The 70927-nt window shown below is 45.3% G+C and overlaps 2 protein-coding genes across 3 annotated transcripts; both read right to left on the bottom strand.

Moving 5' to 3' along the window:
• Positions 1-6056: 6056 nt before the first annotated feature.
• Positions 6057-13802, bottom strand: Klhl38 (kelch like family member 38). Of its 2 annotated transcripts, none has more exons than XM_048359119.1 (4): positions 13605-13802; positions 11473-12823; positions 7523-7628; positions 6057-6730 (listed from the first exon to the last, which is right to left on the bottom strand). In XM_048359119.1, the coding sequence occupies exons 1-4, from the start codon at positions 13688-13690 to the stop codon at positions 6441-6443; spliced, it is 1833 nt and encodes a 610-aa protein (XP_048215076.1). In that variant the 5' UTR covers positions 13691-13802; the 3' UTR covers positions 6057-6440. The 2 variants fall into 2 exon arrangements, with proteins under 2 accessions (XP_048215076.1, XP_048215075.1); XM_048359118.1 differs by having other exon boundaries at positions 11473-12944; positions 13605-13666.
• A 17615-nt stretch (positions 13803-31417) lies between these two features.
• Positions 31418-60875, bottom strand: Anxa13 (annexin A13). Its single transcript, XM_048358638.1, has 11 exons — positions 60750-60875; positions 60367-60442; positions 52648-52742; positions 48056-48226; positions 45244-45277; positions 45061-45140; positions 43390-43458; positions 42839-42940; positions 37593-37668; positions 34297-34409; positions 31418-31537 (listed from the first exon to the last, which is right to left on the bottom strand). Exons 1-11 carry the CDS (start codon positions 60873-60875, stop codon positions 31418-31420), a joined length of 1062 nt encoding a protein of 353 aa, XP_048214595.1.
• Positions 60876-70927: the final 10052 nt, after the last annotated feature.

The following is a 70927-nucleotide window of genomic DNA, read 5'->3' as shown; positions in this document are numbered from 1 at the left end:
TTTCCCAGGGACCATCGTCCCCTCCCAGCTTTCTTCCCTCCAATGGCCTGTCCTGCTGCCTCCCCCTCTCCCTTATGCCCACTGTCTCTTGCTGGGTAGGGGCCTTGAAAACCTTTGCTGGTGTTTCCTAAATGCTCCATTTCCCCCCAATCCACCTATTGCTTGCTTTCATGATTCGACAGGCTGTTTGACTATTTTCTTTGAACTTGAAATGTTTCAGTTTAACTGCTGCTGGCTAATATATTTTGACCTCCGTTATGGACTATGACTTGGTACCTAGCCAGCGGGGCCAAGGCTGGCTCGTGCCAAAAACCGCCTCTCTTTCACTTTGGATGCAGATTATTCTGCCTCAATTGGAAAGGATCTCTTACAGGCTGAAGCTTGTTTTTACCACGCGCTTGGAGTTGGGGTTTAGCCCCTGGGTGTTTAGGCTGTGTGGATCTACCCTACCACACCGGCAGGGCGTTGCACACACAGAGCTGCCTTGTGACATTTTTCTTTTGGATTCTCAGACGGCAATGCACATGGGCTTTCTGTCCCACAGGGACATGTGGAGAGCTCTGAGCAGCCACAAATGCTAACATTTTATTAACTATTAGGCTGGGAGGAAACGAGAGGCGCTAGGCACTCTTCCATAGAAGTGTTGGAGGCCACAGAGGGAGTTTATAGAGCATATAAGGCCCTTTGGTAAAGGCCTTCAGCCTCCATGCGTGACCTGGACAGCCAAGACATCTTCTACCCCACCCAGACAAACCCAGGCATGGGGCTGACAGGGATGGAATGGTTCTTACAGTGGATGCAAGATACTTAACTGGGTGCTTTGATAGACTTCCTTTCATAGAGTTTGAGATGAAAATCCCAGAGACAAGATGGATATGGCCCCTTTGTTCATTTAGCTATCTTTTTTGTTTGTTTGAGACAGGTCCTGGTAGTTAGCCCAAGCTGGCCTCACACTTGGGATCTTCCTGCCTCTGCCTCCAAAGTACTGTGATTATAGACATTTGAAACCATGCTCAGCCTCTTAGTAATTCTTTGATTCCTTCATTGCCTGGTTGTTGAGGATCCACAATATATGTGGAACCAGAGCTGGCAAGGCAGAGAACAAGGCAGAGAGAAGCAGTCAGAAGGGAAGACAGGGGTCAAATCACTATAAAATGGAGGAGGACAGCAGTGGTATCTTAAAAGGTGAGCTGACCCAAGTCAGGGTGGTGCAGGGGGCGTGCACAGAAGGCATTTATCTATTTATTTATTTTTGGACCGAAGGCTTCAATTTAGGGCCTGGGTGCTGTCTTTGAGTGGTTGCTTCTGATTGCTCTTCTTGTTCCTCCTCCTCCTCCTCCTCCTCCTCCTCCTCCTCCTCCTCCTCCTCCTCCTCCTCCTCCTCCTCCTCCTCTTCCTCCTTTTGTTCAGCCTGGCGTTCCACCATTTGAGCCACAGTTCTACTTCTGGCTTAACTGAAGGTAAGAGTCTTGTGAACTTTCATGCCTGGACTGGCTTTGAACCAAGAGCCTCAGATCTCAATCTCCTAAGTAGCTAGGATTACAGATAGTAGTCACTGGAGCCTAGAGGAATGTCTCTTCAATACAGTGACTTTTATTTTAGATATAAGGTGGAGGCTGAATGTCAGGAGAGGGGGTTCTAGCAGGTGGTAATGATTTCACATGCAAGTGTAGGGTGCAAATGAGAGGAGGGAATAGGGTAGCAACAGCTGAGAGGTGGGTGCTGGATGGTTGAAGGCCTTAGACACCAAAGTTATTAGCTAAAGGCCTGAGGGCTTTATGCAAGGGTCTCCCGAGAACTGCAAAGTTTGTGAAGTACAAGAGTAAGGTGGTCAGACCTCTATTCTAAAAAAAGATACCCATAAAGAAGAATGAAATTATATTATATTATATTGCTGAAAAATGGCTGGCATTAGAGATCATGATGTTGAGCAAAATAAGCCAAGATCGAGAAAGACATATGTGGAATCTTGTCCTTAAAATGTAAAATACAAGCTGGGTGTTGGTGGCTCATACATGTATTCCTAGCTGAAATTTGAGGATCATGGTTCAAAGCCACCCTGGGCAGGAAAGTCTGTGAACTCTGATCACCAATTAACCAGCAAAAAGCTAAAAGTGAAGCTGTGGCTCAAGTGGTAAAGCATTAGCCTTGAGCAAAAAGCTTCCGCAGGGACAATGCCCTGGCCCTGAGTTCAAGCCCCAGAACTGGCACTAACAAAACCAACCAACCAACAAAAAAACAGGTTTTTCTGGGTGGCGGGGGGGGGGGGGGGGGGGGGGGGGGGGGGGGGGGAGGGGTAGGGAATGTTTACTTTGGGAGGAGTTGGGCCAGGGAGAATGCATGAGGAGGGTGAATATAGTGGAAGTACTTTATATATGTGTACAGAAATAAAACGATAAAACCTGTTGATTAAAAAAATTTTTTTTTGCTCTTCCTTGGGTTTGAATTCAGGGCCTTGTGATCTTGGCTAGAATTCTACTTGAGCCATGCCTCGACTTCCAGCTTTTGCTGGATAATTGGAGATAATAGTCTTATGGATCTGTCTGCCCAGGCTAGCTTTGAACTGAGATCCTCATAGGAGCCACCTACAGCCAGTCTTATTAAAACGTTTGAAGAGGGGGAAGACAGGATTAGGGTGACCGATAGAGGAGATGAATTTGCTCAGAATACAGTATATGCTGATATGAAAATACCACGATAAAACCACTTTGGGTGCCATTCACAATAAACATATACTAGTAACTATGAAAAAAGAGATTAGATTAAAATTGAAGTTAAGAGAGAAAAAGAGATCACCATGACTACTGTTCAAGGAAGGATAGGACGGACAGTAAGAAAGGCCCAGGCTCTTTAGGAGGCTGGAGGGAGGCAGGTGGCTTGCCCTAGGAGTGGCAGCAGTGAAGGCAGGGGCGGAGGTATTTGTGATCTATTTCAGGGGTGTCACTGACAGGACTTGCTGATAGATGTGATGAAGCGAGCTGGGGAGGGGAGTGCACCCTGTGGGAGTGATAGCTGAAGCAAGTGTTTTTAGGTGGGAGAGTGCAGCAAGTGTGAATGAAGGAAGTGAGGACTTGTTTGGGGTATGTGAGCCTAAAGGACAGGGTGGCAATGGTAAAAGATGAGATTCCAAGATGAGGGCAGAGAGCCCAGAGGAAGGTGGAGGAATCTCACTGGTCTCTGGGGAAGGGCATAAGAGGATTTAAAACACAATAGCCTGTTTGATTAACGTGTGTGTGTGTGTGTGTGTGTGTGTGTGTGTGTGTGTGTGTGTGTGTTGGCCTTGGAGCTTGTTCTGGGTACTATTCCTGAGCATTTTTTTTCCTCAAGGTTAGCACTCTACCAATTGAGCCACAGCTCCAATTCCAGCCTTTTTTTTTTTTTGTGTGTGTGTGTGTGTGTGTGTGTGTGTGTGTGTGTGTGCGCGCGCGCTGGTCCTGGGGCTTGAACTCAGGGTCTCGGTGCTGTCCCTGAACTTTCTTTGTGCAAGGCTAGTGCTCTACCACATGAGCCACAACCCCACTTTCTCCAATTCCAGATTTTTGGGAGTGATTATTTGGAGATATGAGTTTTCCTGCCTAGTCTGGCTTTGAACCACGATCCTCAGATTTCAGCCTCCCAAGTAGTGAAGATTAATTTCTCCAGTGGCATGAGCCACCAGTGCCCAGCTATATTCATGTTTTGTTTGTGCTGGTCCTGTAGCTTGAACTCAGGGTCTGGGCACGGTCTCTGAGCTTCTTTTGCTCAAGGCTAGCACTCTACCAATTGAGTCACACCACCAAGTCTAGCTTATTTTTTTTTTTTTAATTTTGTGGTTTAGTGGAGATAAGAGTATTACACACAGTCCTGCCTGGGGTGGCTTTGAACCTCGATCCTCAGATCTTAGCCTCCCGAGTAGCAAGGATTATATAGGTGTAAACCACTGTGCCCAGCTGTATTTATTTTCTAAAAGATTCCATAGGCTGCTCTATAGAAGAGTGATCTAGAGGTCCAGGTAGAAGTTGGGAGACCCTGTGTGAATCTACTGCAAGAGCAGAAATGAGAAAAGATGGCGGCTCAGGCTGAAGTTGATGCTGTGGGTATATTTGGAACCAACAAGAGTCATGTGTGAAATACTTTCAGAAGCAAGTGGAGTCCAAGCCCTGGGGCCTGAGAAACAGAAGGAGAGATGTTGTCCTGTCCTGTGCGAGGGCAGGGAGGCCTGTGGGAAGAGGAAGTTTGGTGAGGGAGGAGCAGTGTTGTGGAAGTTAGGTTCAAGAAATGGATGTAAGCTCAATATGGAGATGGAGAGCAAGTGACTGGTAGAGAAAACGTCAGCAGCGCTTGGGTCCTGTGCAAATCTGTGGGCTTTCCGGGTCCACCCATCTAGGGAGAGAGGGGGAGAGACACAAAGGGTTTAAGGACTGAGCTCTGGTCTTGCTTTTTGTGGTCAGGAAAATGAGAGGGGAGCATGAACCCTAGGGAGGAGGAGATGGAGTGAGCAGGAGGTGGAGAAACCAATGTGACAGGTGTCCCAGGGCGGGGAGAGGAAGGGAGCGCCCCGTGCGGGAGGGCAGCGGTGTCGGTGCTGCTGGCTGCTCAAGATGGCCAGGGCAGGAACATGGACTGCCCATTTTGGCATCATTGGGGTTATCAGGTGGCTTTGGAAGTACAGATTCAAGAAGAGGGGGTGTTGAGAGTCTGGAGAGAGAAGGTTCCAAGAGGATCAGTGGGACAAAGAAGCCAGGGACTGCGGGGCTCCTCTGATGGGTCTGGTTAGGCAGGCAAAGTTTTGGGGACCCAGCCAGTGGCTTGGGGAGCAGGGTGGAATTTTAGCCCAGCAAGAAAAACCATGGTACAGACAACAAGCTAGGGAGACAGGAGAAGAGCGGAGAGTGGACCCAGATGGGGAAGAAGACCCCCCAAAGTGCAGTTCTCTGATGTGAGCAAGACTCGTCCCAAATGCTCCCACTGGTGAAGAGAGAAAGGACTTGGCTTCCAAGGCTGAATTGGGGGTGGGGGTGGGGATGGCCAGGCTAGGCTGGAAGTGGAAGCAGCCATGCACATCACAGCTGAGCAGGTTTGTGCTTCTCCATCCACCCTGATTGCACAATGGAATCATCTAGAAAGTCTAAAAAAAAAAAAAAAGTAGAACTCCAGGCCCCCACCGTGGAGAATCCCAGTCTGCTGGTCCCCAAAGAGGCCCAGCCCTCTTTCCAAACTTCCTCCTAGGTGACTGTCAGGTGCAGGCAGCGTGGAGCTCTGCTGGTGTCTGCTTCAGCTCCTTCTCGTGTGGGAGGCACTGGAAGAGAAGGGGCCCCAGGGAGCCAGTGTGGGAGGCACCCCAGGGACAGGCAGCCCTGGCGTCCAGAGGACCATCAGTGTCACAATTTACAGGAGGAATTTGCTAGCTTTCCCCAGAAGAACAATTCTCATAAGACTTACTGGAATGAAAATCCAGATTAATTTTGCAGGTTTAAAAGCTCCCTGGAGACACGAGAGAGAGAGAGAGAGAGAGAGAGAGAGAGAGAGAGAGAGAGAGAGAGAGAGAGAGAGAGAGAGAGAGAGAGAGGCGCCAAACGTTATTTGGCACCAGAAACAAAACTTTATTCTCTTTTTTATATCTTTCAGCACAAGATAAATTTGAAACCTCTAGATATCAAATTGTACATACTTCTTTGGAATTTCAATGTACGATGCCCGTAGGACGCAGAGAAACGTCGTCAGTGCAGATTTCGCACACTGCCCTCCTGGGGTCTCTCAGCCCCTCTTCTGCATTTCAGAGGTGCTCTGGTTATGTCAGCCTCAAATTTCTTCCCTTGGGGAAACACCTCTGTCCTGTTACATGCAGTTCAGGAGGACTGTCAAAGTGGGTAACTACCTCTGTCTGGAGAGATGGCATCCAGAACTATCCAGTTTTGTAGCACAAACCCTGGCAATAGTGATGGCTCAAGAGGTAGGCATGGGATTTCAAAAGAACCCATTAGCATCTCCTTGCCTTGCCTTGCCTTGCCTTGCCTTGCCTTGTCTTTTCCTTCTCTTCCCTTCCCTTCCCTTTCCTTCTCCGTGTGTGTGTGTGTGTGTGTGTGTGTGTGTGTGTGTGTGTGTGTTACTGGGATTTGAACTCCCAGCCCCATGCTTGCTACCACGTGAGCTAGACCCCCAGACCTTTTTGCTTTCGTATATTTTTGAGATAGGGTCTCATGCTTTTACCTGAGGCCAGCCTAATACCTTGATCCTCCTATCTATGCCTCCCTCGTAGCCAGGATTACAGACGTGCGCTACCGTGCCTGCCCTCCACCTTGTTTTCGGCGAGTTCTGACAATCGTATGCCTAGTTTCAGGTCTCTAAGCTCTGGCATCTCTGAGCGCCCTCCCACATCCTTTAGGCTTAAGCTCTTTGGATCTGGGTCTCTGTGTGTCTCGTCAGAAGGCGTTTTGCCTGAGGCAGGCTGTGTGGAGGCCTCACGGGAGGGTGGCTGTGTGAGGTATGCACTGCAGAGTCAGGCAAGCATGGTCAAAGAGCTTGTACGGCAGCTGCCCCTGCGATGTCCACGTGTCTGTCTCAGGGTCGTAGCAGTCAAAAGAGGCCGAGTCCTCAATGCTGCAGTCGGTGGTCAGCCGCCGTCCGCCCGTCACATAGAGTTTGTTCCCCATCACCGTGGCCCCGTGGTGCATCCTCCGGTCCTTCATGTCTGCACATTTGACAAATTTGTTGGACTGAGGGTCGTAAGCAAGAATTCTCCTGGTGTAGCCTGAAAATCAAAGGACAGTGCTGTTTGTTGGGACTGTTGCTCATGCCATTTCTGGGGCTCTGATCTCAAGCATGAGATGCTGAGGTTCCCTGCCATGGCTGGGGTTGGCATCCAGATCTGTCTGATGCTACTCCCTACATCTTTACCCTCAAATCAAGGCAATACATGAGCCATCTGGGGGGTGGGGACTTAGTAGACGAACGCTTTCCTAGCCAGTGCTCTGAATTCTGCCCTCAGCACCAAGGCTTTCTCTGTCTTCTCCGCATTTTTGTCTCTCTCACAACCCAAGGAAGGAGCCTTTTGGGGGACATCAGAAATGGTCCTTTACAACAGCTCCATCTCCCGGCTCCCCATTTTACTGATGGGCAAAACCAAGGCACAGAATAATCTTCCAGTTAGCGATAGAGCCAGAATGAAAAGCCCCTCCCCCAAACCATCCCTCCTAACCATCCACATCATGCATCTATGGAAAAAGAATACATTAGTTGTCAATATTATTAACAATAGAAAATATCCCTTTCCGTGATCATAAGTCTGGGATAGTGCTAAGTGCTTTGGACATAATAGAACACTTTGTTATCACAACTAATTCGAAAAATTACATGGTGTTTTATCCCTTGGCTATAGACAAAGGCAGGGAGAAACTTTTGGATGAGGAAAGGGCCATCCCCAGTGTGAATGGAAATGGCATTCAAAAGGGCTGTCCCTACTGAGCAATGTCTACCAGTGGCCTTTTTCCCATGGGAGGTGCTGTGTGGGTACCCCACCCAGAACTGCTCTGTTCAGACTCACCTCCCACGATGACAATCCGCTGCCCCAATACTACCGCGGGAGCACACACGTTCTTGATCATCCTCGTCTCCATTTTGAACCATGTGTTTCTGGAAATGTGATAAACCTGAGGGAGAAATACAATCACCGTATGCTTCATTTTAAACTGAAAAAGTGGTAGTGGGAGGAAGCGGGGAGAGAGAGAGAGAGAGAGAGAGAGAGAGAGAGGGGGGGGGTGGCTCATTCCTGTAATTCTAGCGCATTGGGAGGCTGAAATCTGAGGATTGAGATTTGAAGCCAGCGTGGGCAGAAAAGTCCATGAGCTGAGTGAGACCTCATCTTCAACCAATCAGTGGAAAAGTTTGACTGAAAGCATGACTCAAGTGGTAGAATGTCGGCCATGGGCAAAAAAAAAAAAAAAAAAAAAAAGCTAAGCAAGAGCTCAAGGCCCAAGTTCAAGCCCTGGTACTGGCTTGCACACACATAAGAAGGGGGATAGAGGACAAACCCTTGAATTTGAGATGTTTTTCTTTCTGCCTCATTCCAGCTTTTAAATTGTACTTATATTACCATCAATAAATAATTTATTATTGAACAACAGAAAGAACATTGTTAGAAGTTGGTCCTCATGTGACCGCAGGAGACCTGTGGTTTTATTTGTACAGAATGGAACAAGCATTCTGTATTGTAGTGTGCATTTCCCTTTGTTTGGAACCAATTTTTCTTTTAATGAGAAATGGAGCAACTTGAATGTTTACAAAAATCAGTGATTTTTTTTCCAATCAGTGTTAAACAACGATTTAATTTCCTAAATGTTCTGGTGTATTCAGGAGGGTCGCAGGCGAACCTGGGCACCGGTGGCTCATACCTGTAATCCTAGCTACTCAGAAGTCTAGGGACCTAGGATTGAGGTTCAAAGCCAGCCCTGGCAGAAAAGTCCATGTGACTTTTATCTCCAATTAACCAGCAAAAAGCCAAAGGTAGAGCTGTGGTTCAAGTTGTAGAGTGCCAGGTTTGAGTGAAAAAGCTAACTAAGAGTGCAGAGCTCTGAGTTAAAGTTCCAATATTGGCACATACAAAAATGTCACCTTCACAGCCACCCTACAGAAACGATACTAGCGGTTCACCCATTATTCAACTCAGACCATTAAGGCTCAGGGAGATTAAGTGATCTGCCCAAGGTAATACAGCTAGAGAGAGTGGAAGAACTGGTCTGATAAGGCTCAGAGGCAAGACTCTTGACCATCATGTTCAGAGCTCTGCCTGGGGTCATAGAACTGTGGCCTTTCTTTTTTTTTCATTTAAAATTGTTACTGTAGAGGTGATGTGTAGAGGGGTTACAATTATGTAAGTCAGATAAAGAGTACATTTTTTTTTTTAGACAATGTCACCCCTTCCCTGGCCCTTTCCCAGTTTTTCCCTCCCATCCTCACCCACAAGTTACATAACTCATTTTCCACATGGTGTCAAATGAGTACTACTGATACATGTGTTGCCCTTTGTCCCTCTATTTCTGTGTCCCTCTTACCCTCCCAAAGACAGACAAATGAGATAATAAGACAAAAAGAAAAGAAAACAAAAACAAAGAGGAAAACCTCTTGTTTCCATTTCCTGGAGTTCATTTCAATAAATATTATTTTATATGATCAGAGGCAGAGAGGCATTATGCCTTTGTGTTTCTCCCCTAAGAGTATCTTCCTTTGGTCTCACTGTGTGTGAATGTCTAGAGTCTTGTATAATTTATCATTTATCTTGGTGTATTTTAGATCTAGCTTCCACATATGAGAGAAAACATGAGTCATTTGTCTCTCTGAGCTTGGCTTACCTCACTTAACATGATTAGTTCTAGATCCATCCATTTTCCCTGCAAATAACATAATCTTATTCTTTCTAATGGCTGTGTAAAATTCCATTGTGTATAGGTACCCCATTTTTTGGATCCACTTATCTAATGTAGGATGACTTTTCTGGATGGGGGTTTTTGAGAATGAGATGTCTATAATGCTGGGAAGAGGTAAGGGCTAGAGAAAGGGGCAATCACAATGACTGAAAGCTCACTCTTTTATCTGAGAACACATAGATGGCACATTTTTAGTGAAGTGAGATCCTTGAAAGAAAAACAAACATGGATTGCATTTTACTGGAGTGAGTAATTGCCTCCTGGCCTTCTGTTCTCTCAGCTTTGGGTCTGGTTTCTAAAATAGATTTAACATTTATTCACAATCCTCATAATATGCCAGAGAAAGTAAGGAAGGATGGTCATTGACCAGGAGAGAAATAGATATTTGGTCATGAGAAAGGAATTGTCAGATGCTCTCCAGAAACAGGTAAGAGGGGACATTTACGTCTGCCATGTGCACAGTGACCCCATTGCATTTAAAGAGTGAATGCTGCAAGTGAACCATTCTGCTTCAGCAAGTCACTCCAAAGCCCTATATCCAATAAGCAAAACTTCCATCTCCAAGCTAATAGATAAGAGAAGCATCTAGATGACTACTTCAGTCCACTTCCGGTTTCCTGTGGCTGTGCTTTAGTCATTTTTTGTTGTACAAAGGATCCTGTTTGATTGGATTATGCAATTTTTTTTTTTTTGCCAGTCCTGGGCCTTGGACTCAGGGCCGAGCACTGTCCCTGGCTTCTTTTTGCTCAAGGCTAGCACTCTGCCACCTGAGCCACAGCGCCACTTCTGGCCGTTTTCTATATATGTGGTGCTGGGGAATCCAACCCAGGGCTTCATGTATACACAGCAAGCACTCTTGCCACTAGGCCATATTCCCAGCCCCTGGATTATGCATTTCTTGATAGGCTAGCGGGAGGATTTTTTTGAGCATGGCATTTTAGTCTTAGGAACTCAGTGACAATTTTCCAATGTGAAATCATCACTATAGTTGTTGATTCTATTTTGAAAAAAAAAGAAAGGCAGCGAAGAGGGAAGGGTTCAGCTTTAGAAAGAAGCACGTTGGTGGTTCTGTTTTGTGGATCAGAGCTGTGTCACAGTTCAAATAAGTGAATGGGACGAGAAACAATAATTGTGGAATGACTAGGAACCCGCCCAGATTGTCTGAGAAAATAGGAGCTGGACAGTGAAGGCACTGATGAGGTTTAAGTCATCATTACCTGAACTTAAACATGCCTAGATTTCTCCAAGAATTTGCCAACTCTGTTGATCCCTTTTAACGTCTTGTCGGGGGCATCTGGAGGAAACTCCTAAAACCAAAATCCAGTGCCCTCACACCCCCTATGTGAAAAGCTTGAATGATGTTCTTGTCTTGTAATCTCAGATACTAGGGCTTATACTCTGGGCCTCATGCTTTTTGCTTGGCTTTTCCACTCAAATCTGGCCCTCTGCTACTCAAGCCACACCACCATGTCTGGCTTTTCACTAGTTCATTAGAGATAAAAGTATTAGATTTGTCTGCTCAGGCCGGTTTTGAACTATGATCCTCATATCTCAGCCTTTTGAGTAGCTAGGATTACAGTCATGAGCCACTGGCACCAGGCCTATAATCTCAGTGTCTTGACAAGACCTACAGAGCCCAGCCATACCATTCTTTTCTCCGTGACTATCTCTTAAGAATATTCTAGAATTTTGATACACTGGGGCTTAGAAGTAGTAGTTTGAGTAGAGGAGTTTGCTGGGGGCAGTTTAGGAAGGGATAGATAGAAATTATGTAAGTGAAAAAAATGATTGCTGCCAGTCCTTCTTCTTCTTCCCTCCCTCTCTTCTGACCCTGCAAGACAGAAATGTGCACACGTGCATATGCATGAAGTATGAATGCACGTACCTGTTTATGTGCATATACATATGCATGTATGCATTGCTTATACATGAGGGTTTAGTAGCATATGTGTGCATGCATGCACATGCACCTAAACACACGCCTGTGTGTGTATGCCATAGTATCCATGCATTTGCATACATGTGCATGCACACTCCTGCACCTACACACTGGGAAGGACCAGCTGGTTACCTGGATAAGGCGCACTGGGTTCTGCATGACATCCTCTCCCCCGAAAAGGTAGAGCCTTTGGTCCTTTACTGCCACCGCTGGGTGGAGAACTCCCACGGGCATGCTGGCCATGGTCTGCCAGGCGTCACAGATGCTGTCATACCTCTCCATGGAGGCCAGGACCTCCTGCCCTTCTCCAAGGCCCCCGATGGAGAAGATGAAGTTCTTGTGGGCGGTGCTTCTGTGGGAGTAGCGGGCCGCCAGCATGGGCTCCCCCAGCCTCCATTGGTTGAGTTTCAGGGAGAAGATGTAGACCTTGTGGCTAATAAGACTCTGCCCGGCACTGATCGCCATGCCTCCCAGCACATACACACTGCGATGCAAGGCGACAGCAGAGGCTTTGTACAGCCGGGTGGGGAGTTTGGCCAGGTTCCGCCACTGGCCGGTGAGTGCGCTGTACAGCAGGACCTCCCTGGTGGTCTGCTGATTGTCCTTGCGTCCACCCAAGAGGAGGAGGAAGTCTTGGTAGGAGTTCCTTGGCGGGATGTGCCCCAGGGGTGGGCTGTCTTGGGCACTGGTGCCATACAGTGAGAACACCTGCCTCCTGGCCAGCTCCAGGATGTCCTGGCAGGCGGGCGAGGACTGCAGGAGCGCGTCGTTGGCGATGAAGTGGTGGAAGAAGGCGGGATGGATATACTGAAGCCGGACCTGCTGCAATAGCTCCTGCAGGTACCGCCTGCGGGCCTGGACATCATGCTTCACCCAGGCCATGAGGGCTTCAAACACCTTTTCCTCCTCCCCACAGAGCCCATCGTCTCCTAGGTAGTCTTTCAATTCCAAGGCGCCCAGCTCCTTCAGGTCACTGGAAGCAGCCACCTCCGGGAAGCAGGTCAGGGCCACCTCCCTGGCTTTCTTCTTGAGGGTCTCACAGCTTAAGACTTCAGAAAGCCTCGCCATGCCCAGGCAGTTGCTGGGGGCCAGCTGGCTCTGCAGGAAGGAGGAGCAGGCCTCAAACAGCCGGGGGTACTGCAGCATGGAGGCGGCCTCCATCAGGGCGAGGACGTTGCTGGTGGTGATGTGTGCCTCCCCCGTGTACACATACCCCACCACCTGCTCCAGGGCCCGGGCCTCCACGCCTTGCAGCTGCACTCTGACCTCCCTGCTCTCCCGGAAGTGGCTGCAGAACATGGCCCGGAAGTAGGGACTGCTGGACGCCAGCACGTTGCGGTGGCAGGGGGCTTCCCAAGTGCCCGTGCAGATGCTCACGTCCGTCAGGAGCCTGAGGTGCCTGAGGTCGTTAAGTTGTTTCAACAGTTCAGAAGAGAAGTTCTGGTCTTTGAAGAGCATGCCATCTGGCGACTCCTCGTCCATCCTATAGAGAGAGGAGGAAGCCCCGAGGGGAGCGAGGATCAAGTCTTGTGAGCACCGTGCACTGGAGGGTTTAGCTGTGGGCACTCCAAGGTTCAGAGCATCTGTGTCCATTCACCAAGTGGCTTCCAGAATCATGAAGAATATGGGGTAGAGAAGATTGGAAAGGGAGGCCAGCCCCCCTCAGATTCAATAGTCTGTCTCCCCTCCCCTCCCCTCCCTTCCCTTCCCTTCCCCTCCTTTTCTTTTCTTTTTTCTTTTTTTTCCTTTTTTGGATTATGGTTCTTCTTAAAGTTAATAGGCAAAAAACATCATTAGCCAACCTAGAGAAAACTAAATAAACCAAAGTTGGCTGTTTCCTGTCAGGGGCTGAAATGTTAGCCTGACAGGGCACATGCATTTAACCAGCAGAGAGGTGTGTCTTTTCTAGATTCTCTGTACCCGCTGCTTAGTAAGCTTATCTGAATATCAGTTTCTGGGTATTAGTCATTTCCCAAGGATGACTTTTTGGGGATGTGATCTTCTGGTCACTGGGCAGAAATGAGGGATGAGAATGATGCTTACAAGATGTATGTATATATGTATGTATGTATGTATGTATATATATATATATATATATATATATATATATATATATATATATATCTTTATCTAGTGTATCTGCATGGCTCCCTAGTGTCTTTCAGTTTTGTTTTAAAGATGGAACCAATAGAAGCTACGCATGAATGAATACTGGTGACATTGACAGTCCACCTATAGAGGAGTTTAGCGTTAGGGATGCTTACCTTGTTTTGCGGCAGTGACATCCACCGATGCCTGGTCTGTCTTGTCCTCCCAGAAAGTGTCTACCTCTAGCTCGGAGTGACACCATAAACTCCAGGCCTTTTCTTCAGTTGGCAAATGATTTGTTCTGGGAGAGTTCTGGATTTGTTTATGCTGAAGGCACATTCACAGTTTCTAGAGCTTTGTGCTAGGGCCGCTGGGCAGGGAGACAGTGTATACATTCCAGGGCTAAGAATAGCTGCATATGTACTTTCCACTGTTATGACATGTGACTTTCCAGTTGCCTTTTGCAGCCACCCAAGGGCCTGCAGAGCTGGCGCATGCTCACATGCCTTGTTTCCTTGGCGAGTGTTTACATCGACATAAATAGACTGGGAGGAATGGCTTCTCTGAATAAGACTTCACTGCCCATTTGGATCCAGCCCGAGTCCCTTGTCCTAAGAGTGCCTGGAAACTCTAAAGGTCTATAAACAGATTGCTGTGGGCTGTGCAGACTCATGGGAGATTGCTGTAGCTGTGATCAAGATGGCAGGTGGTCACAAGGAAAGCACAGGCCCCTGTGCTGTTCTCTGGGTCTCTATTTCCTGTTATCTGCCTAGCAGAATCACGGAAGGGACCAGGATTTCCTCCTCAGGCCTCCTAGATGTTGAAACCCACAACAAAAGTTGCTTTTGAAATATTGATCATACACCTTAGAGTTTCCAGTCTTAGGAAAGCCTAGCCTCTGTCAGCCTCCTGTCCCGAAGGGGATCTGACACGAAGTGGCCATGTTCCTCCCACCACACCTGCCTCTCCTCCACACCTGCGGGCTGCTCTTCGGTCAGCTTTCCTTAGAATCAAGGCTTTTGTTTCCATCTTCACTTTCTATTTGTTTTCCTCATCAGATAGGCTTGAGCTAGTAGCAAGAGGCAAGGTACTGCTGCTCTAAGGCAAGAGGGAAAGAAAAAAGAAGGGGAGGAAAACGAAGAGACAGGAAAGGAAAAGAGGAAGAAGAAAGATGAAAAGCAAGATGGAGAGGGGGAGAGGAAAAGGAGGAAGGAAGAGGAAAATTGAAGGCAGACTGGAGGAGGATGGAGGGGAGAAGAGGAGGATACATGGGAGAGCTTTAGAATCATGAAGAAGCGCGAAAGGAGCCTCAAATCTGCACTGCCTCTGCCTCCAGGGTTCTTCATGATTGCCCAACCTGTGCTCTTGCTCAGATTATTGCGCTCAGCTGTCGTGCCAGTTTTCTCGCCTGCTCTTCTGCACTGTTCTGTTCCCTCTGCACGGTCTCATTTCCTCTGCACCCATCTAATATGCCTGCCTTCCACCTTACTGTAAGTAGCACACTGTGTCTCACTTGATGGTGCGGAAGCTGCGGACACAGGACCCTTGATTCCACTGTATCGTTCTCCTTCATGCCCAGCACACTGGCTCGTGTCTAGTGGGTGAATGCTAAGTAGCTCCTGAACTGAGCTTCAGGAGCAGGGAAGAGCTCTGTCGGGGGGACTTCACCCTCTGTCTGCTGTGGGAGAGAAGCAGGGCCGCCATGGCAGCGTGGGGTGAAGACTGTAAGGCGAAGGATGCTTTGGAGCAGCCCCGATGTTTCTTACTTTAATCAAATCCAGTAATCCATGAAGCCGACAATAGAAGAGTTGCTTTGGACTATACTGCAGAAGTTAAGGTTGGGCTGGGGACGGAACGGAGCTCTCCAGAAGTCAGTACAGGGAGAAGTAGCTTTCTCTTTACTGTAAAGTATTTGTATTATGTCTCTTCTAGCCAGTGAGCCAGGCAGATGTTCTGAGGTAAGTGGTAAGGATTCCTTAATGTGACATCTGCCACCTGTAGGCATCTAGAATCCAGCCCCGTCAAAGGCTCAGATCAGCTTCCATGTACAATTTCATCGTCTCACCAACTTTAAGATTACAGGTAGCAAAAAGACTGTCTCGATGTTTAGCTCACTGCAAAGGTATACAAACACCCCTCCCCACTAAAATCCCCTCTCAAACCATCTGCCCCACCCACACGGAACTCTATTTCTCTCTGACAGTTTTATTACCTTTTGTCTTAACTTGAGAAGATGGCTTAGTTTAGGATTTGAAAAATGAGGACATTTAATTCCTTGTTCTGCCTTTTTGTTATTGGTGGTGGTGGTGGTGGTGGGGCTTGAATTCAGGGCCTGGGTGCTGTCCCTGAGCTCTTTCGCTCAAGGCTAGTTCTCTGTTACTTTGAGCCACAGCACCAATTCTGGGTTTCTCGTGGTTCATTGGAAATATAAAAGTCTCACAGCCTGGGTTGGCTCTGAACTGAGCTCCTCAGATCTCAGCTTTCTTAATAGCTAGGATTACGGGTGTGGGCCCCCAGTGCCTGGCTTCGTTCAGCCTTTGGGAGAGCGTCAGTGTCACAATGAAGCACGGTGCAGATGTTGGGAGAGGGGGCAGAAGCACTAAGGACACTCTTGGCATTTCCTCTTGGCTTCTGTGGGATCTTGGGCGAGTTACTTGTATTCTTCCAGCCTCGATGTCTCCATCTGTTAAGGGGGAATCCCTGTCCTTACCACACGGGAAATACATATGTGAAGCATTCATGTGAGTGGCGTGATCACTACTGTATCATTGCTCTGAGGATAATCTCATTCGATTCCAGTGGGTCTTGGTATCCAGTTTTCAGTGGCTGACTTGGCCTCTTGACCTTTAGTTGTTTGCGCTGAGAAGTTGCTGCGTTCCTCGTTGTCTGCTCTGGCTGCTGGAGTCCTGGATTCTAGCTCCATCATGAACTGTCTGTGTGTCTTCAGAAGTCACAGAACCTCTCTGGTCTTATTTCTTCATCTAGACTGAAAGGTGTCAGGCCCTCGCCTTATCCTGTGGTTTGTGCCCCAAGTCGTCCTGTACTTGCTGGGGTTCAGAGAGGGAAGGACCACGCAAGGATGAGGCTCATACTGAGCCTCCGAGCTTGAGCAGGTCTCTGGTCTGAAGCCAGATGCAGAGCAGAAACACCAGTTGAGCTGCCAGCTGGTGACTTTTATTATCTTGCCCTTTTAAGTAAATCCAGGAAGTTTTTGCTTTCCTTGTAGAGTTTGGACTGACTCAGGGGTCTGACAGATACAGCCAGGAAACCACAAAACGTGCTTCATCACACGTACCCAGACTCCTGACACCCTTGGCGTGTACCCCCTACCTGCAAGGAGGAACCTCACCCCAGTCGGGGAACCTTGACTTCGGTGGCTCTGAGGAGCTGTGTCTCTGGAATAGATGCCAGGCACACAAAGGCCCAGTGGCTGTGCTGTGTCATTGAAGGCTTCTCCCTGCTATCACCAGCACAGCTCCTGGTCCCCTGTCGGCAGGTGCAGGAGGCACGCATGTGGCAGAGCTAAGAGGTTCTGGTTGATAGAAGCCTTCCAGGCTGGAAGAAGAAACTTGGCTTGAGATGTGATTTTTAAATTTTCCTCTACAGTCAGCCCTCCATATCCTTTGCACAGTGGTTTCAATCGATCATGGGCCAAATTTATCCATTTTAAAAACCAGTTTACTGCCAGGCATTGGTAGCATACACCTATAACCCAAGCTACTCAGGAGGCTCAGATCTGAGGATCATAGTTCAAAGCCATCGTAGGCAGGAAAGTCCATGAGACCCTTATCTCTAATCACCAAAAAGCATGAAGTGGAACTGGGGTTCAGGTGGTTGAGCACTAAGCTTGAGTGAAAAAAGCTAAAAGACTGTGCTCAGGCCTTGAGTTCAAGTCCCCATACTGGCACAACAAACAAACAAACCTAGTTTATTTTAAAAATCTGAATATGTACAGACTTTCTACCTTGTCATTGTTTATTGTTTCCTAAACAATACAATGTATCAACAATTTACATAGGATTTACATGGCACTAGGTACTAAATAAATTATTTAAGGATGATTTATAGTATGTGAGGCGGGGCTATATGAAAATACTATGTCATTTCATCCAAGGGGCTTGAGCTTTGTGGATTTTCAGGGTACATAGAAGGTCCTAGAGCTGATCCCCAATGGATAACTATGTGCAAGAGTCTTCTCTCTGTGTCTGTATCTCTCCTGCTCACCTTGTCTTTTAACCAGATCATGGCAGACTGAACAAGGACTTTGTACTTCAGACAATGGCCAAGGTTGGTTGGTAGAGGGGTTGCTATGACAACCATCTGGCAGGTGCAAAGGCCTAACACTACTGTTACTGTCCAGGCAGCATAAGTGATTCCATCTCCAACTTCCTCTACCTCCACTTCAGCCCCACCTCCAGAAAATATCTTCATTTTTTTTTCCCCACTGGCAAGGGTTAGGAGGAAACTGGACCCAAGAGATGATGTCAGGACTGTTAGTAGATTGTTGGTATAACCCGGCTGTCTGGGCCTCTTCTTCCCACAAACGGAAGGCAGTCACCTATGTCATTTATGTCACAAACCAGCTTTCTGGGCTCTCAATCAAACCAAGGAGGAAGAAAGAATATAACCAAGGATACTTTCTTGCCTTTCTTGTTTTAGAACACGAGTCAGAAAACATTTCCTGCAGCTCATTTTGATGATGATGATGATGATGATGATGATGATGATGATAATGATGATGATTTGTCAATTGTGGGGCTTGAACTCAGGGCCTGGGCACTATCCTTGAGCTCTTTTGTTTGAGGCTAGTGCTCTACCAGTTTAAACCACAGCTCTACTTCTAGTTTTCTGGTGGTTTACCCAGTCCTTTTAGTTAAAGTTAGGATCTCATGCTTTTGCCTAGGTCAGCCTCTGATCATAATCCTTCCTATCTCCTCCTCCTGAAAGGTTGAAATTATAGCATGCATCACCATGCCTGGTTCTATTTTGTTTTAAGATAGGATCTTGCTAATTTTGCCACAGGCAGCCTTGAACTCAAAATCCTCCTGCCTCTGCCTCGAGTGGCTGTGATTACAGACCTTGATCGCCAAATGATTTTTATCTGTTCATTTTGTGGTTCATAAGTATAGGTAACAGAAACAGAATCTTAGATAGGAATGGATTCACAGCAAACATCTGTCTCAGCTCTCTCTCTCTCTTTCTCTGTGTGTGTGTGCGCATGTGTGTGTGCGTGTGCATGTGTGTGTGTGTGTGTGTGTGTCTCCTGTGGTATTTTTCCTTAGGCTAGTCTTTTTCTTTTATTTATTTGTCTTTAAATGAGATCTAGTTAGCTGCAGTTATGGTGATGAGCAGCCAACACATGTACAGTTGCCTTTGGAACCATAGCCTTGCCTTTGGGAGGGAGGGCTGATGGTTCTTTCACTTCCTAACTCATTCTCAGGAGTCCAATGGCATGTGTGTTAGACCAGGGTGTGATTTTCTTCTCTCTTCAAATGCACAAGCAGCTATAACCCACAATGATCCCACAAACGCCCCAAAGCTTCTCTTATTTTCTCCACAGATCTTGAAAACTTATTTTGTGTGTGTGCTGGTGGTAGGGCTTAAACTCAGGGTGCTGTCCGTGAGCTTCTTTTAATCAAGGCTAGCACCCTACCACTTGAGCTACAGGTCTACATCTGGCTTTGGGAGCATTTTATTTGAAATAAGAATTTCATGAACTTTCCTGCCAGGGTTGGCTTTGAACTGTGATCCTTGGATCTCAGCCTCCTATGTAGCTAGGATTACAGGCATGAGCCACCTGCACCTGGCTTCAAAACTTTTTTATACCACTTTATTCTACTTTCCAGGATGACAAGGGTCCCTGGCACGAACATTCCCTACCATCTTCCACATCTTCTTGCCTTGTTGTTTGCTTTAGAGTTGCAGTCTCGGAAAGCATACAGAAAGATGTGGTGGTGATAGTGGTGTTATTGAGTTTGTGTGTGTGTGTGTGTGTGTGCACACTTGCATGTGCATGTGTATAATGCAATACTTTTGCTGTCTCCAAAGATACTTCCCATATAGTAGAAAATAACTGGTCAATTTTACAAGGCAAGCACTCTTGCCACTAGGCCATATCCCCAGCCTGGTCAGTTTTAAGATTGGTCCATTCTGGGGGCTGGGATGTAGCTCAGTGACAAAGTGCTTGCCGTGCAAGTACAACCTCCTGGGTTTGATCCCCAGAACAAAAAAAAAAAAAAAAGACCAAAAAAAAAAAAAAAAAAAGATTGGTCCATTCTTTGGGTCTCTGAGTCATAGAACCCTCCTAGTATGGAAGAAACAAACTCCCATTGAGTACACTTTTGGAGCAACAAGTCTCTTCTATTTGTGAGGCAAAACACGCATAGGTCACTTACTATTTGTCTCAAGGCAACTGTTCTTTCTTGGTTATGAATCATATATGAATTGCCAGGTTCTGACAAAGGTATGTTACAGTTCTACTCTTCTGCTATGTGGTGAGTAGTCACCATTTCTTGTGAAAATTTTCCGATGCAGTGTAGATGTTACTAGAAAATACTATTTTGAATTGGATTGTTGGCTTTACACATTGTTCTTGCAATTCAGTTCCCAGAACCTACCAGGTATTCAGGATTCCCCTGGCTGGATAAAGGCCTCTCTTGTCATCTCTTCACTTTCCCTAACACCTGAATAATCAAAGGGCAGAAAAAGAGTGGGCAAAGGCAAACATGGTTGATTTGGTAACCATCATTCTTAGGAAGACTTGCCAAACTCCTCAGGGCTTTGAGTAAGGAAGTAGAGAGAATCTTTTTGTGTTTTCCATACCAGTGGGCAGGCTAGTACAGGCTAGGGCATTTCAGACATGAGCTGGAGGTCAGGAGTCTGCTGTTTAAATGCTGCATAACATCCTGTGCATTCTCAGCTGCTTAGAATCATTGCGCAACATGGGCAATCCTCACAAGGATCAGGAATCTACTATTACCTCGGAAGAAGTGCACATTATTCCTATTGTCATCTCCAGAACTTTCTTCAATCCATGTGCTTGAAGAGGAGCACATTCCCCCAAGGAGAACATCCTATATATTGGGAAAGTGGGTTCATGGATGATGGGACTGAGCTTTCTAGTCATCACTGGATGACTTCTAGAAATGATAGTGTAGGAACGGCAAGAAGGATAATCTTTTCTGAAAATTGGAAACATAAAATTATAGACATGGCTGAGTACAGACTCATGCCTGTAATCCTAGCTACTCAGGAGGCAGAAATAGAAAGATCAAGGTTTGAAGCTAGCCCTGGCAGGAAAGTCTGTGAGACTCTTACCTTCAATTAACTACCAAAAAGCTAGGAGTAGAACTGTGGCTCAAGTGGTAGAGAGCTAGCCTTGAGCAAAAAAGCTCAAGGACAGTGTCCAGGCCCTGAGTTCTGGGTTATGTTCTCTTTCTTTCGCTCTCTTCCTTCACTTAACAAATCATGTTAAGTGAGGTAAGCCAAGCTCAGAGAGACAAATGGCACATGTTTTCTCTCATATGTGGAAACTAGATCTAAAATACACTGGAACATAATAAATTAAACAGGACTCTAGGCATTCACACACAAGACCAAAGGAGAACACTCTTAAGAGAGGAGCAGAGGGGCACAATGCCTATGTGCATCTGATCATATAGAATGGTATATATCGGAATTATCTCCAGGAAAGAGAAACGGGGCTTTTTCTTTTTTGCTGTTTCTTTTTTCTTTTCTTTTTTTTTTTTTTTGCCAGTCCCGGGGCCTTGGACTCAGGGCCTGAGCACTGTCCCTGGCTTCTTTTTGCTCAAGGCTAGCACTCTGCCACTTGAGCCACAGCGCCACTTCTGGCCGTTTTCTGTATATGTGGTGCTGGGGAATTGAACCCAGGGTTTCATGTATATGAGGCAAGCACTCTTGCCACTAGGCCAAATCCCCAGCTGTGTTTTTCTTTTTGCTTTTTGCTTTGTTTGTTTGTGTATATGTCTTTTGGAGTATAAAGGAAACACAGACATAGAGGTACAAAGAGCAAACAAATGCAGCAGTGGTGCTCACTGGACACTATGTTGAAAATGAACTATACAACTTGTGAGTGGGGTAGGCGGGAAAAACTGGGAGAGAGCGAGGGAAGGAGTGGCATTGCCCAAAAGGAAATGTACACTTTGCCTGGCTTATGTAACTATAACCCCTCTGCTTAATAAAGATTTTTTAAATAAAAAAATAAAAACGATTAATGAACGTGTCCTGTATTCACTGTCCATGGAGAATATTTGAAGAAATAGAACAAAGATCCCACTTTTGCTTTCTCCTTCTCATCTACCTGAAGTCCACTCCCTCCTCCAGGTAGAGTAGTAAGGAGTTAGACAACAATGAGGAGAAATGTAAGGGACAACAGAAAGAGATTGTTCCCCAAAGAGATGTTAGAATAAGAGTTATTTCTAGAAGGATCATTCCAGGCTTGTGATTACCTGGGCAGATGAACTAGTTACAGTCTGAGAAGGAGGGCCTTGAACAAATAAACAGAACACCACCAAAACTGGGATGGTTATCTACCAGCCTGGAGACGCCTTTCCCTCCCTCTTCTGAGAAAATCATGGGAGGTATCTAGAAAGTCTGATTTAGGCAGAGCAGACCTTGCCATTTCCCCCACAGACATCTGTCATATGTTCTCTCCCTAGGCCCGGTTCCCCTCCTACCTCCCACCCTACTCTCTCCCCATCTCAGTTTTCCTCTCTTGCCCAGACATGCTGTTTTTGCTTGCAAACCCACTTTCCTCTTTTATATTACATTATCACTCCTTAGGAGGAAATTTTCAGGACTTGTATCTTTTTTTTTTTTTTTTTGGCCAGTCCTGGGCCTTGGACTCAGGGCCTGAGCACTGTCCCTGGCTTATTCCCGCTCAAGGCTAGCACTCTGCCACTTGAGCCACAGCGCTGCTTCTGGCCGTTTTCTGTATATGTGGTGCTGGGGAATCGAACCTAGGGCCTCGTGTATCCGAGGCAGGCACTCTTGCCACTAGGCTATATCCCCAGCCCCAGGACTTGTATCTTGACTACCAGATTTCACTTCTTCCCCCTTCTGTTCCCCCCTTGGGTATCCCTAACTTCTCCCAAATGGAGATGGCTTTATGAACAGGAGCCATAGCTCCTGAAGAGGAACTGCTTTTAGCCCAGGCCAGGTGTCTCAAAGAAGGACTCACGGATTGTCCATGGACAGGAAAGTTCTTTGGGGACAAAGAGAAAGCAGAGAGTACTGAGGATTGAACTCAGGTCCTCATTTTTGTTAGGCAAGTACTCTACCACTTGATCTATATCTCTAGTTCAAGGAAGGATTACTTAAAGTGAGTGAATATATATGCTCCTTCCTCTGCCACCTGCCATTTCATTGGACATTTTCAGCCAAAAAGCATTTCCTGGTAGTACTTAAATCCAGTAGAGAGTTCAGCAATGATCCGATCTTTTAGCTAAACCTTAACTGGAGTTTTGACTATACTGGAAGGGTCAAGACAAAATGGGGAGCCCAGAGTCCTTGGCCCCTTAGCCATGACTGCCTGCCCTATCCTTGGTACCAATGCAATTCATGATTCAGGTCACCCCTCTACATTCTTTTATAAGTTTAGATTTTTTTAAATTGAAAAATGAAGACTGGGAATACTGACCTTCAGTCTGTGTCACACAGCTTGGCGCTGCAGGTGGTACTTGACAGACCTGGGTTTAAATCTCAGCTCTCCCACTTGCTAGCTGTATGACCTCCGGGCAAGATGCCTCATCTTGTCTTCACCTGGGTTTCCTCATCTATACAATGGAGATAACCACAGGCACAAAGTAGAGCAGAGGCTGTGAGGCTTTGAGGTAAGCCTTTCTAATTAGTTCTTCCATTCCAAGAAGCTCTTATTGACAATCTAGTCCAGTCTTTTTACAAATAGCTCCGTCTGAAGGCAGGGAATGAATGTCTGGCTCTGTTCTAGCAGAGAATGGGGATTCCAAAGGAACAGAAAAGCTGATTCATGCCCCGAGGGACCAATAAACCCATAGGAGAGAAATCTAGTACCCAGGTGAAACAACAAGACAATAAAGTCAAGGGCATGATGACCCAGTATAAATTCGGAATGTTGCCAAGGAAGTATGAATAGCGCCAATTGCAATTTATGCTTTTAGACCCACTGCCACTTGCCAGGGCATTCACAGGTATTGGAGGTGGAGAGCATGAGCAGCAGCAGGAGGAGGAATCTGATCCTGGGAAGTTTCACGGGGGAAGGGGAGGGGCTGAGAAAGCTTATGAAGAGGCAGTAGATTTGGATTGGAAGATGGCATCTCTAAGCGGGACAAATCCAAAGGGCCAAGGCAGGGGAGCCAGTGGCACCCACCACCCACCAGGGCCCACTTCATGGAGCTGATGCATAGCTGGAAGAGGCTGAGGTTGAGCGCTTATTGTACTTGCTGTTCTTTCTGTTGGGGTCTCTTACTCAAATGGTTGCCTGGCTGGTCCTCAGGGCTCAGCACTCAGCTCTGATATTGCTTCCTCAAATAGGCCCTGCCTGTGCAACAAAGGAGGCAAACACCCTTTTCCCCTCTCCCTCCTCTCTAGGCCCAACACCTTGTTCTATTTGCTTCATTGTACTTTGGGTCTCGAGAGGAAAGAGTCTCTGGGTTCCAACTTAATGGTTTATTCTCAGTTTCTCTTAATAGAATGAAAACTCCCTGAAAACAGGGGTAGTGAGCCTACAGTGGGGGCTTGGTGACTGTTTGCTGAGTGAATACATGAGCAGGTAGATCGAGGCCTAATAGGGCCAACCTAAGGAATTAGGATTTTATAGGCTATTTTTGAGGACTTTGATTAAAGAACTCTGTTGCATGGCTCCGAAGAACCCTCTCGTAACACAAGTTCAAGAGTGGTTCTTTTCTCTTTGATCTGAATGTGTCTGGAAAATGATGGAGGTGACTGGGACACCCATGGGCGTCGCGGGAGTGGAGGTTTTGGAACCTCAGCTGAGGCTGTGTCAGGTTAGTGGTTTCTGGTTTCACATGAAAGTCCCTGTGGAGATTAGAAAATCTCCCTCGTCCCCAGCTCCCAATCCCCAAGTTACACCCCAGCTCAAGTCCAATAAAACCTGTAGGGCTGAGGCTTTAGCATTCTGAGTGCAACCTGAAGGTCACAGTGAATCCAAGGGCAGTAGCCAGTATGCTGAGTAGACACTGGGCACTGGAGCCATAATTTTCTGGTGTCTCTCACTCATAATAAGAGAGATTAAAATTCAGTGCCTTTCTTTTGTCTTTCTTAAGGCGACCCTGGCCCAAAGTGAAGGCAGCCAGTTCAGTTCTTGGATGCTTTTCTAAGCATCCAAGGGATTTGATAACCCCTTCAGAATCAGCTGATCATTTCCCTACTCTGAGATGGAACCTGTCCTAGCCAGGCCTCAAGTGTCATCTTGATGAGCTGTTAGGCTGTGGCTTGGCTGCTGGCAGCCCAACACTGGTTTCTGTTCTGCTTGGCTCCATTGGTTGGCTCAGGCTCAGACTTTGCTTTCACTGGTTTTGTGGCTGCCACATTAACCAGCTTCTATTGATCCTGACTTTTGCAATGCGGGTGTCTGCATTGTGGCCTATGTGGTTATGCTATTTACATGTCCCGCAGAAGATGCCAACTTGGCATTGCCAGTAGGTCACACATGCCCATTCTCTAGTTATTCAGATGGTGGGCTCTTACAGAAGGCAGGAGACCTTGGGGCTCTGTCTTGGAAAGGGGGCTGTCACTTTTCTTGGAAGCTCCATTTGAACCCTGTGGGGTGGGTGAGGGTGACTATCAGTCACCCACCCCATCCTCTACATGGCAGTCTCTACGTTAACTCTCTCAGGCTGTCAATGTAATAAGACCTCTGATGAAATTGAGCAGCTGGACGGTTACCTGTAGACCTGTTTCTGACTGGTCTCATTGGAATGGAAGTAGGAAATCTGCAGAAAAGTGGACTCCTTCTGCCAAACAAAATCATCCACCCAGTCAGTAATTCAGATGGCGGCTGCCCTGGAGCGGTTCAAGACACATTTTGCCCATTAGCCAAGAAGTTTCCTTCAGCCTTAATATTCCTTTCAGAATGTGATTTTCATGAATCATGTTGGGGTGCCTTGTTTTGGAAAACATGAGTTACTACTGAAAGCATAACATTGAATCTTCCCTGCCCTTGGATACCCTGAAATTGATTGTGTTCATGGTGGCTAATCAATGAACTACTTCCTTCATTGAATCAACATGTTGGATGAGTCACTTGTAAACAAGCCGGTAATGAGCGCCTATTATGACTTGGCTAGTCTTCCAGGGATACAGTGCAGGAAGCCAATAACAGATCAGCAGAACAAAAATCAGCAAATTGATGGACATGATGTGATTGGGTGAAGGCAGTTGTGGGCAAGAATGATATTTCATATCTAGTGGTCAGAAGAGGCAAGGACGTCAGAGGTGTTGCACTGGGGCTGGAAGGCTGGGTAAGACTCAATCCTCAGAACCCTGAGACTGCTTAGGGATATGGAGAAGGAGAATGACCAAGAAGCATGCAGTGGGTGTTCTGATGGAATTATGTGAAAGGGATCACACCAAGGGCCCAACCCAACTCCATAGGAGTGAGAGAGGGAAGGTGTTCCTTCTGGGATTGTGAGAGATGAACTAGCTCTGGAAGCAAGCATGGAAGTCAGGGGTAATGTTGGCTCAAGAAAGTGAGGAAGAACATGGTATTAGGTATTCATTCGTGTGTCCGAATACATTTCATTGAGTATCTGTTACCTGCATGCCTGGTTCAGTACCATGGTGTGGGGTCACAGTGGTGGATAGTAGAGAAACAAGTCTCTAAACTCATATTCTAATGGTGGTGTGGAGTAGACAATGAAGTCGTGAGATAATTTTGGATGGTGGTTACAGTGAAGATAACATGGAATAATTATAAGGGGAGTGTTTGTGTGTTCTGAGGGCCCTGAGGGGATGGAACTAGACAAGACTGCAGCAAGATTGCCTGGGATGAAGGAGTTCTAGGTAGAAGGAACTACAAGTTGGAAGTCCTAAGGCAGGAATAGATGTGTCATATTTGGGTAGCAGGAAAAAGCCCAGAGTTCTGGTGCCTGGTAGGTAAGGTGGCCATTCCCGAGGGGGTATAAGACAAAGTACATGGAGAAGCAGAAAGCCCAGTTAAAAAGCCACTGTAGGGGTACACTGACTTTAAAACATCCCCAGAGGACAGAGATAGTCTCTGTGATTACTGGATGACTACTTTGGAAGGGGTGAAACACAGGAACTGTATAATGTTTGGAAGAAGGGATATAGGGTCATTGGAGATTGGGGCACGAAAAGAGTTGAAGATAATTCCTAAGCACTGACCTAAGCACCTGGGCAGACAATGGTGGTAAAAGACTAGGAATATAGGGAGAGAAACTGGTTTTGTGTGTGTGGGGGGGGGAAATCAAGTGGTTGGTGTTAGGCATGTTTAATGTGGGATGTTGACGGTGCGGCTCTGTCTCATGATGACTTGAGGTCTGAGAGTGGCAAACCCTCCTTTGGAGGCCAGGTGCGTGGAGACAGCCCAAGGAATGTAGACTGGAAAATAACCTGGAGGGAGGAGGTAGCTGGAGGTGGGGGAGAGCAAGCTGGTCTATCCTGTCAGTCCAGGTGGGGAAAAGTGAGGACTTGAATCCCTCTCATGTCTTCACCTTACTGCTCTCCTTCTCTGTCAATAGATAGGTTCATGATCCATTTTGGGGTGGAACATAAGCACAGAGGAGCAGGTAACCTGATCAAACAAGATAGCTGACTGAATGGACTCAGCCTGACATGACTGGAGCAATCTTGAATCCTAACTGTCATGGTTACCTCCTGATTGACACTAGCTGTTTTTTTTTTTTTTGTTGTTGTTATTTTAAATGCATAGTTTCCACCACAAACTACAAATGGACAAAACCAGTGGAGTCATGGGTGGAACATTACAACAGGATCCTCCCTCCAAGGATGTGTCTAGATTGTTGATGTTACCTTAAGATGAACAAGATAGCTTTTAGCCAGGATGAAGACATTGTTGTCCTAACCCATAAATGCATCCCTCTTTCTAAGCCAAATCTTGATGATCTTGATGCTGACCAGGAGCAAGGAATTGTACCCTGTGCAAGCCTAGATCTGTCTGCTTCTCTTTCTTTGGTCTCATGGCTCCTTAGGTTCAGTTCCTAATACACCAAGATCAGGTAATTCCAGAATACTAATGCATAGTGAACACTGGCCTATGTTCACATCTGTGCTCTCAGGACTTTTTCTCAATCTACACAAGGACCCTACAAGGTAGGGCTATCTGCTTGGGCATGAATTGTATTGATTTTACTGTTTACAAACGGTTTCTAAAGTCATCTGTTGGTAACTGAGTGAGTTGCCCTGTTTGCCCCATAAATATTACCAGTTTCATCCCCGAAGACTCCTTTGCTTTGGATTCCCAAGATAGGGAGTTTCTAGAATGTTATCATCCCCTTTCATGGATGAGTAAGCTGGGTCTCAGATGGGCAAGGGGGCTTTTCCCAAGGAGGGGCAGCCAGTGGGCAGAGCCTGTGGGGCCTTTCTCAGTTTTGGTCTTTGTTTTTATTTACCCCAGTGAGGGCTAGGATGGATGGGATGAGAGGCAAAAACAGAACCATGCAGGTCTTCGAACTGAAGAGGAACCTGCGTGGCAATCACAGATAAATAAGTGTTCCAGAAGGAAGAAGAAAAGTGTGTCCTATAGAAATCCTCTTATCTGACCTGTGCACCAGGCCAGCACTGAAGCACAGCATCACTGAGATAAATCAACCACCATTTAATTTAACGTTGATGTGAAAATGTCCAGCCACGTACTGAGAAGTTTTCTTGAAGAGGGAGTCACACACGCACATTCTTCTTCTTTTCCTAAATGCAACTCAACTTTCTCTAGTATTTCCAAAGCAATTTGGCTTCCACAGAAACATAGTTGTTGATACTTGTAGTTTCTCAGCTCCATTTTATGACTTCATTACAGTAGTAAGTACACTATTTTGAAGTGTATGATCCATCAGAAGAGGGGGGAACCCCTTCCTAGTCCCACCTGAGACCCAATAAGCTTTGGAGGAGAAGTGGGGCATGCTGGTTAATCTGGGAAATCAGTGAGATTCACTCCAGAGTAGTTCTGCTGATAGAAATCCAGATATATAGTACATGTTTGTGTGTGCCAAGCACTTGAAATGAATAGGATACTTGTATGGAAGTGATTTTCTGATTCTTTTCTCTTGGCCCAACCTTTTCCAAAGACTGGTTCTAATTTGAACGGGTTCAGTAGAATTTTAAAAACAACAACTTGATTTGGTTTTCAGGGCAGTAAAAAAGAAAATAATTCTTGGGTTGGGTTCAAGGTTCGGACAATTAGTGTCGTCCACTTTGGTCTGTGAGTCATATTAACCTGGTTGGCATTATTCACAGGGAGGAACCATTCAAAACCAGTGCTTTTTTGTCTTCTAGCCTTCTAGTCTAAAATTGCCTCAGGTTTCTTTTGTCTTGAGCTGTCCTTGTTCTAAATAATCCCAAATTCCATTTACTAGGGAACAAAAAAAAATTGCTAGAGGGAAGTGACTGACACAAACTCATTCTTCTGAGGCTGAGGATGGCCAGCACACTGCTGAGGAAGTAGCCAGTGACCACCAGTAGCTTTTCCCACAGAACAGAGGGTCCCTCCCCACCATGGGGATGTTTGCTGACGAAGATGCCCTGTCCATAGCAGAAACTGTGGCGTCCTTCGGGGACTGCCTCCCGTCCCTTTAGCTTCCCTGGTTTCTCCCGTTTGCACACCTATTTCCCTTTTCCCTTGCCTAGGATCAACGTTGACTGAATACATTGTGAACTCACTTGCAGGTTGGTGGCTGTAGGAACAGAAGACACCAATATTGTCGGTTTAGTGACCAAAACAAAACAAAACAAAAATCCATAAAGCATTCTCTTGAAGCTGAGAGTCAATTCCTTGGGTACCTGGGAGCTGAAATCCAAAAACCATCCAACAATGGCCTGCCCTTTCTGTCTAGTCTCTAGGTACAAATTCCACCATCCACAAAGGAAATAGTACACATCATAAATCAATTCAAAAGACACATGGAAATCTGTGAGTGTGTACCATGCACGCACATGGATTATTAAGGCGTGGGCATGGCTTGTCCCACCAAAGTTCTTGTGCTGGAAGCTTGTTCTCTAGAGTGGCCTGGTGGGGGTGGCGGAGCCTTTCTCTCCTTCTGAGCACATCCTGACTTTTCTTGCTTCCAGGCCTCGCCTTATGGCTTTCTTTATCTATTTCTCCAAAGAGCATCTATGCACTGTTTGAAACCCAGCGCAAAGGCATCGAGGTGACTCATTCTGCAGATTCCCCTAGGCAGAGCTCTGTGCTCTCTCTTTTTGTGCATGGCTAGCCCTTCACATACTATGTTAGATTTGGATACAAGATGGACCCAAAGGCTCATGTACTGAAGGTTAAGATCCCAGCTGATGATATCACTGAGGAGTGATTGGATCACAAGAGTGCTAACCTCATTAATGGGCTAGCCCAGTAATGAGTTCATAGTGGAATGGGCTGTTAGGAAGTAGAGATTAGGGAAAAGAAGCAGGTTACTGGAGTGTGCCTATAAAAGAATTTAGCTAGGTTACTCAGTGTCTCAGTTTCCTCCAACTGACAACTTCATAGAGCTATGGGAATATTAAGTATAAAATTATGCTGCTTAGCAGTACCATGCAAAAATACTCACGCAATAAAAGATAGCTATGAACAAGAAGGTATTTTTCTTTGTTGCTGTTTTTCTTTTCTTTTTGTTCATTTATCTGTCTCTGGGAGGGCAATGGGAGGCACAGAAATGGAGGGACAAAGGGTGAGCAAATGCAGCAGTGGTACTCACTAGACACTATGTTGAATGAACTATGCAACTTGCAGGCAGGAATGGGAGGGAAAAACTGGGAGAGAGCGAGGGAAGGGGTGGCATTATTAAAAAAGAAATGTACTCATCACGTGACTTATGTAACTGTAACCCCTCTCTATATCACCTTTGTAATAGCAATAAAATGTTTTTAAAAGATAGCTATGATTATTGGATTAATGTGTCCAGGTTCTCTTAACTTATCCCTGTATGTCTAGCTCTATGTGACTAAGAACCCATTGTCTTGGAATTGGTACAGAACCAATCCACTTGAGGCCAGACTATTGACCTTGATCCTATTGGCACTTTGCTCAGATTAATTGTATTTGAAGATCAGATGGAGGACTCGAGTCAAATGTCCGGACAAGAAAACTCAATGAAACCAGGCAGCAGTTAGTTCAGTTTTACCTCTACTTACATTCCACACGGACAAGCTGATGGTTTTCTTGCTGCCAGCTTTGATGACTGTTTTGGGTGACTGTTCATAAATGTACCAGTTTTCATTCCCCAAGTGCATGTGAATTTCAAAAGTCCGATGTTTCCTAGGTAAGAACCTAAACTAATGAAGCCAGTTTGGTGAAGCAGCTGACAGAGGCATAATCCACAAATTCAATCGACATTGAAGCTTTGAAATTGAACACACAAAAGGAAAATTAACCAACAAGTTTATTTTGTCTTCCCTGTACCTTAAATCACTTAAACATTACCAGGATCACACTTAACCTTAGGCAATTCATATTCTTCTAATGCTGGTTACAAATGCCAAACTTTATTACAAATGCATTGTGCTTTTATCTAAGTATGGCTTCCTTTGTGCCTAAAAAGCATTCAGTTGCCTTGCTAAAGGAAGGCTGAAAGGGCAATGTAGGTTCTTGCTAAGCCAGCATTCAAGGTGACCTGCCCAAGCATCTTGAAATTGCTGCGTTTTACTTTAACAGCCTGGCCTTTCTGTACCACTGAAGCTGCAAAGAAAATAAACCATATTAGAGTCTCATTTGCATGTTTGATGCAGAATGTGCCCTTGATGAAGATGGCTTCCTTCTGTGCTCCTGTTGCTTTGGCTTGGCTCAGTGTAAGAGGGCCACCAGCAGTTTCCGGAAGTCCCCAGAGGTGTCTGAGTGAACCATGTCAGACAGAGACTTCTGATACTTCTCCTGGAACTTGGCTTTTATGCCTTGCATGTCCACCTGTGAGGAAGATGACAACAGCATGAAGACGTGGATTGTGTGTTCTAAAGCCTCTTGCTTATTCACTCTGGTGTACCTTCAATGGCCCTTTGAGACAGGGCCAGAATCAATCACTTCACTGTGTAGATGAAGAAAAGAAATAGAAACTCAGACCCCTATGGATAGGAAAGTGTGTTGTGTGTGTTGTGCGTGTGTGTGTGTACGTGTGTAAGTGTGTGTGCTACCAAAACACTACTTAGGGAAACTTAAAATCTCATATGATTTGTATGTGCTACAAAATACTAGTTTTCTTTTGAGTTTTTAATAGTTATTTAAAAATGAGGCATTCTTGGATAACAGGACTATGTGCAAGCCATAGTCTACTAATCCTTGGAAGAAGATTAAGATCATTATTCCTCTGAAATTCAGCATTTTTTTCTTTGAACTCCGATCAGCTGGGATATTAGTTCCAGTCAACAAAGTCATTATCCATGTGTAGATTTTATTTTGAATCTAATTCTTTAGGAGCTTAAAAATCTAGGTGCTAGCGGTGGGGTTGGAACTCAGAGGGTGGGGAAACAGATGAAAAGGTAACCATGAGGGAGGGTGACCATTCTTGGCACCAGAAAAGATGTAACTTCAGATTGGACAAAATGCATCTTGTAAAAGAAGCAAAGCACTTGCACTAGCTAGGAGCTTTGTTTCCCTGCCTTTCTTTTCTTTTCTTTCTTTGTGTTTAATTTTTTTGTTTGTTTGTTTAGACCCTACCTTGCAACCCAGGTTTGAAAAACTGAGGCTCAGGTATCTGGCTCTTCCATTGTGTCAGTTAGAGGGTGGAGAGGGAAAGAAAGAGAGAAAGACAGAGACAGAGACAGAGAGACAGAGTCAGAGAGACAGAGACAGAGATAGAGGGAGGGAGGGGAAGGTGGAGGTGGAAGACTGGCAGAATGTGGTGGAGGGTGACTACTCAAAGCAGATGGTGTAGGCTTGGCATCTTGTCCAGTGCTAGGGGAAAAGAAGGAAGGTAGGAGCAAGATGTAGGTCTCTTGGAGTATGTGTGGCTTTGTGGGACTAGGGCATCCTCTTGAACTCTAGCTAGCTAGGCCTAACATACTCTAAGGAAATGGTTCACATGTTGAGATGACCCAGGGACGTGGTCAGCTGTGAACACAGCATCTGGGAATGGAAGATTTCATGGTCCATGCTGGAATGAACATGGAACGCTGTCAAGCCCTCTGGATAGATCCCATCTACCCGGGGATGGAGGGTCTTTTGAACACTGAGTCCCTCAAGACCCAGTGATTGGTGATTTGGGCTGAGAGGTTGTTTGCTCAGAGAGCCAGAGAAGGCAAATATCAAAGAGAAAGGAGGAGAGAGCTTCAGAGCAGGGCCGACCCAGCGAGAGAATTGTAGGAGAGCAGCAGAGTGGCTGTTGGGGGAGTGGAAGGGAGTCAGGGAGGAGAGAAAGAAATAGGCTTTGAGAGCAAGGGAGAGAAATGAATCTTGGAGGAGGAGGAGGAAGAGGGGGAGGAGAAGGAATTCCAGGAATAGAACTAAAAATGAAAGAACTGTCTTGCTGCAGAGTTATATTTTAAAGCAACGTCAGATGTGTTTGTCAAAAGGCCTGGATCAGAATCTGGGTTGGTGCCTCTCGCAGCCGGTGTGACAGCATTCTGAGAGAAGATGTCTGTGGCTTTTCAGCCTCTTCCTTCCACTTCAGCCTCTTAATCTTTTCTCAATGCAGAAGAAACGCCTTTCCCCCTTCCTTTTGTGTCTCCTTCTGTAGGTGGCCCTAGGTCCCACAATATTAGCTGCTTTCAAACTTTCAGCTGGTCATTTTTCTTTTCTTTATGTTAATTTTTTTGTGTCAGTGCTGGGGCTTGAACTCAGGTCCTGGACACTGTCCCTTAACTTTTTTGCTCAAAGTTGGCATACTCCCACTAGAATCACAGCTCCACTTCTGGCTGTTTGGTGGTTAATTGAAGATAAGCATCTCATGAATTTTCCTGCCCAGGCTGGCTTTGAACTACACTCCTCAGATTTCAGCCTTCTGAGTAGTTAGGAATAGAGGTACAAGCCACCAACACCTTGTTAATTTTTTTTCCCCTTCCTTAAACACACACTGTCCTCTGTGAAGGAGAAAAATTTTGTCCCAAGGGGGCAAACACATTCAATCTTTTAATGTACCAAGTGTTGACATTCATATAGTGCATAAATAGCTATGCAGTATAAGCTATGGTATTAAAAATCTTTTTTTGTGTGTGGGTGTGTGACAATTAGTGTGTCTCTGCAGGCTTCTGGGAGGGAGGATAATGATAAAAGAAGGCTGAGTTTTATTCTGTTATGCTGAGGTGCATCTTGCATGAAATCATGTAAGGTGTGTTCGATTCAATAAAAGCCTCACTCAGGAATGAGGAAGTGTTTGCTCCCTGGCCTCTGCTGCCAGGCTACCTCTTCCAGTGTCTCTGGTTTCTCTTCCTTGAAATGAGCTACAGTATTCCCTCTGAACTCTCCACAAGGTCTTCTCTGTATAGTGCCACCAGCTCTCCAAACATAGCAACAACTTGCATTGTATTTTTCTTAAACAACAACAGCAGCCACAACAAACAGATTGAAGCAGAGTACAAGGTCTTCTGAAAATTCGGGGAATTTGTGGGGACGGCAAAGGGCCTGTCTGTGCTTTACTTTTTCTGTCAAGAAGCCTTCCCCAAACCCTACATGTCAGTGACATCCATGGTGGAAAAAAGAGAAGTTGCTGGAGCGATTTAAGTATGTCTTACCTCAGCCCTGGTCACAATGATGCGAATCAATGTCTCCTCATCGGTCCCCATACCTTTCATAGACTTGTACAGACGGTCAGCAAAATAGCCCTCCAGGTCCCGGGCACATCTCACTGGGAAGGATTTTAAAAAAAAGAGAAAGAAAAGGAAAATGTGAAGTTTTCATGGTTTGGCGAGTAACATGGGAACCTGCTAAAGGCCCTTAGGGACCCAAAGGGTCACCTGACCACCGTGGGAACGGATGGATTTATATGGCGCAAGTTTGGAAGGCACTGACTTCGTACTGTAGTGGAATGAGATCTGGAAGATTCATTGGGTCACTTTCCCCTTGTCCTCTAGATTTGCTCTAGCCACAAATAATAGGGCCTGCTTTCTACTTAGAAACCAGGACACAGAGTAAAGCATTCTTTTTCTCTTCTCCTCCCAGGCTCATATATGTCCACCATGACTAAGGCTTAAGAGGAAAGGATCATTTACTCTTTCACTAAAATGCTTGCAATTTTGTTGAGTATGGACTGTGCAAACTTAGGATGGCCTAGAACAGGATTCTTTTTTTCTTTTATCTTTCTCTAGGTAATCATCGATGTGATGGAAGCTTCTAAGCAAGGGAGAGGAGAAAAGATAGGGAGGCAGAGCCTAGGTTGGGGGTCAGACTGGTTTTTTTTATAGGTCACACAGCAGCCACTAGAGTTTTAGTGAAAAAGTCCAGACCTGTGTCTGGTCTCTGTCTCTATCTGTGTGTGTGTGTCTTTCTCCGCCTCTCTGGAGGTGTTAGGAATTGAGTTCAGGGCCTTGTGCAGTACTCTATCACTTCCATTTTTAGTTTGTTTCTCATATAAGGTCTTATGCTTTTGCCTATGCCAATCTTAGACTGAGATCCACCTACCTCTTCCTCTTGAGTAGCTAGGATTACCCACCTCAACAGCCCTCTGATCTTTTTATCCTGAGAACAATCCCAAAGCTCCTGACTTTTGGCGGTGACCATGTGTGCTACTTTGAGGAATATTTGAGCCTTACTGTAGTCTCCAGACTATTTGACCACTACAAAGATTTCCTGTCCCAGGCAGCACCAATTGATGCCAGAATCATTGCTGAAAGTCAGCATGTTGAGTAGCTATATAAATGTCTTTCTTGATATTCCTCTTCCTGAAGAGAAAGCTGTGCACTTTTTACTGTTGCTGATCTATGCCTGGGCACAGCCTCTATGGTTGAGAAGTAGGAATCTGTCAACGGGGGGGAGGGGGTGGGGGGTAGACATAGCTCAGGGAGAGATAGGAAGATAGGGACGTGCTCCTGGTGAGTGGAAGCTACGGGTAAACATTGCATGTTGTGTCTCGTTCCTCCTTGCCTTCAGAGGCCTGGGGTTCTCAAACTTCACCTCAAGATCATCTTTGGGTGTAATTTCCTGGGCTCCACTCCACTCCACTTCTGGTTTCTCCAGGAGAAGTCTGGAGGAGGGGCTCAGGAAACTATTATAAGTAGAAGATTTTGAAGCAGGTGTTCCATGCACCCCATTAAATGAGAAGTGCTGCCCATGGTAGGATTTGTTGTCTCAGCTTTTCCTTCTAGATGTTAGCTGTATAGTAACTTAAACTGATAAATTTATGAGTCAAGTGGGAGCCAAGTGGGAAATGTCTAGAAAATATAGTTGTAAAATCATATTTTGTTATTGGTAAGGTTTATCCTGAAGGTCTTTTCTAATTCCTCTTAATTTGGGTACCACGAGTCCACCATCTTCTGTAGATCACATAGTCCAGCTCTAGAGATTAGCTTTTTCCTTCCTTAGCATCTTTCTTGCTCTATTATTATCTTCACTGTAGTCTAACCTGTGTGCGTGCGTACGTGTATCCTCTGGAGACATTAATCTTTTTTTTTTTTTTGCCAGTCCTGGGGCTTGGTCTCAGAGCCTGAGCACTGTCCCTGACTTCCTTTTTGCTCAAGGCTAGCACTCTATCTCTTAAGCCACAGCCCCACTTCTGGCTTTTTCTATTTATGTGGTGCTGAGGAATTGAACCCAGGCCTTCATGCATGCTAGGCAAGCAGTCCACCGCTAAGCCATATTCTCAGCCCCTGGAGACATTACTCTTAAGAGCAAGAACTTGGTATTACTTGCCTCTGATCCTACTCCGACCATAACCTCTGGGCCAGACAGGTGTTGCACAAGTGGTAAATCATGGAACGGCAGTATTGCCATCTTCCTACTGTGCTCTGGGATCTTCCTGGTTTGGGGAGTGCAGCAAGGACTTAAGCCTCAGAACCAGGCCTTGATGAGAGTTCTCCCTCTTGGAAGCCCCAGTGTATCACCTCTAGTGTCCATGTGGATCATACATAATGCTGGGGCTGCTCAGGCCTCTGCATATCATAGCAGATGCTAACTTGAATGCAAAATGAAGGTGGATGGAAAAAGAGAATCAAGTGTTTCTGGGTGCTGGTGGCTCACCAAGAAAACAGAAGAATTTGGCAATGGACACATTTTAAATGCTTATTCTTATTCCGTTGGGGACGTGTCTCCCCATTCCTGAGCCATTTGGGATGGTGCCCTCGGCACAGAAGCATGGACAATGGACAATGCCTTCCTTCCAGGGTTTGCAAAAAGAGAGGCAGCGGGCCAGCCATGGCCCAATGCCCATCTCTCTGCTATTTCCTGCCTTTGGGCAACACCTGGAGAGAAGGTTCGGGGGGTTACTTGGCATGGCTAACATCTAGTCTCTCTCCTTTCCTTTTCTAAACAGATCTCATTCTTTGCAAATGTTGAAGAGAATCAAATGGGAAAGGAAACCCTCTGGCCATCAGACATGTGCCAAGTTTGTTAGGGGTCCTAAGTGTGGGTACACTGACACCCAAGCTAGGCAGTGGTCCCAGGCTATTGACAGATGCTCTCAGTGATTCACCATCCTAATGGGATTATAGTGGACACTGTAATGCATCGCTCAGACACCTGCTTCAGGATTTAGTCACTCATCACCAGGATTGTTTGCTGGGTGCTCATAGCTGGGTCCCTCCTTAGGAATCTTCTTTCAAGAAAGACCGTTGGCTGCTCCAAGTTGCTAGGGGACAGCTAGCACGCAATGACTGGGCAATATGGGGTGCAAGGATCCAGTCTTTTGCTCACCTTTGGATATCCCAGTGTCAGAGCTCCTGGGGCAAAAGAAACTACATCACACCCACTGTGTCCCTGTCGGATGCGGTTAGAAATATTTCCTAAAGTACTTTCTGACAATCTTCCATGACAGGGCTTTATCTCTGAGCATGGTCCCAGGGAGCCCAAACTACAACAGATGCTGTCCTAACTTTACCCAGAGTTAAATAGGCCTTCTGCAGGTCTCCCGATGTCTCTTCTTCAATGGCTTCTTCCATGTCTTTGCCGATGAGCTGGAGAGACAAGCAAAGTTCAGCCATTACACTAGGATTTACTTTGGACCTTGGTGCTCTTGTGGTTGTCCCTTTAGAAAAAGTGTTAAATTCTTTCAGAGTCAGTGCTATGGCTATAAGGAACTGAGTGGGGGTGGTTGCCTTCCTCTTCTCCATTTGAGAGGAGCCAGTTTAATTTTCAGTTGTTCTGAGTTGACCCCCATTGGAATTGATGCCAATGAATGTCATGCCCTGGGCTTCAATTTCCTCATCTGTCAAATTAGGGAGTAGAGGGACAGTGCATATACATGACAACAATAAAAGCATCTTAGTTTCCAATGTGTTTTTCATGGTTTCCATTCCAAATTCCCAGGAGGCTGTGGTTATAGTCATCTGCTCTTTGTTTCTCTTATCTTCCTTGTTTTGAGAATGGGGACTGTGACCCTTAGAGCCAGTCCTGGTAAGTAGAAGGTAAGTGAGGTAAGTAGAAGGCTGTGAAGTCCTCCGATAAGGGCTTGATCTGATATTTCTGGTAGAGTAGGTCTGCAAGGGCTGGAAGCCAGGAGCTGACCACATCAAAATACTTCTTTCCTTCACTCTGAGGTGGTGGTGAATAATCTGATATTCACCACCGGCTGACACGTCGCTCCGTGCAGCATTACACATTAGATTTCTTTCCAAATATTTACAGAAACTAAAGTTTCAGTAAATTGTGACTATCCTTAACACAAATACTGCCTGGACTAAACTCAGGGCAGGCAACTAGAAGAAAAAATGTTCTTCCTGGATTGAGCACTGTGCCTCTTTCTTAGAAATTCACTTTTGAGAGGGCTGGGAATGTGGCCTAGTGGTAGAGTGCTTGCCTAGCATATATGAAACCCTGGGTTCAATTCCTCAGCTCCATATACATATATATATGTATATGTATACGTATATATATATATATATGTCCAGAAGTGGCACTGTGGCTCAAGTAGTAGAGTAGCAATAAGAAGCCAGGGACAGTGCTCAGGCCCTGAGTCCAAGCCCCAGGACTGGCAAAAAAAAAAAAAAAAAAAAAAAAGGAAATTATCCTTTGACGATAGGACACAATTGAGCCTATAAATAACTGTGACAAGAAGAAAAGAGGTGGAGAATGCAGTCCAAAGTTAAATGGATATCCTACAAAATTAAGAAGATGGAGGGAAAGGGTAGGAATGGGAGGGAATGAGTGACAATGTTGAAAGGCGTGGCATAGATCAAGATGTCTTGTACTCATGTATGGCTTCATTAAATGGCAACTCCTTTGTACAACTACTTAGAGATCATTTTAAAAAAGCAAAAAAAAAAAAAGAGAAATAGCTGGACCTTTGCATGCATGCTAGTGGAATTTATGTTTTTTTTTTAATTGTAAAAACGCAGGTAAATAGCATACTTTTGTGTGGCAAGCACAGTGTACGTAGGGGAAAGAGGACCCCGTTGCTGTGCCCCAGCCTTTTGTCCACGTGTATATCCAGAGCTGTTTGTGTGCAGCAGTGGAAACCAGATCAGAAGGGGAAGGTGATTTGCAGTCCTGAGCTGTCCTTAGCCGCCCCCACCTTTCTGTGGTTTGATGTGGGAGTTCGTATTTTTGGAAGAGACAGGTATCACTTCCCCAGAAACAGGCCTCTTGTTCTGCAGGCTGAGATTGTATTTCTCCAGGATCTTTTGTTCACTAGGTCTGTATTTACTAGAAAAACCCTCCCCTGAAACCACTTTGTTTCTATTGTTGATACTGGGATAGAAGCTGGCTTTCTATTTTCTGTCAGCTTCCAGCCTACAACACAGACAAAGGCTGACAATCAGAGCTGTCTAAAGAGATGCATTTCTTACTGTAGCTCTAGACATCAGAGCCTTGTTCTATCCTCTCAGAGCTTTTCAGTGCACACCTCCAGGGGGCACTAGTCACATAATACAATGAGATGACAGTGCCTCTTTCTTTGTTCTGCCTCACTCCTTCCTGGTAGCTATCTAAGCTTCTCCATGGTCTCCATGGGCTGTGATCTCTAAACAATGGACTGGCCCAACTATTGAGATTCTCCAAGAACTTTTTTCAGTTTAGTTACAGAAACACTTTATTTTAATTGAGCTCTTTGAATGGAATCATGTTTGCTGATCTCAGGACCAAGCCATGCTATTCAAATGGATTCCAAACCAATCTCAGAGACTAGATAAATGGGTAGCAGTGCTTATAGGGAGATTGCTAGAAAAAATGGTGGTGACTTGTTTTTCTTTTAAAATCAGTTCCTACCTTGACAGCATGCCCTGTGCAGCCTGGCTTTCAGAGCAGCGAAAGGGCCAGAACTCTTGTGTGAACTTAGGGACTTGCATGGGGAAAGATCCAAGTCCTGAGATGCCCGATGGGAAGACAGCAAGACTGGACTGCAGGCAAGGCACATACTGTTTGCAGAGCTTTGCTGTTGCCTTTCAACTACATATGTAAGTTTTCGTGCTTGGTTAATTTTGAGACAGCCATAGTCTTGCAAGATGAGGCACTTTGGAGAGGCTCTGTTGCTTGGACTGGGAGCAATACCGGCCAAATAAAGGGTTAAAACCTTAAAGGTATGGTGCCCAAAATGAAAATTCAACTTTACACTTAGGGCAGCCTAGTGTAGATGTAGAGTCTCATGCTTGTTTCCGTCTTTGTGCATTTGATCAGAGACCATCTTTAGCTTACTGAAAAGGGTAAACTTTCAAAAGAGTCAACAATAAAGATCAGGGGCTGGGAATATGGCCTAGTGGCAAGAGTGCTTGCCTCCTATACATGAAGCCCTGGGTTCGATTCCCCAGCCCCACATATATAGAAAATGGCCAGAAGTGGCGCTGAGCAAAGAGAAGCCAGGGTCAGTGCTCAGGCCCTGAGTCCAAGGCCCAGGACTGGCCAAAAAAAACCCCCAAAAAACCGAACAATAAAGATCAATAGGTAGCATTACAGAGCGAATTCTCTTAGTCATCAGATCTGTAGATGACCTAATTTTCCATGCGAACCATTCGCTCTGATTGTTGGCACTTGTTGGTTGATGTAGGGAAATGATTAACAGTAGCTAATACTTATCGAGTGCCTATTGTATACCAGGTACTAGGTAAGTGCTTACTTCTGTTAATCCATTTAATTCTAATTAATCCATTCAAGTAGGTAGTATGAGCCCTGCTATGCAGATGGGAAACTGAGGCTCAGGGTCCTTGAAAACTTGCCCAAGCAAAGGGTGAACAAATGCAACAGTGATATTCACTAGACACTGTGTTGAAAATGAACCCTACAACTTGTGGAGGAGTTGGGGAGAGCGGGACGGAGAACCTGGGAGAAAACAAGGGAAGAGGTGACACTGTTCAAAATGAAATGTACCATCACCTTACTTATGTACGTGTAACCCCTCTATGCATCACCTTGCCCAAGGTCATACGGCAAGTTAGGGCTGACTACTCAAACTTCCATATGTACCAGAATCCTCTAGCAGACTTGTTAAGCCTCGCAGATGTTGAGAGCTGAACTGCAGGGAATGGGGTTCAGCGGGACAAAGGAAAGAACTAGGAAGTCTGGTTTTCAGCAGTTTCTTCCAGTGACAGTGATCTTGCTGTTTGAGGATTAATTTGGAATTAATTGGCTGAGAGAGTTTCTTTGCAGGTAATCAATCACTAGTTTGTACAGTGTGTTTTTGTGTGTGTGTGTGTGTGTGTGTGTGTGTGTGTGTGTGCATGTGTGCTATTTTCCAAACTTCATCTGTGGGCCCCTTTCCCCTGTCCCCGTCACGTGGGAAGAAGACTCGGGTCATGGGAGAAGTCCTCCTGCTCGGAGGCCTTGGGCTTCAGGCACAGACCCAGGTCAGCTGCCTTTGATCGTGGTGCTGGGCACGGTTTGAAAGGAGAGGGCCTCAAGGCTTAGAGACAGGAATGATAGAATTCCAAAGCTTTGTCTTTTCATCTACTGGCAACACAGAGCAAAGCCTGTTTGGAGTGAGGACAGGCCCGTTCCAGCCGAGGCAGGAGCTTGGGCTGGGGAGTCTTGGAGTTTTCCTCCACGTTCTGCTACTGACTTGCTGTGTGGTCCTGATACGTTACAGATGGCGCCCCGCTCAGCAGGCAGGCTTGCTTTGTCCAGCAGCTGTGAGCCTTGGACTTGTCCAGCCTGCATGAGCGTTAAGATAGTGTGAAACGGAAATGAGACACACAGGGCATAGAGGTGTTTTGAATAGGTGAAAACACCTGAGAAAGAACAAAAAGAAAGGAAAATAGTTGGTAACTCCGTGTATGCTTTTTGTTTTTGTTGTCAAATTATAGATTGCCTTTTGGGGAGGACTTCCCCTTAAGTATTTTGAAGTAGCTAACTCCCATGGTTGGCTTAACATAATCATGACATTAAAGATAACATATGCATGTCTTTTCAGGAGCCTACCTCTGAGGAATAGCATGCAAGTCTTTAGGGCACCATGCACTGCTAGCATGACTGTAAATAGGAATTAGGAAAAAAGAAGAGTAAACATTTGGATATGTATCATGTGTCTGACACTGTTCTAAGCCTAATCTTATTTATCTCTCTCTCTTTCCCCTCCCCGTGTGTGTGTGTGTGTGTATGTGTGTGTGTGTGTGTGTGTGTGTGTGTGTGATTGTATTAGGACTTGAACTCAAGACTTCTTGATCTTGCTTAGCTTTTGAGCTCACGGCTGGCACTCTACCACTTGAGTCATTCCTCCATTTCTGGCTTTTCTGCTGTTTCATTGGAGACATGAGTCTCTTGGGCTTAATCTGCATGGGCTGGCTTCGAACTGTGATCCTCAGATCTCAGCCTCCTGAGTAATTAGAATTACAGCTGTGAGTCAGTACTTATTTAACCCTAGAGGTTGTGCTGCTTGTAGTCCCCATTTACAACAGAGGATGGAGGCATCTCCTCACTTGCCAGGGGCGGAACCAGCCCTGAAATCACAACTTTGCTCTCCAACATGATGCTTTCCCACTCCCCACCGCCTGGCTGTAAACCAGGGCGTCCCCGCCTTAGTCTCCCATGTGGACAGGTCTTTACTCTGAGACTGTCTTGTGCACAGTATCACGTCTATAGCATCTGGCGCCTCATCTCCCCAATGAGAACCCCCATGTAAGTGATCGCCGGGTCTGTATTCCAGGTCTTGACTTCCTTTGGAAACAACAGGACAGTTAGGGGTGGGGCTTTACTACTTACTATCTGATAGGCTTGGAAGGTGGCTCGTAGCTGCTTGTGGTTCCTCCTGGCAAGAACTTCACTGAAGGCCAACTCATCCGTGCCCCAGCGGCCTTCCCCTGCCTTGAAGAACAGATGCAAACAATGTGAAACTATTTCCTTTTCAATTTTGGGAAGAAATGGAATATCCAGTTAACCAGGCCTTGCTTACAGGAAATTATAAGATATACACTGAACAGAAAGAAGTCAAGTGGATTGGCCAAGCAGATTAAGCTTCTAACCCACAAGTCCCATTCTTATTTACATTATGCACACCCACATGCTTATTTATATTAGGCATACCTTCTTGTGCTCCCATTTGGATCTGAAGTGGTTAAATCCCAGAATAGAAGAATAGGAACAAGTCTTTCTAGATGGTCTACAACAGATCTAAGCATCTAGTGATGTCTTAAAGGTCATACTTCGTTCCTAATAACTTCCATTCGTATGAAATAAAGAAACATTTGTTGACAACAATGCCAATAAAGGGGAAAGAAAAGGCTCTGTGGAGACTGGCACATGTGCACACTTACATCATACAGATCTTTGGCATCCTGTCCAGCCAGATCTTTGTCCACTTCATCTCCTTCATCCCGATTAGCCTAGAAGAGTCAAGACATTGTTATTAGCTTGAGGTCTTGCTTACCACAGAAAACAAAGTCCTGGAACCGCGGGTGATTTCAGATAGCCCCAAAGCTGTGGAACCTGGCTGAGCTTCAAGACCTGCTCTTTGCTGCCATCTTTTGGGCATGAGCAAACAGTGTAGCTTGGTGAAGCCTCCTCTTCTCTCCTCTCCTCTCCTCTCCTCTCCTCTCCTCTCCTCTCCTCTCTTCTCCTCCCTCCCTTCTCCCTCTCCCTTGTCCTCTTCTCCTTCCCCTCTTCTCCTCCCTCCCTTCTCCCTCTCCCTTGTCCTCTTCTCCTTCCCCTCTTCTCTGTCTTCCCCTCCCCTTCCCCTCTATCCTCTGCTCCTCTTCTGTCTCCTGCCTCCCCACCCCTCCCCATTCTCTCCTCTCCCCTCTTTTGTTTTTCTCCCTCTCTGTTTCTCCTTCCCTCTGCCTCTCTTTCTCTCCCTCTTCTCTTCCATTTTTTCCTCCTCTTCTTCCTCTCCCCTGCTCTATTTACCTCCCTTCCTCTCTTCCTTCTGCTCTCCCTTCCTCTCCCCTCCCTCTGTCTCTCCTTTTTTGCATTATTCACAAACCCATTACTGACCTCAGATAGGGACAGCAGCCTGCAACATCTCCTAGGATGAGTGTATTGGGAAGCAAGTGTCTTCCCTTTCAAAATATCTAATTTCACCACTAAAGAACCTAGTGCCAAAGAGCTTAAGAAGTAGGTCATGAGTAGTTATGGAAGTCTACTGTATGCCCTGAGTGGTAGGCAGAATTCTAAGATGACCCTCTAGTGCTCTCCACCCGCCAATGATCCCCTTTCTTTGCATGCGAGTGAAAGCAGTGAAGATGAGCTGTCACTCCTGTGCTTGTGTGCTGCTAGACGGCATCGGGGGAGTTTTGTAGGGATGTAATTCAGGTACTTAATCAGTTGAATAACATCCAAAGAGAAGTTTCGCTGGTGGACCTGATCCAATCATGGTTGAGCTCTTGAAGATCAGAGGTGGAAGATGTCAGAGAGATGCTCTGGGACTTGGTAGAAACAAAACAGTCATGCTGTGTGTTGGGCCTGGGGCCAGGTGGCAAGGAGCTGCCACCCCGGCTAAATCCTGATGTAGATGCACAGTTTGGGGTGCACAAGGCCCTTACTGGTTCCAGACACTCTGCTTCTTGCTCTGTGTCTCACGGTGTTCGCTCTGTGAGAACCGGAGTAGATTATCCAGCTAGTACTAGGTGGTGCTCCTTGGCTCAATGAGGCCATTTTGCTTGACGAGTAAGTGCATTAACCAAAGAGATGGTTCATTGCATAGATTGGGCAGATGGTTAGGAGAAGAGAAATCCTAATCAAATAGTTTCCCAGTTGCTGGGCGGATGGATTCAGGATTGCTGAGTCCTGAGCGCCATTTTGTTTCTGTGGTGGTATGAATGGAACTCAGAGCCCCGAGCTTGCAAAGCAAGCACTCTACCACTTGAGCCTCATCACTCAGCATCTGAAGATGAAAGTGTTTGTATATTTTGCCTTCTTGGCCACGGCACTATGTTGTCTCTGGGGATCATTTCCTAAGATCATGACGGGGGTGAGGGCCACACTCTCACCTGTAGCAGGGACACCAGGATCCTCCTGAGGTTTCCACTCGTGTCGTCTTTGACATCTGATTCAAGACTCTTGTCAAAGACTTTGGAGGAAGGAAGGGGAGAGGGAAAGTGGAAAATTCAGTTTCCCAGAGGCATTTCCAGTGAAACTCACTTTATCCAATGCCAGAGCAGTAGGTCACTTACGCCTTTGGTAGGCTTCCTTGATGGCGACGATCTCCTAGGAAGGCAAAGAAAAGAAATCAGTGCCCAAGCAGAGCCAATCAATAAGAGACACAGAGACGCACAGGGAGAAGGGACTGAAGTCTGTCTCCAGACACAGGATGCTGGTCTTCCCGCTAGGGCAGAGCACAAGCCCTGGGGCAAGTCCTAGAATGTGAAGGAACCCGTAGCGTGCAGGCCTTGCAGACAGGAAATAACACATGCCATTATTGCCCTTAGAAATGGAATCAGCCTGTGGGATCCATCACTGGATGGGTGGATAAACAAAATGTGGTGTATTTTATACATCAGAATACTATTCAGCCATAAAGAGAATGAAATCCTGTCTTTTGTGACCACATGGTCGAGCCTGGAGGATATCAGGTGGTCAAATGAGCCATGCACAGAAAAAAAAAAAAAGTACCTTATAGTCTCACTCGTTTGTGGACTCTAAGGGAGTTCATGGAGTTGGAGATTGAGTGGTGGTGGTTAGAGATCCTAGGGAGAACAGAGGTGGGAGTGATAGGGAGAAGTGACATCAGTTACACTGGGGTAGGAGCAAGAAGTTCTAGTATGCTTTTTCATAATAAAGTGACCAAAGATGATGATAATAATGTGTTTTGTCTATTTCAAAATGGTTGGAAAGGAGGATTTTGACTTGTTTTACCCCAAATATTTGATAAATATTTGAGGTGATGGTATATTCTAGTTATTCAAATTGGATCCGTAAGCTGCAGTCTGTTCATATGTACAGTTTTTACATGCCAGTTAAAAAGAAAAGAAATGAAAATCTTACAGCTCAACTAGCACCTTTTACCACCTTCTCTTCCGGTTACAGTCCTTTCCCCTAAACCCACGAGTGTTAGAATCTTGCAAGCACTTTGCTTTGCTTTGTGTATGTGTATATTACTACTAGAAATACAGAGGGTTGTTTTGTGCATGTGTCAGGTGTCATCTATATGTTTATTCCCTACTGTGATGGAGATCCAGCTATGTGTGACATAGTCCCCTAATGTTTGGGTTTTTTTGGTGATACTGGGGTTTGAACTCAGGGCCTCATGCTTACTAGGCAAGTGCTCTACCACTTAAGTCACACTCTCAGCCCTTTGGCTTTAGTTATTTTTCAGATAAGGCCTCATGTTTTCGCTCAGGGTTCCCTCAGATGACGATTCTTCCACCACCTACTTCCCTCATAGCTGAAATGATAGGCTTCTGCCACCACACACGGCTATGGACTGAGATCAAGTCTTTTTGGCTAGCTGGTCTTGAACCTTGGTCCTCTCAATCTCTGCCTCCTGAGTGGTTGAGATCATAGGCACAGATCACTATGTCTGGTCTACCTAGTGTTTTTAAAAAGGACACAAAGCATTCCATCCAACCCTTAGCTGCAGTTTATTTAGCCAGCTGCCTACTGAGAGTGGCTTAGAGGATTTCTAGTTTTTCTACGCTTCAAACATAGCTTCCTTCAGTAACCAACTTGTTGTGGGCAGAGGGAAAGTCTCTCTCTAGGACAGGAATTATTTTGCATCTTAACTCTTGTGCCAGATGGGTCACCTCAAAGCAGCCTTAGTTTACCCCTGCACCCATAGTACCTTTTCTCTCTTCTCTGTGCCAACACACCTATCTGATTGAAAGAAATGCCTTGCCTGTTCATCCTTTAAGGACGCCAGGTGAAGGAGATAAATATAACAATGAAATTAATCTTTTCACAAAGGCAGGTGTTGGTTGTGATGACATTGGACTTCTTGCTTCTGGGAAGAGGGCGAGTGGGAAGAGGAAAAGTGGTGTGACATCACCTGGGTCTTAGTTATAGTGACGTCACTGGAGTCTGTGCTGACCTTCATCTGAGACACTATCCTGACGCAGAGTGCGTATGTTGGGGGTATTACTACATCATGGGAATGATATCAGGAATGCTGAGAACTGGATTTGCAGTGGGAGATTGGATCATGCAAGACTTTGGCAAAATAACTGAGCCCCAGCCTGGGCCAAGCAGAGTGAGCAGGTAGCCAGAACTCAGGGCTTTGCATAACCGTTTAACCCCAGAGACCTGCTTCGGATGGTCTTGGCTGTCTGCTCTAACCATTGCTGCTGTTTCTTACTGGAAGGCCTCAGAATGTTGGGTTGATTCTGGAAGTTTACTCTGCTCTGATGGGTGATTGTAGAAGAGGGAGGGTTTCCTACTGATGATTTGTGGATCCTGTTTACTCTTGTTGAATTCCTTGGTCTCCATGCGCCTTAACAAAAGCTCTTTTCAGGATGGCATGTGGCCAAGGAACAAGGGGTTGAGGTCTGCTGATAGAAAGGCATACAGTCATGCAGAAGGTGCTGGAAGCCACTGGGGTGTTTGCGGGGGTCCCTGGCACCACCCTCCTCTCTGCTTCATTATAGACTTTGTGTACTGCATGTTAAGTAACAGCCATAAATGAGACACTAATGCAAACCCCACATGCTTGGGCTACTTATTGCATGATTCATGCAGAAGAACCACAGAATCTGGTGAGAGAGGGTAAGTAGAAGTACTCCTCCTACACAAAAAACTGCATCAGTTAGGAAAAAAGCTTGGATTGACACAGCTCTTCTGGAAGGATATGATCTTATCAAGCCACCGGCAGTACCAAAGATCGGCCTCTGGAAGACATATCTCCTTGGCCTAGGCCACGGAGACACATTTCCCCCAGCTTCTGCTCACCCCTGGGCAGCATGCAGGGGGTAGCTTCTTTGTTGGCGGCAGCCATCTCTACTGGGTGAGTGGGCTGGACCTCAAGGCCTGGTGGCAGGGCTCATGGGCACTGACCTTATTGCTTCTTGTGCAGAGGATCTCAATAAGCACAGCCTCATCTGTTCCCATGCCCTTCATAGCTTTCTGTAGTTGCCGGGCAGCGTACTCGTTGGGACGGTCCAGGAGAGCAAGGGCTGCCTTCTCGAAGTTTCCACTCAGTTCACTCTTGAGCACATCCTCCAGGTCCTACAGAAAACAGGAGAGGCAGAGCAGGAGTGACCTGGGAAGAGAGGGACAGGTATCTGCAGACACGACATGGGCTCAAGGTGGACAGGACACCTGGACACACATGGAGTGATGCAAGAGGGAAGCACCTGTTCTAATGGGCAGTGAGTGCCATACCTGTCCATCCATCTTCCCCAAGACTGGCCAAGAGCAGTGAAACGTTTCTGTTCAGGGCTGGAGATTCCAAGGGGAATCACAATAACATTTATAGAACATTTCGAAGGTCACACAACTTTTCTCATCTGATCCTTAAGAAAGCCCTGCAAAGCGGGCAGGAGATATATTGGCATTATGTCCATTTACTGTACCACAGAAATGCTTGATTTGCTGCTCACACGTTCAGCTAGAAAAAACCTGAAACACGGGGTCATTTATTTGAGAAGAATCATTTGCTGTCTGAATTGGTCAAATTAGAGGTACAGTCACTTTGGTTATCTTGCTATATCCTGAAAGAGCTATGTGTGAGAAAGGTTTCACACAGGTAGAACGTTCATGAAATCCCCCTGCACCTTGGTTTTAGTAGGGTTTTGCTGTCATTATTTTTCTCTGGGTTCTTCCTCTCATCACAAGTGAACTAGCTGTCTTCTCCCACCTTTCTCTCTGTGATGAGCTGATGTAATAGACATCTGGATTATTACTTGAACTGGACTTGTCAATGCTCAGCTTCAATGAAGGACTTTGATGCTAACTGAAAGCCAGGGTGGGTCAGATAGGAGACCTGCAGCCCAGTCAAAATCTCAGGGACTCGGTAATAGGGACATTGAGACCTTGGGAAAAGCAATTTTACCAATAGTCCATTTTCTTCTCTAGAGAAAAGGAAGAGCAACAGGATTACCTTATATGGTGATTGGAAGAATTAAATGATAGTATCCATATAAACAATGAACACACTGCCTGGCACACTTTAAATGCTAACTATATGCTTTCTATTACATAAAATATATATACAATATTATCTATGATATATCATATATCATATATTATGTATATATAATATTTATATTTATATAATAAATATGTGTATAAATTATATAGTTTATTATATACTTATATAATGTTTAAATATTAAATATATTTGTATATTATATATAATAATTATATGTTATATATTTATATATAATATATCATATAATGTATTATATTATTTATATAGGCATTATACTATTAGCATATATTATTATATATGTGTGTATTATCCCACAGTGCAGGGAATTTTCTGAGAGGAGATAAATCAATCTCTTTTCAAATGAATCTCTGACCTTGTGCAAGATCCTGGAACCTACCATCTTTTTTTAAATATAATTTTTTTAACGTGCTGGTCCTGGGTTTTTGAACTCAGAGCCTGTCTGTGAGCTCTATGTGCTCAAGGCCAGCACTCTACTGCTTGAGCTACAGTCCCATCTCTGGCTTTTTGGTAGTTAATTAGAGATAGGAATCTAATGGACTTTCTTGCTTGGGTTGGCTTTGAACTGTTATCCTCAGGTCAGCCTCCTAAGCAGCTAGGATTGCAGGTATGAACCACCAGCACTTGGCTTTTAAAAATATAATTTTATTGTTATGAAGGTGTTGCATAGAGGGGTTAGCACTCATAAGTCAGGTAAATAGTACATTTCTCTCTCTCTCTCTCTCTCTCTCTCTCCTCTCTCTCTCTCTCTCTCTCTCTCTCTGGTCAATGTCACCTCTTTATTTTTAATTCTCTCAGTTTCCCCTTCCTATCCCTGCCCACAAGTTCCATACGGGACCTGCCACTTTAGAGATGTAATAGATGGTCCCATTAGCTTAATCCTGTAATACTAGTTACTTGGGAGGTGGAGATTGAGTGATCGAGGTTCAAGGTAGCCTGGGCAAAAAGAAGTTTGTAAGACAACATCTCAACCAATACATGGGAGGGTGGCGTTAGCCTGTTATCTCAGCCAAGGGGTAATCGATATGGGTTGGCACGGTGGTCCCTCATTACCATTCCCAATGACACGGAGAGTCACCAGTAAGAAGATTGCAGTCCAGGTTGGCCTGGGAATAAATGAAAAGCCAACCTCAAACTAACATGAAAAGGGGCAAGAGGCATGGCTCAAGTGGTGGATCACCTGCCTGGTAAATGATGTGCCCCCAAGTTTCCCCTCCCCCCCAAAAGAGAGATGTATAAAGTTCCTTCTGCCTCATGGCTGTCACAGCATTTCACATCACACCCTGTGAAGGGAAGGTGAAGTAGAGCAGATAGGGCTTTGCTCAAGTCTATGTGGTGCAGATCCACCTGAGGGTTAGAAATCTATTTTTGCCAAGTCAGTTGGGCATTATGTAGACCTGCCGAGAAGAGAAATACCAGCAGCCTGCCCCTCTAAGCCATAAGCATGAGAACAAATCCTGGTGTGTTTATGTTTTGCTAGGCTAAGGGCTTGGGCTCAGGATACCTTGGCTTCCATCCTGGCTTTTCTGCGAACTAGCTGTGTTACCTTGGATGGTTATTCTTGTTGGAGTTGCGTTGTCCTGGGGACTTAGATTTGATCATCTGTGACCTCCTCCAGCTTTAGGAGCAACTCTTTGGTGGTCTTAGCTCTTTGAAGCCCATCTGGGAACTAGAAAGGCAGCAAGTATTTGGCACAATGTATTGTACCAGAGTGTGTTGGCTTTCTTTACAGCAGATGTGCTCATGTGCTCAGCCCTGACTTTCTTTGGTTTCAGACGATAATTTAAGATGCCTTGGTGTCTGACTTTCCATATTAGTGGAAATAGACATATAAATTGGGGAAGGGGTGGCTAGAGTTAGGTATGTGGACAGGAGGAAAATTCTACCTTGTTCAAGTTCAAACGCAGTTGATCTGGAGACTCATTTATTTTAATAAACAATGACATTGAAGTCTGGTTGTTAAGAGAGAAGAAAAACTTCAAAATCACAGCCAACCAGGCATTTTGTAAGTAGGTAAATAGTTCTGCTGTGATGTTGGATCCTCCAAGAATGAACACTGCCTTCGGAGATAGACGATTTAGCTGAGTTCTGTTCTGTTTTGTTTTTTGAACTACATGTACCATTTACTTCAGTCACTTATACATATAAGATTTACCTCCTTATCTGTACAATGGAAACAATCTCAGCTACTGTCATTTTCCTTTATAGCTGTGTTCTGGCATTATTCTCTTTGACCCCAATAACCAAATAGTGGATGTAAGGGACCATCTTCATTCTGTGTGTGAAGATACTGAAGCAGAAAGGGTGGGGATCATGTCTGTAATCCCTGTTTAGGAGGCGAGATATGAGGATTGTAGTTCGAAACCAGCTCAGGCAGGAAATTCCGTGAGACTCTTACCTCCAATTAACCACCCAAATTCTGGAGGTGGACCTGTGGCTTAAGTTGTAGAGCGAGTAAGTGAGAAAGCTAAGAGACAGAGCCCAGGTCCTGAGTTCAAGCTCTAGTACCAGCATATGCGTACACACGCACACACACATTATTAGTTGACCAATGGCAAAGAAGTAGGCAACCCCCCCCTTCTGTTTATATTTATATGATCTTTATCTCTCCAAATAGTGATTGAAACCATGAAGGTTTTATAAATATGGATGAGATCCAAGGTGCAATGACTAATGTTCACTGTGCATAAGGATAATTCTACTGGCATTAAGAAAAGGTTAAAATTGTAGTCATTATTATTAATGAAGAATCAAGACAGCAAACTTGAAGGCTTCCAAACATAATGACATTATCAAGAGCAAAAAGAAAGAAAGAAAAGGAAGGAAATGCAAAGAAAAATGCAAAGAAATGTAAAGGAAAAAATGGATAATGCTTAAGGAAATAAAAGGTGTTTTGTTAAGTTTCCAATACTAAGAATTTATGAACAATATATGATTTATGATGATGGTTGAATAAATTAAAAGTTCCTGTATAAAGCCCTGATTTTTATACCACCAAGCCATCTATATGTTACTATGTGGAATTAGCCCAAATTGAGTGGAAATAAATGTCTAAGGGCCATTTTTTTTTTTTTTTTTTGCCAGTCTTGGGCCATGAACTCAGGGCCTTAGCACTGTCCCCGGCTTCTCTTTGCTCAAGGCTAGCACTCTGCCACTTGAGCCACAGCACCACTTCTGGCCATTTTCTATATATGTGGTGCTAGGGAATCAAACCCAGGTCTTCTATTCCCAGCCCCAGGGCCATTTTTTTAAAAAAATAGAAACAGGCCATCAAAAGAATGACTTAAAGAGTTTTGACTTTATAGGCTAAGTTTGCACAGCAATTTCAGTTTCTCTGAAGTCTATTAAGAGTTGTAAAAGGAAATTTCAGTTTTTCTCCTGGCCTAGCACAGTCTAGCTTTCAAGATGTTCTCTATTGTCTGAGGACTGTAGAGGAAGTGAGAAGGTCAAGGCTATGGCTTGAGGACCCTGTAATCACCTTGCCGTACTTGGCCTTGTACTTCTGCTTTATTTTCTGCCTCTCCTCTGATGTCCTGCTCGATAAGACTTCAATGATGGCTGCTTCATCAGTTCCTAAAGTGAAGAGAAGAAACAAAACTATAGTGAACAAGAGACAAGAGGCGAGGAACAAGTCTGAGGAAGCCATGTCTGTGGATTAAAGGAGGTCAGTGGCTTTAGTGGGACCAATGGACCCTCTAGGTTTAGTGTCTTATGTAGGAAACTGTATGTATAAAGACATGTAAGTATATATCTATATAATATATAATACTATATATAACTGCATATATACCATATATTCATTATACAATATGTATATTAAAACAATATATATTGCATCTATATTACACATAGTCTGTAGAGGATATATACTATTATTATACAATACACATATATGAGATGGAATGTATCATATATACATGCTATGTATGATAATATACTATATACTGGTATATGTATATTATATGTATGATATATGATTATATGTATAACATAATGTGTAATATTGTTGGGGTCCATCTTTCTCGCCTTGATGGAAGGGGCTTGATGCACCTCCCCCAGCCCTGGGGAATGCGGCCCTGCTACCCCCTCTAGATTGGAATCCAGAGAAACCGGTTGGGCCAACAGCCTTCCAACCTGCCAGCCAGCCGGTCGCCCACCAACCCCGCCCGGGTTCGGTGCGCTCAAGTGACCTTAGCCCTTGGGGGTCAGGTGACAGCTCTTGGCCTATCGGAATCCTGGCCAACCCCCTTCCTTCGGAATCATCTCCCCTTGTCCTTCTCTCAATAAAGTCAGTTCGCTCTCAGAAGCCTACTCCGTGGTCTATGTACGCTAGCTCCCAGGGAAGGATAGCGGCCACATTACCACGTAGGTCACGCGCGCGCCAGGCTGGACCGAACCCCCACGTCTCACTCTAATTTACCTCCTGGTCGGGAGTTGGGGGAGAGGACGTTACGGAAGGCAGGAAGAGAGAAAAAAGAGTCCGAGCCGGGAGGGGAGAAAAAACCCCAACATAATATTATATGTATGATATGATTATATGTATAATACATGATATTATTTAGTGCATATCATATATGAATATTATATAATCTATAATATAGTTATATGTGTATCTGTGTATATTTGGTGATACTAAAGTTTGAACTCAGGCCTCATGTTTGCTAGAAAGGTACCCTACCTCTTGAGCCATGCCTCAAGCTCTTTTTTGTCTGTTATTTTTTAGGTAGGATCCCTTGATTTTGCTTTAATATTTTAGCCTCACTTGGACCCTATCCCTAGCCCTTCAAGCCATCTTTTGCAAAGATACCATGGGGATGTAGGAGAGGCACTGCCCAAGGGTTAGAGACCTTTGTTCTGGTTTTGGTAGAAACACTAGATTTGTGTCCTACAATCATCTTGAGGATGGTTTCTACATCTTCAGTCTAGGAAAGACCCAGTTGTTTGATTCCAATTGGAGAAAGAGAAAATTCTAGGCTGAGCTAACTTATAAAAGTAGCAAGGGTTAGCTTGCTACTCAGGAGGCTTAGATCTGAGGATCACAGTTCAAAGTCAGCCTGGGCAGGAAAGTCTGCCAGACTCTTATCTCCAATAAAGCACCAAGAAAGTTGGAAGTGGAGCTGTGGCTCAAGTGACAGAGTGCTAACCTTAAGCAAAAAAGTTCAAGGACTGTGCCCAGGCCCTGTGAGTTCAAGCCCCAGGATTGGCACACACACACACACACACACACACACACACACACACACACACACACACAAAAGCAAGAGTTAGTTGTCCTACTCATTCTGATAAGATTCCAACACTGTTGTTTACCTTGTTCCTCTCCATTCCCTCCTGGAGCTCATCTGTGTAACCTGTATCCTATTACTTATTCTGTGATGGAGTTTTGAATTTCAGAGTGCCAGAAATCTCACCTCAAAAGCATTTCCTTTTCTCATTAGTAGCACTTGAACCTTCCCCCTCCAGTTCAACACAATCTCCTGCCATTGGGCTGCTTTGTCCACATCCACCTGAGGCCTAGGGGTGACACCTACACTCTTGCAAGAAGCCTTCCTGCCTCCCTTAGGTGCAGTGGCTAGACTGGGATCTGGGATCCATCCTGGCTTCCCCATTTCCCGCACTCCAACTCCATTAGCCTTTGGCTTCCAACCTTTCCACCTGGCTTTCTTCCAATGTAGCATCTTGACTCTTAGATGAGCCCATGGGACTTGATGGCCCTCCCTGTACATCACTTACAAGTTCCTGTCCATTCATTCTAGAACTGTTATGCAGTTCCTAGAGCAAGCCGCACTTCCCTTCCCACCTGTGAGTCTTTGCCACAGCCATTATCTCTACCCGGGACACATTTATAGCTGATTTTCACCTTCTTTTCCACTCCCAATTCAGGACTCAACTCACCAGGTTTTTCTAGACAAAGAGGACGGCCCTCTGTCTATGTTCCTCACATGGTCTGTTCTCCATGGCTCTGCCACAACACACTGCAAGTTCCATAGGAGCAGGTGTTCTTTACTGTCATATGCACACAGATATGCCTGATATTTTGGGGGGACATGTTGAATTAATGAATGCATATATATGTATATGCAGACATATACACATATGTATGTATAGAGGAATGAATGGGAAGTTTGTATTCTGCTGTGATGGAATTTTGTTCGCATTCCTGAGTTGCATGTGATACTCAGATGGCCTGTCTTCAGCAAGGACCAATAATACACATACTACTCTGATGCAACATGTATCACACATACAATAAAACATGCATTACCGGGGCTGGGGATATAGCCTAGTGGCAAGAGTGCCTGCCTCGGATACATGAGGCCCTAGGTTCGATTCCCCAGCACCACATATACAGAAAACGGCCAGAAGCGGCGCTGTGGCTCAAGTGGTAGAGTGCTAGCCTTGAGCAGGAAGAAGCCAGGGACAGTGCTCAGGCCCTGAGTCCAAGGCCCAGGACTGGCAAAAAAAAAAAAAAAAAAAACATGCATTACCCACATCTGGGTAATCAGGGAAACAGTTAATTAAAAAAAAAAAACCAAAACATTGAAAAAGACTTCTTTTCTGGAATGTTCTTCCTAGAACGCTTTTAAACCAGAGAGACCAGAGAACCTAGTAGTCTTGGAATGACTAGTCAGCAGCCCAAAGGTGTGGGCAATGACCCCATGATTTCTCTCAAGCCCTTTGAGGGCAGGTCTCAGGTTGATCCTGGGAGTGGTTTCTGCTACCTCACCAAGAAGCAATTTGCTGAAAGGTGACCTCATTCTGCATTTCACAACACATAAGCAGTTCACAATAGCAGCACATGCTGGTGACCAATTTCCTGTAAACATCTTACAATGGTTTGAGGCACTGGGACCAGTCCCCAGTGGTTCTGGAAAGGACTTTCAAATGGAGACAAGACAGACCCTCAAGCTTGGCTGTGCATTAGAGGCTGGGGAGTAATTACACAGTAGAGGTCAGAGCTGGAGTGATCTCCCTCCCGAGAAGTGCCTGGGGCCTCTGTGGTTTGCTTTCCTAGCAATTTTCTAAGAGGCTACGGAGCGTGTTTTAGCTGGGCAGAGGCCACAGGGCTGAATAAACAGTCAGAAGCAGTGGCAGAGGCATGACTTGTCCCTCCATAGCCTGGATGAGTTCGGGAGGCTGTGGTCCCAGTTCAAGGGTCATTCTCCATACCCATACCACTGGCCAGCCTGCCCCTCATTACCTCCTTGGAAGTAGGGGCACAGCAAATGCCAGCAAAAACATGAGCAAGGAGGATCTTGCCGGCCTGTGCCCATCAAGTCCTTTCCTTGCTCCCTGTATTCATTTCTCGAGGCTGCTGTATCAATGATCACAATCCTGGTGGCTACACACAATAGCTTCTTCACAATTCTGAAATCCAAAGTCTGAAGTCACAGGGTCAGTAGAGCCAAGTTCCCTAGAGGCTCTGAGGCAGAATCTGTGAATAGCAGCTATCCCAGTCCTAGATGTGTTTTGGGCACACAGTCTTGGAGACAAATGTTGCCAACAGTACCATTCTGCATCCATTTGTACTTACAGATAGAGGGTGGGACTCTAGACCATCAGCTAAATCAGAGATCTTTGATGAACCCTAGCTCCCAATGGCTCGACTCTCCTCTCATGACCTGCAACTCTATGACCTTGGAAGAGATATTTAACCTCTGAGGGACATTTAACTTTGGAGTATCATGTAAGTGTTACAACAATGTTAACTTTATAGAGTGGTTAAGAGTACTAAACAGGGTGATGGATATGTGGATACAGTGTGGCACTGGGAATACAGCAAGTGCTCTACAGAGAAACCAACATGGTTTGACCCTGTGCAGGTGGCTCCTGCCTGTAATCCTGGCAACGTAGGGGGCTGGTTTAGGATCATGGCTTAAAGCCAGACTGAGCAGGAAAGTCTATGAGACCTTTAATTAACTGGCAAAAAGTTAAAAGTGGATGTGTGGCTCAAGCAGTAGAGGGCTAGCTTTGAGCAAAAAACCTAGGGAATAGTACCTAGGCCCTGAGTTCAAGCTCCAGTATCAGCACTGAAAACGAACAAACAAGCAAACATTATCAAACAACCACAACAAGAAGAAACCAGTGCAATTTTGGTCCTGCTTTGTGGCCACATTAAAAAACTGAAAGAACACTGTGACTCTGATATTCAGAAGACACTCGACCCGTGTGTTTTAAACTACATTGCTATGGTGGGGGCCTCACAGCCAAGTGGCAGGGAAACTTTGCCTGCTCGGAAAGTCCCTGGGACTCCACAACTATTGAGCAAAACTCAGTCATAACCATCCTGTTACTTTAATGAAAAGACCTCCAACAGCTCACCTCCCAATTCAAGATTAGGCATCAGAGGCTGTGAGCAGGGAGCAGAAGTATGTCTGAGTATTCCTCTGATGCACTCCCCCAAACCAAGCAATGGTTCATTCTATCACTGCCACTGTGCTCTTTCTTTCCCTCCCTTCCTCCTCCCTCCTTCCCAATCCTCCTCCCTCTAATTTTTCCTCTCCTTCCATTTTACTTCCTCTCTTTGTCCCTTTCTCTTTCCTTCTTCTCTATCTCTGATTCATCCAAGAGTATTTCATATATAGAAATCCCTCTTCCAGCAGAAAATCTCCCAGCAGATTTTCTCCAAATCCTACTCCTTTGGGCCTTTGCAATATTTCTTGGTCAAGGCAGACTATTCTTCATATGGAAACAAAATACATCTACTTAGAATTTGCGCTGTGGATCCTAGCTTTTCTCTGGAGTCATAATTGATGGTTATATTTATTCTAGTGTAGCATCTATTCCTAGAAAAGCAAATCTCTACTAATATCCTTCTAAGTGAAAAATCCAATGCTTATTTATGCAAAGACACCATGCTAAGTTAAAAGCAACCAGATATAAAGGGCCACAAATTGTATGGTTTTGTTTATATGAAGTGAGAAGAGCAGGCAAAACCTTAGAGACAGGCAGATTAATGATTGCTTGGGGCTGGAGGCGGAGGTTGGGGGGGTGGAGGAGGGAGGGATTGCTAAAAGGCTTGGGGATTTTTTTTTAAGAGGCAATGAAAATGTTCTAGGATTAGTAGTGATGATTGCATTTTGTGCATGTATTAAAAACTCATAGAAGGTTGAAGTCTAGGGTTATGAATAATTCATTGAGTTTTTTTCAATAAAATACCCTGGGGACTCCAATGGCCTTTCTCAGCTGATAGTGGCACTGGGTAATGCCACCCCAATCTCACTTCCACCCCTCTGTACAACAGCTGTGCAGCTTAGGTGAACTAATTCTAATGCCTCTAGATTTGTGGTATTTCGAGTGAGTGGCAAGAATAGGATCAATCTGTGTTCCTCATTAAGTGGCTTTGTGACTTGGAGAAGGTTAGTTAACTTATCTGGATCTCAACTTTCTCATCTGAAAAGTAAGTTTTCATGAGGATAAAATGAGAATAAGACCTCTATGAGATTTTGCATATAAAGTGCCTAAAAACTTGAAAATTGCCCAATACATGGAAAATAGAAGAAAGATCCAGGAAATGTCATTAACTTGTCCCTTGACCTCTATGTCCCCTCAATGCCCTCATTCACTCTTCTTCAAAACCTCTGATTCCTGTATATACAGGGTCAGTCTGACATCCATTCCCCCTGCCTACTTTCAGGCTATAGGATAAAATTGAAGTGTGCTGCAGCCATGAGAAACCATTGTCTCCCTACCAAAAGGGGCTCTCAGGGGAAGTCAGTGTGTTCCTGAATATTTCCCCCTCCTTTGCTACTCAGGGTATATTCCACATAAGCCTCACCCTCCACTGTCAAGCCCATCTCCAGCAGCAACCTCACCCCTGACTCACTGAGCAACGGCAGGTTACCAAGGAAGTTGGTACCAAGGAAGTACGCCTTTAAGTTCTTCACCAGCAAGGCCTATGGGTCCATCTATCTACTCAGCTCCCAATCTCTGCTCCTTCCCTCCTCCCTCCAGTCCAAGGCAAATCCTTCACTCTGTGGTTTGGACTCTACCTCCTTCTGACTCTTTACTTTGTCAGTTGCCTACTTGGAGCCCAGGCTCCTTTTTCATTTTTTTTTAAACTTTATTTTTTTTTTATAATGCTCCTAGGGATTGTGCTCATGTGGCCTCATGTTTGCTAGAACAGCATTCTGCCACTTGATTATGTTCAAGGTCTCTTTGCTGTAGTTTCTTTGCTTGTTTTCCAAAGAGTGTCTCTTCTTTTTCTCCAGGGGTGGTCTTAGACCCAGAGATCCTACCAGTATTTGCAACCCACATCTGTGTGTGTGTGTGTGTGTGTGTATGTGTGCGTGCGTGCATGCATGTGTACACATGTATGCATGTGCGTGCACAAGCACATGTGCCCGCCAGGGCAGGAACTCAGGGTCTGACCTTTGTGCTCAAGGCACTCCACCACTTGAGCCACAGCTCTACTTCTGGCAATTTGGCAGTTAATTGGAGGCTAGAGTCTCATGGGCTTTTTTTGCCCCAGGCTGGCTTCAACCATGATCCTCAGATCTCAGCCTCCTGAGTAGTTAGTATTACAGGTGTGAGCTACTAGCTCCCAGCATGGTTTTATTTGTTTTAGTAAAATCTTACTTCCTTTTTGCCTGATTTGGCTTTGAAATGAAATCCTTCAATGTCCACATCTCTAGTGTTTGGGACAGCAGGGATTGTGGCATGCTTGGTCCTACATTTTTAATTAATTGGTACCGGTCTCCATGTTGTCTACCTTATTCCACGAGGGTCCTGGATTTACCTTCATGATCTCTTGCTTAGGGCTTCACCCACGGCCATAATTATATTTTTTTTCCAGTTGTGACCTTGGCCACTTCATTGCCCTCATTTGATTTATTTTTAAATGGAGTTCCCACCCACAAATCTCACTCTCATCTCACCTGATCCCCCGCCATCTTCCCTGAAGGGGTCTGAGGATTTAGGTAAGATTAGTCCTGTAGGAATTGTACTTCTCAGGAAGTCTCCCTCACCACAAGGTCAAATTAAATATCACCAAAATCTAGCTTCTGTTATATAATCCTTCCCCCCCGCCCCCAAATAAAGAGGCCTGATTATGACCTTGGGACTTCAAATAAAGAGGTCATTAGAATCAACAGATCAAATGTATCTAACAAGTAGACAATCTTCCTGAGAAAGTTGGTTGTAAATCACACTTAGTCAACTTCAAAAATAACTTAGCAAGAGAAATGTTTTTCCATACCCATTCCTTTGCAGGCTTTATACAGTTTCTTTGCATCTCGATCCGCATCAAAACCCTGATGACTTCTTTCCTTGGCCTGGAAGAAAGAATTCAAAAGGTGAATAGATAATACAGTTATGCTTAAATGATCTCTTGCTCATTGGTGGCTAACTGGAACACACAAAGGACCAGCTGTCCCTTTGTCTGTGAGTGAGTGTGGAAATCAGCTGGGCAGGCTCTGGCCCCAGAGTGATGGCTGGTACTCCTTGGGCCTGCTGGCTGTGGGTAAGCACAGTAGAATAGTTTCTTCTGTTCCCAAGGACAATTGCCCTGGCCAAATCTGTAAAAAGTGATTTTCATGTCATCCCCATCTTTGTGGGTCTGTTTAGAAACCAGAGACTCACACAGTAGGCAATGTCCTCACTGGTCCCCTGCTTTTGCAACAAGACAAGGGAACAGGGATCGGCAGCCAAAAGCTGCAGCTTCTCGAACTTACTACAGATTTGTTGACTGATCTGGATCTTTGCCATCCAGACAAGGCAGAAATTCATTTAGTTTGTCAGAGATACTATATGAACCAACCCAAGTGTAGCTGTTGGCTTTCAGTGCTCATAACACAGGTGCTAATGTGTCAAAGTTACTCATGTCAATGTTATGAGTTGTACATTATTTTTCTTTCCATTAACCTACCTTGTTTTTAACTTAAAACCATTTTTAAAAGGAAAGTTTTCTTTCTAGAAATCAGTACCATTCGCATGAGCTATAGATAACTATAGAAACAAATGCATCCATATTAAGTATTTAAAGATTATGAGGTAAATTGCAGTTATGCAGCTGGTAGCTTTGAACACAGTTCAGTTATTTGCTTTTCCGCACCCCCATGAGGTAATTAATGCATACATAAGTCATGATTTATTTCCTCCAGTGAAGGCTGGCTTAAGTGATACTACACAAACCACCCCGACTCCATTCTCCCTTCATTCAAAATTGTTGATGTCCAGTGAAAATGAACAGTTAGCCACACAGCCCGGGGGACAGGTCGCTCCGATCTGCCTGGCAGATCTGCCTTGCTGTTCTTTTGAGAGATTGTCTCTTTCCTCACTCATTTGGTCGCTTTGGGCTTGGTAACCGTGAGATTTGAGTCACATTGCCCCGTCTTTGGTCACCATTGTGGGCACATGCCCTGTCACTGCGGTTATTGGTTTAGGAGTGGGGAGATAATCCAAGAAGAATCAGCTAGCCTTTCCCTTGCTTAGAATCCTGAAAGAAGTATGTGTTTTCTCCTACTGGTGTTTGGTGCCCATCTTGTCTACCCCATAAGGGGAGGGAGGAAAGGAAAGGGAGAGAGAAGAAAGGATGGGAGAGAATATAACATCCTCAGATGTAGCCCCACTGATATTCTTTGCACTTTCCTGTTCATTAACTCCTCAAGTTCCTCTTTGGCTGAGTGAATGTCATCAGAGCCCCTCCTTTGAGTTTTGGAGCATGAGGGCAGGGCTCATCTTGAAACAAGTTGAGGGAATTGTCTATCTTCCAGAAAAGGAAATCTAGTTTCTGTCAGGTGAGAGACTTCGAGCGAGGTCTACAGGATGTGGGATTGCATGCAGCTTAGCTGGCCAACTAAGGGGCATGCTGTGCACAGTGCAGCGTCCTGCCTGCCACGCCAGTTGTATCTAGGCCTTCATGTTTGGGAAGAGGGAGGACAGATCCCTTTTGCCTTATCCAAATCATCTGTGGGTATGAGGTAGCTTCATAACATGTTTGGAGGCTTGCTGGCAGGACCAGTGACATCATTCGCAACATGAAAGTGGAGAACTCCTTGCTCTAAAATTGTTACCCATCTCAACATGGTGACTGCAGAACAGTAAGCTAGACATGTGACCCTCCTGAGCATGGAGCCCTATGCTCAGGCTGTGTGCTGGTGGAGCTCATCCTGCTTTAAGGCAAGTTCTGGGAGCGGTGTTTCCCCGTGAGCGGAAGCAGCAACCTCAAGGGTGTCTAGTTCTAGTTTTTCATAGGAAGTACTGTAGAAGGCTTGAGAAGGAAGGCTGAATTGAAGGAGGATGGCAGAAATCTGCTAACTAGCCTGTTCTCAAACCATTCTATAAGTCATGTCAGTCTCATCAGTGCAGAGAATTTGGAGGGACTTAGGACCTGTTCAACTTCACAACTGGTAAGGGGACACTGAGACACAGGGCTCTGAAAGCAGCTGTGCCTTGGAGCCATGGAGGTCTGGGGTCATCCTTACCAAGCCTAGTGCTGGCCAGGCAGCTTTTTTGTTCAAGGACAGCTTTTCCTCTCTGAACAAAGAAGGTAGGAGGGACTGGGAATATGGCTTAGTAGTAGAGTGCTTGCGTAGCATGCATGAAGCCCTGGGTTCGATTCCTCAGCACCACATATATAGAAAAAGCCAGAAGTGGTGTTGTGGCTCAAGTGGTAGGGTGCTAGCCTTGAGCAAAAAGAAACCAGGGACAGTGCTCATGCCCTGAGTTCAAGCCTCAGGACTGGCAAAAATAAAAAACAACAACAACAACAACAACCCAAGAAGGTGGGAGAGCTAGCAGAGGCTATATGGAGACTTATCTGAGATGAACCAGGACAGGTATGGCTGAGTTGGAGCCAGGCCCAGAACCAGGGCTTTCTGACTCTGGCAGATCATTGCATGACACAAACATCACAGTGTTATGGGAGGGGAGAGTGGGAAAAGGCCTTTGGAACTTGGGCAGTTTGCTTATCCAAAACCTGAGTAGATAAGTGTAATATGGCTCAAATCACTCTGTTATCTGGGGAACTCAACGGGAGAGTCCTGGCATGGAGATGACCTTGGGACTTAGATTCTTGATAATTTTTTTTTTTCCTGACAAGTAATGTAAAATAGAGTCCTGGCTTTTTGTGGGAGCCACCATTAACCATGGTGGTTGAGTTTCGAATGCACTTAAGAAAAAGCAGTCTCTTTGATGTCAGAGCAAAGGATTCAGAGATAATGATGGTGATGAGGATGCTGACAAGAGCTGAGAGAGAGAGAGAGACAGACAAACAGACATGCAGGCAGGCAGATGGACTCTGGAAGCTTTTTCATCTGGGTGACTGGGGTTGCATCTGCAATTGTCTATATTCACAAACTATTTACATCTCTGATGCAGGGGTGTCCTGTGGCTCCTTCCTAGGTGCTGGGAAGAGCCTGTCTTCTCTGGTCTCATTGGGGACCCAGTAGTTCATGTGCCTGCTTTATTGTTCCTAAGAGGGGCAGCTGGCTTGGGGCCCCAGGCCTGTTTGCCAATCAGGAAATAGTGCTTTAGAAATCTGAAGTGACAGAGCAGGACTGCCATATGCCAGTCAGATGCAGAGCTGGTGGCAAGGGACTCTGGCATGGGCCTAGACATACTGGGGAGACGTTGGGTGACTACCTGGAGACTCTACTTGCCTTCAGCCTCCAGGCATTGGGGAGGCAGAACAACACACCTTGCTTTGTTTTGCTTAAGAGTACTCAAATTGACATTCAGAAAACAAAGATGGCACAGGAGATTAGACACCAGTACTAGTGGTTATCAAAGTCTGGACTCTAAGCCCAACGGAACACTGCTTTGAATGTGCTTCTGCCCCTTGGTAGCTTATGAACTGGGGCCATTCACCTGTGAATGTGGTTTCCTCACCTGCGGAAGGGAGGCAGTGTTTGCTTTGCAAGGGTTAAACGCATGCATGAGATAGCGCTGCTGAATTCCCACTGCCCACTTGATAAGAAGCTGCATCCACGTTAATTAGGCCTTCCCTGATTCTCGGCCCATCACTTTGCTTTTGGTTTTATAATGAGATTTGCAAAAATTTGCAAACTGTTGTTTACAAAATGATATTCTTAATATTTCCTAGAGTGATATTTATGCAGATTTTAATGATGCAGATCTCTACAAGTTTAGAGGATATATACACATATATGAAGATATGTAAATACACATATTTATACATATACATATATGTGTGTATACACATATGTATATACATGTGTGTGGAGGGGCTTTCAATTTTAGATATTTCAACAATTATGAAGCTATTTTTCTAAATAAGCTTGTTTTTCGGGGGCGGGGTGGTCCTGTGGGTTAAACTCAGAGTTCTGAGCTTTCTAGGCAGGAGCTGTACTGCCTATGCTATACCTTCAGCATTGGAGTTATGTAGATAGACAGCTTTCAAACTTCATATATGATATTTAGTATATATACATCTATATGTCACATCACCCCCAACAATATCCTAATTTATAATATATAGTCACTGCATACAGAATAAGTACTTCCTAGTCAAGCTCAATTTGGATCTCAGCTTATTAGTTGTGTGGCCTTGGGTAAGCTGTTCAGTCTCTCTGTGCTGTGATTTCCTCATAGTCCGTGGGGATAATAACAATGCCTACTCACAGGGGTCTTAAAAAAACTAAATGAAGTCATTTATGCAAAGCTAGAAACAAAGCCTAGCAGAGTATGTGCTTAAATATGTGTGAATGGTAGATTAGCAATACATTTTGGGGACTATTTCAAAACCCTTTTCTGCTGGAGAAATTCCCATCTTGCAAATGGCACCTCATTTTCTCAGCATCATGGACAACGTGGATCCCAAGGAAGTTAAGCAGTTAAAAATCCTTCCTGTCACATTCTGGAGCTGGGATAAAGTCCCAACAGCAGTCTCACTTAGCAAGTGTGAGAATCCTCCCTCATGGGAGGAAGGGGTTGTGATGACCTATGACCTATGACCCCGGTCCTCAGCCCAGCATGGATGGGTGGAAGGGTAGGCAGTGGGGGGGGGGGGGCCCTGGGACCGGAGGTACAGCCTGGAGCTGGGAAAGCTGGGGACTTTCCTCCCCAGTCTTCTTCCTTCCGGGAGGCTCCCATATCATACGTGTTTCCAAACAAGGAAGTGAATGATCCACTGTTCTCCCAGGAGGAGGCAGAGAAAATAAACCAAACCTAGTGACCACCAGCGGGAACATGGCCTCTTAGCCAGGGGCGAAAGCCAAAGCAGCACCCAAGGAAAGGCCTCCGTCCCAGCCCAATTCCCAGAGGGAGGAGGTCAGAACTTGGAAATGGAAAGGGAAAGTTCTAGTAAGATCTTCAGGGTGGCAGCAGGTTCTGGGGATGGTCTTTGAGAAGGAGATTGCAAACTGGTTGCTCTGTGTATGATGTGGTTACCAGTGACCAGCCTGATATTCACGCATGTGAAGGTACTCTCAGACTCCCCAATCCTTGCGTCCTCATTTTTATCTGGATAGCATCAAGATTGGAAAAACGAGAATATACTCTTTCACAAGAGGCACATGAACGAATTAGAAAGTACATGGCAGGGCAGTCAGGCACTGGTGGCTCACACCTGCAATCCTAGCTGTGCAGGAGGCTGAGATCTGAAGATTATAGTTTGAAGCCAGCCGGGGCAGGAAAGTTGGTACAATTCTTATCTCTAGTTAACTACCCTAAACCAGAAATGGGGCAGTGGTTCAGGTGGTAGAGAACTAGCTTTGAATGGAAAAAGCTAAGGGACAGTGCCCAGGCCCTTCAATATGGAACACACACACACACACACACACACACACACACACACACACACACACACACACACACACACACACACACGGTAAACAAATTAAACTCTAATCTGAACTACTCTTCCCTCTCATGGCCCTTCCTGTCTTCTCTTGCTTTCCTCAATGTCCTTCCCTTTTCTCCTCCCTCTTCCCTTCTTCCTTCTTTTCCTTCCCTTCACCAAACAGACACAGAAGCTCTGTGGATTCACTAGCCATCTCTCAAGTGAGGAGGATTATAGTGATCCTTCAAGCCCAGTCCTGACCCCCCAGGAAAACAAACAAGTAAATAGATGTATAGCGATTGTACACAACTAGCACATTGGGGGCAAAGAGCTGAGAAGAGAAAGGACTTCCCATGGAGAAAGTGACATCAGTGCTGGTACTTGAAAGGAGGACAGATTATGCAAACAATGAGGAGGGAGAGGTGGGGTTGAGGGAAAGATGTGCTGGGGGAGGCAACAATTCCATATTGTGTGCACAGCCCTGGCAAGCTGGCCGCTTTGAGCCTGCTTTGGGTCATCTTTCTGGTGGCCATGCACCTGCTCATGGTGCTGTGTGATGCTTAGGTGTGGTTGTGTGGGGATATGGGAGGAGGGCACTGCAGGATGGTAGCAAGTACTCAGTTGACAGCACATAGGATGCAGGATGTCTGGTGACATGAGAATGCAAGAGTCATTTGTAAACCTGAAGTCTGATTAGCATAGAAGGGAGTGGCATTTGGGCTATTTAATATTTCTAGTGAAGTCCCACAAAACCCTGGATTGCTGTACTCGGTAAATATTTGAAAGTGGTTATCTGGTATCCATGCTTGGAGTCAAGAGGGCTCAAGGAGTGGCTGGGAGCAAAGGGCAGAGGGGCTGGCTGTGAACTCATCAATGGAGAGCTGCTATCTGGGCTGGCAAGAAATGAGGAGCTGGAGAGAAAAGATGATTAGCAAGCACCAGGATTCACTGCAGACAATGGCCCTGGTCTCTTAAGCAGGAGCAGAAGGGAGGAGATGAAGGTTGGTGTTGGCCATGCCTGTTTCTTCCCAGTGTTAGCAGCTACCATGGCCGCTGCTAGGTGAGGGCTCCTGGAGCCAGTATTGATACTCTGGCTAAATTTGCCCTGCATGGCTGTTTAAGAAGATGTAAATAACTTCATTTAGTTGTACTTAGTTTTATTTTTTGTGCCAGTCCTGGGGCTTGAATTCAGGGCCTGAGCACTGTCCCTGGCTTCCTTTTGCTCAAGGCTAGCACGCTACCACTTGAGCCACAGCGCCACTTCTGGCTTTTTCTGTGTATGTGGTGCTGAGGAATCGAACCCAGGGCTTCATGCATGCTAGGAAAGCACTCTACCATTAGGCCATGTTCCCATCCCTGAGTTGTACTTATTATACAGTAATCTGTATATGTCCAGTGTGTACAATCTGTTGCATATGGTATGACTATATATAGTCACACACTCATGAAACCATCATCATGATCAAGGTAATAGACATATTTATCACTTCCAGAATCTTCTTGTGTGTCCCTTTGAAGGTGTGTGATGAGAGCACTTGACATGAGACCCACTCTCCTGACAAACTCTCACTTAACAGTGTGATCGATAGAGGCAACATACTGTATAGAAGACATCTAGAACCAACTCACCCTGCATAACTGAAACTGTATGCCAGTTGAACAACTCTCCATTCCTCTTACATATGGTTCCTGGAAACCCCTGTTCTATGCTCTACTTCTTTGAGTTTGACTATTTTATTTCTCTCTGTGTCTGTGTCTGTGTCTGTCTGTCTGTCTGTCTGTCTCTCTCTCTCTATTTAGGGGCTTGAGCTCAGGGCTTAGGTGCTGTCCCTAAGCTTTTTTTTTTGCTCAAGTCTAGTGCTTTACTGCTTTGAACCACAACACCACTTCCAGTTTTCTGGTGGTTAATTAGAGATAAGAGTCTCACAGACTTTACTGCCCATGGCTGGCTTTGAACTGCAATCCTCAGATCTCAGTTTCCTAAGTAGTTAGGATTACAGCTGTGAGCCACAGTGCCCAGCTGAGTTGGACTATTTTAGATACTGCAGGTAAGTGCAACCATATAGTCTTGGTTTATTTTGTTAAGCATAATGCTCTCCATGTTATCACAAATGGCAGGACTTTCTTTTTTTAAAAAAAAATAAGGCTGAGTAACATGCCATTGACTAGAATTCACTTGGCTAGAATAGATTTCAAAACTTGGAAATTGAGGACCAGTTTGGGGAAGAGATTTCTTTGAGATCGCATAGGTTGTCCTTTCTCCCTCATGCACAGCCATGAACCAGGCACAAAGGTGTCTTTCCTAAGCCTGTTTCCCCATGTAAAGGATGAATAATATCAATATCATCTTTGTCTTATGGGTTGCTATAAAGTGATAGAACCAGTTCACTGTGCAGGAGACATGGCACATGAGGGTTCAATGTTATTCTGAGTACTTCCTTCTGTTCTGACCTAACTTCTACTGAATCCTGAATAAGCTCCTTTTATAGTGCTTGTGAGATGACTTTATAACAGCAGGCTTACCATAATGATCACAAGATGATTGGCTAAAAACTTTTCGTCTTAAGTCAGAAACCACTAGGCACTGGTGACTCATGCCTGTAATCCTAGCTACTTAAGAAGCTGAGCTACGAGGAGCATAGTTGGAAGCCAGCCCAGGCAGACAAATCTGAGAGACTCTTATCTCCAACTGACCAGCAAAACGTCAAAAGTAGAGGTGTGGCTTAAGTGGTGGAGTGCCAGCCTTGAGCAAAAGAGCTAAGCAAGAGCACAAGGCTTTACATTCAATCCCAGTACCGGCACAGAAAATTGAAAAGTTGAAAATGACTTTGTAATTAGAAATAAGTAATTACAGAGGCAATTAGAGAAATTAATGGAGGAACAGTAAAATTGCAAATGACAGCAAAACACAGAGTACTTGCTTTATATCAGGCACTGGCCTGGACAACATACCTAACCCTCATTTAAACCTTGCAGCACTTGATGTTCTGCGGGACTGTACAGAGAGGTTAAGAATTTGTTCTTGGTCAGGCAGCTCATAATGGACAGAGTGGGGCTCAAATCTTTTTTTTTTTCTTTTTTGCCAGTTCTGGGGCTTAGACTCAGGGCCTGGGCACTGTCCCTGGCTTCTTTTTGCTCAAAGCTAGAACTCTACCCCTTGAGCCACAGCTCCACTTCCAGCCTTTTCTGTTTATGTGGTGCTGAGGAATCAAACCCAGGGCTTCATGCATGCAAGGCAAGCACTCTACCACTAAGCCACATTCCCAGCTCCCTGAGGTTCAAATCTTTACAGTTTGGATCCTGAAGCTCTACTGATTGTTTCGATCCCCCACTCAAAATCATTAAATGAAATGATCTAAGAATGCTGGACAGAAAGTTGACATTATGACTCAAAGCTAGCAGAGAAGGAAATGGTCTTTCTGTTCCTCTACAAGCTCTGAGAACACTCTCTATCTTTTCCTTCCTGCTTCTCTCTTCATCTCACTCAAAACTGCCTAGTTTTCTTTCTCAAAACATCTTACCCTTAGAATAATGTAGGGATCATAATCAGAACCATAGTTATGAGTACTGTGATTTGAACTCCAGGCCCTACACTTTACATTTGACAGGCAAGCACTTTACCACTTGAGCCATGCCTCCAGTTCCTTCCTTCCTTCCTTCCTTCCTTCCTTCCTTCCTTCCTTCCTTCCTTCCTTCCTTCCTTCCTTCCTTCCTCCCTTCCTTCTTCCCTCCCTCCCTCCCTCCCTCCCTCCCTCCCTCCCTCCCTCCCTCCCTCCCTCCCTCCCTCCCTTCCTTCCTTCCTTCCTTCCTTCCTTCCTTCCTTCCTTCCTTCCTTCCTCCCTCCTTCCCCACCTCCCTTCCTCCTTTCATTTCTTTCTTCCTGTACCTTCCTGATCCCTTAGACTCAGACAAAGTTGCAATTAAATGACAACTTACACCTCTCCATCTTAAAAAAAATAGCCATGAAAACCATGCAACAGTGGAGAATAAACCTATGTAAGAAAATGTGCCCCCAACTTTCCCCAATATGAAAGAATTTCTGACCTCTGGTTGCCCAGGACTGAAGGGTTTCCTAGGATTTGGGACTTTCAGTGCTAAGATTAGGATAGTGCTAAGTAAACCAGGAGAGTGGGCCACTCTACCACAGCAAGCCTACAACAGACAAGTGTGGGCATCTCTCCCTAACTCAATTCAGGAATGCTGGTAATTTGGAAGTGTTTACATCATGGTAATTGGCAAACACCATAAACTGGTTTTTATTTTCCTCTGACTGTAAAATATTTCCTAGTGGACTACATTTTTTGTGTGTGTTTATATTCTACTCCAGACTTCTATCTGATCTACTTAGGATACGTTATTATACTTATTTATGAGTCTATAAGCTTCTTGGGGGCAAGAGTCATATCACATTTATTGTCACATCCCAATGCTAGTACAGTGCTTAACACATTGTACTTACTTGGTCAGTGTTTATGTAGTAATGGAGAGGAATGAGGTTCTACTCTTTCTTTTTTTTTTTTTTTTTTGGCCAGTCCTGGGCCTTGGACTCAGGGCCTAAGCACTGTCCCTGGCTTCTTCCCGCTCAAGGCTGTAGCACTCTGCCACTTGAGCCACAGCGCCGCTTCTGGCCGTTTTCTGTATATGTGGTGCTGGGGAATCGAACCTAGGGCCTCGTGTATCCGAGGCAGGCACTCTTGCCACTAGGCTATATCCCCAGCCCAGGTTCTACTCTTTCTAACTCAACCATAGGAAACAGAATAGATGGAGAAACTCTTTTCTGCAGGTAAGAGGTATTCCTCTTTTCTTCCAGAAGAGGAGTCTTCCTTTGTGTGTCATGCAAAATGCATCTTGGCCTCGCTCCAGTTTGTATCTGTGATGTGGTTCAGTGGCACTAGTGGGGCAGTGGAAGGAAAGAGCAGATGTCTTGATGTGAGAATAAGGTCAGGCCTTTGAAGGTCGTGAAGCAGTGGGAAAGAAGAAAGAAACGAGGCTACCTGAAGACTTGGTCAGACAGACC

This window comes from Perognathus longimembris, chromosome 12, assembly GCF_023159225.1.
Source record: "Perognathus longimembris pacificus isolate PPM17 chromosome 12, ASM2315922v1, whole genome shotgun sequence".
NCBI classification, from domain to species: domain Eukaryota; kingdom Metazoa; phylum Chordata; class Mammalia; order Rodentia; family Heteromyidae; genus Perognathus; species Perognathus longimembris.
The sequence above is the reverse complement of the archived record's forward strand: the minus strand, read 5'-3'. Positions and strand labels throughout refer to the sequence as shown.

Coding starts and splice junctions, on each gene's coding strand:
- Klhl38 (XM_048359118.1), bottom strand. CDS start 12,933: ATGGACACAGATGCTCTGAACCTTGGAGTGCCCACAGCTAAACCCTCC. Junction 7,629..11,472: donor ACCCAGTGCGCCTTATCCAG/GTAACCAGCTGG, acceptor TTTCTCCCTCAG/GTTTATCACATTTCCAGAAA. Junction 6,731..7,522: donor GCGGATTGTCATCGTGGGAG/GTGAGTCTGAAC, acceptor TTTGATTTTCAG/GCTACACCAGGAGAATTCTT.
- Anxa13 (XM_048358638.1), bottom strand. CDS start 60,875: ATGGCAAAGATCCAGATCAGTCAACAAATCTGTAGTAAGTTCGAGAAG. Junction 52,743..60,366: donor TAAAGCCTGCAAAGGAATGG/GTATGGAAAAAC, acceptor TCTTCACTTTAG/GAACTGATGAAGCAGCCATC. Junction 42,941..43,389: donor ATGCCAAAGATCTGTATGAT/GTAAGTGTGCAC, acceptor CTGTTCTTCAAG/GCAGGGGAAGGCCGCTGGGG.